This window comes from Lytechinus variegatus, chromosome 7, assembly GCF_018143015.1.
Source record: "Lytechinus variegatus isolate NC3 chromosome 7, Lvar_3.0, whole genome shotgun sequence".
Classification (NCBI taxonomy): domain Eukaryota; kingdom Metazoa; phylum Echinodermata; class Echinoidea; order Temnopleuroida; family Toxopneustidae; genus Lytechinus; species Lytechinus variegatus.
Genome location: NC_054746.1, coordinates 7,604,105 through 7,665,124, shown reverse-complemented (window position 1 = coordinate 7,665,124; position 61,020 = coordinate 7,604,105). Strand labels below are relative to the sequence as shown.

Genomic DNA, 61,020 nt, shown 5'->3' with positions numbered 1-61,020 from the left:
ATTTTAGAGTAAATTAGGTGGGCTTGCCAAAAAAATCAAATTAAAGTAATATAAGCCATTATAAAACTGTCTAACTTTTTAGTTTTATCATGGACTAGGTCCATGGTTTACTGAAAATTGACACACACACAAAAAAAAAAACTATTGAGTTCGTGGAACAGTTATCATTTATTTATGTAGGCCTACACACTGAGGCCCCAAGTTATTTTTTTAATACCTTCATGGTGAAATATGCATATATGAGATGAATAACCTCATAAATAGGCCAAAACACATGCAGTAAAAACATTGTTTCAATTTTTATACAACGCCGATTAGGCTACTATTAGTATTAATTATTAATAGGCCCTATATATTTTGTCCTTTTTATTACGCAAGCTGTAACAGTTAAAAATAAACATGAAAATGATATTAATGATATAGCAAACACTTGTTTATAATATCAAACAACCACTTTAAAATTCATATAGTAACCAGTGTTGCAGAAAATTTTATGAACATTTTTTTTACCGTGTAGTGATATAGGCATCTTGGCCTACGGTCTAGGTCCAATTTATTTTGCAAATTGATCACTGCATGTACATGTAGTCATGATCAAGTTCCTCTTGTCTTGAATTCGCACACACGATGCTCGCGCGGGATCGATCGGCATGCACGCAAATCAGCTGGCCTGGCGCAGGCGATCGCGACGACTGTAGTATAGGTCATGTTTTGTAACCTTTGCATTGGGAGTAATATTCATTGCATGTGTTGTGTTATAATTCATTTTCACACGAAACATGTATACCATTCTCGTTTGCAGCTTGAGAGTTCGAGATGGCAAGTCGATCTAAAACCCATCAACCTGTAAAATACAAATCTAAACGGGTTTGTGAGGAGAAATTTGACTGCGACGGATCGAATGCTAGCTACGAATGCTTGAATTGCGGAACAAGACAGTGCGAACATTGTGAGCAACTTCTGCACAAACCAGAGAGACCAAAATTTGCAAGTCATATTAGACGAAAAATTGAGCAACTTCCTTGCGCTGTTGAATGTGCCCTGTGCCCATATAACCCTGCAGAATTTTCCTGCTTGGAGTGTAGAACTGTGATTTGTCAAGACTGTAATAAGGAATATCATCGAGGGAAGTTAACTGGACATCGACGCACTCCGCTACCAAAACAAAAACAAAACAAAGAGGTGGCCAGTGATACGACACATGCACAACAAAGCCCGACGAGCGAGATGAATCCATCAAAATCTTCGCCAGAAAACTGTCTGCCCCTCTCTCCATTTCTCGATTCTTTGAGTGAGCCAACGCCATGTGAAATCAAGGAGAGGCAAACTACAATCTTAACTGGGGATATTTCATCATCTTCGACTGGATTAAACCTTATTGATGAGTTAACGTTGGACTCTGATTTCCACAGTTTGACAATGCTGGATAAGAAACCTTCGCTATCTACTCCGGATGACAACGATATAGAAAGAGATGAATTTTTGTCTTTGGAAAGTGTAAGCAGTGGCCAGGGTGGACCGAAATCATTGGAATTTCTCTCGGGACACTTTGAGAGCTTGGAGAAACCCTCTATTGCACAATCGAATGCAATAGCCATACCCAAGGCTCCAGAGAGCAATGTAAACAGAAGTGCAGGTGGTTGCATGACAGTGACTCACAGAACCACACGGGCTCACGGCAAACCCGGAAGTGGTAGGAATGTAAACAAACATGGTGCAGGAGCGGTGCATGGTGGTCATGGGGAGAGAGTTGTGACATCATCAGGGAATCCCCAAGGCAGTCACCCCAAAACAGAGGACATTCAAAGCAACCAACCATTTCTGGACCAGACTTCGTCTCCAAGTCCGAGGCATTCTGAGTTCTTCAGGTCCAATTCTGGCTCCGGGGAGTGGACCCCTTCTCAGGGCCAACCGTTGTCACACAGTTTGGAGAGTTCTGGAGGCCGGAAGAGGATGGAAGCGATTGTGAAACCTGTAGGGAGTGTGAAGGCTGTACCATCATCACCCAGAGAGAAACAAGTGGAGAGCAAAAAGAAGACTCCCTCATCACCACAACCACCACCACCACCAGTGAATGAGCTTGCTGACTTGGAAGCTGCTGAAGATGAGATTGATCTTGTTGATCCTAACCATGCGAAGGGCTTTCTACTTGTTGATGATTCAGAGACACTTCAGGTAATTAATCTTCTGACTTTTTTCTAAAGCAAATTAAGCAAACTCTATATTATTTATTTTATAATATATTTTTTCAATGTGGATTGCTTTCACAAGAGGAACTCTTTCCAATTCAGATTTTTTTAAATGTATATTTTCTGAATAAGTACAAGCCATGAAATCACACCCTCTTAAAACTTGACTGCATTTTTATTTTCATTAAAAAAAAGGGGGCATGGATGATTTTCCTGTACATGTAGTTTATCATTTTTAGGTACTTGCCTTGGGGGTAACTACATGTAATACATGTATCCTGGATGTGGTAATTTTATTTTAGTTACTTTCCTGGGGATAATTATTCTTTCATTTTTATTGAAAATTATTGGGTAATGGAGGTACCAAAAAATATCAACAAAGTCAGACTCTAATTGTGGCAGGTTTGCCTCAGAACCCGAAAGTGATTTTTGTCTCACCTGCGAAGCAGAGTGAGACTATATAGGCGCCGCTTTTCCGACGGCGGCGGCGGCGTCAACATCAAATCTTAACCTGAGGTTAAGTTTTTGAAATGACATCATAACTTAGAAAGTATATGGACCTAGTTCATGAAACTTGGCCATAAGGTTAATCAAGTATTACTGAACATCCTATTAAAGTTTCATATCACATGACCAAGGTCAAAGGTCATTTAGGGTCAATGAACTTAGACCATGTTGGAGGAATCAACATCGAAATGTTAACCTGAGGTTAAGTTTTTGAAATGTCATCATAACTTAGAAAATATATGGACCTAGTTCATGAAACTTACACATAAGGTTAATCAAGTATCACTGAACATCCTGCATGAGTTTCACGTCACATGACCAAGGTCAAAGGTCATTTAGGGTCAATGAACTTTGGCCGAATTGGGGATATCTGTTGAATTCCCATCATAACTTTAAAAGTTTATGGATCTGATTCATGAAACTTGGACATAATAGTAATCAAGCATCACTGAATATTTTGTGCAAGTTTCAGGTCTCATGATTAAGGTCAAAGGTCATTTAGGGTCAATGAACTTTGGCCGAATTGGGGGTATCTGTTGAATTACCATCATAACTTTGAAAGTTTATTAGTCTAGTTCACTAAACTTGGACATATGAGTAATCAAATATCACTGAACATCCTGTGCGCGTTTCAGGTCACATGACCAAGGTCAAAGGTCAATGAACTTTGGCCGAATTGGGTGTATCTGTTGATTTACCATCAAAACTTTGAAAGTTTATGGATCTGATTCATGAAACTTGTACATAAGAGTAATCAAGTATCACTGAACATCCTGTGTGAGTTTCAGGTCACATGATCAAGGTCAAAGGTCATGTAAGGTCAATGAACTTTGGCCATGATGAGGTTTTTTGTTGAATAACCATCATATCTCTGTAAGTTTATTGGTCTCGTTCATAAAAAGTGGACATAAGAGTAACCATGTATCACTGAACATCTTGTGCGAGTTAGAGTAGTATTCAAAGTCAGCACTGCTGCTATATTGAACCGCATGATGCAGGTGAGACGGCCAGAGGCATTCCACTTGTTTGTTTTAGAGAAGACTCGTAATTATGACTATTGATTGCTTCATCTTAGACCAAAAGTTTCAGTCTCTGTATTTGGTTGTTCCGTTGAACTGTGTTGGCTCCAGTAAAATGTCAGAAATTGTTATTTTTGTTAAATAATTCCCCAATTCTAAGCGACTCCTATTCCTGTCTACATGTAGCTTCATCTCTGCTTGTTTATATTAGACAAACATCTTGTCTGACACCCTTGAACTCTAAAAAGTTGTTGCTATGTCATGGCAATACAGTGCCTTGCCTGAACAATGCTTTAGAAGCAATTTTCATGCATTCATTAATGTTTTGGTGGCAGCGGTGGGATTTGCACAGTCTGCATTTAGGATTACTGTGTTGTGCTGATTAAAACAATGTTTTGCTTTGTGATTTTCATACAATTATGCAATTTCAAAGTAAATGTGAAAATGTTATTTGTTAAGATGAAAATGATATTGTTAAGAGGAAAATGATATTTATTCATATTGAGAAAAGGAAATTATATTTTATCATACATGTACATACATAGTGTGAATTATATTATGCTAAGAGATATTAATCCAAATTTAAAATCTTAAGAAAAAAAGTAATATCTTGCACTTATTTCTAGATTGAATCTTTGAGAACATTTGAATTTAAAGGGATGCTTTTGAACTTAACTTTTGAGCTTAAAGGGATGCTGTGGGCTGAAAATATTCAATTCACAGAGCAAAATTTCATTGAAATCTGATAACAAAATAGGGAATTTATTTAATTTTAAACTGTAGCAATATATTGTAAAAACATTTTTATGCACCTCAATGCCTCATTATGAATATTTATAAGATGGGCTGATGATGTCACATTCCCATAACTGATTCCCACTTTCCTTTTTCTTAAACCTTTATACTGCAAAGTTAGAACAATGCAGTTGTGTCTGCAGTCAAGTTTCCAGGTCTATCTTGTACTGTACGTTGTCTTCCTAGCTTGGATAAATTGCTGTACTGCATCTGTGCTATTTATGCTTTGCTGTGCCAATACAGTGACTAAATCACTATTCCCATGTGTGAACATAATGCCACACAGACCAAAGCTTGCCTAGTTTTGTTTTGTTATAATGTTATTACATGAAATTATAATTGTGTGAACTGTGAATGATATATCTTTCTTATGGCTATGCACAGCAATATAATGCAGTTAAATCAATTGTTATTCCAATATTTTTGTTCTGGAAGGAAAATTTTTGAATAAACCTCATTTCATATAATAAAATACAAAAGAATAAATGGGGATATGACATGATCAGTTTGCTCATTGAATATTCATGAAGGCATGCCTACATGTAGAACTGTTTCACCGGAATCTTTAAATGCCATGAATATGTTTTTTTTCCATGTTTTGATCCAATTTTCAGTGTTTTGTTTGTCTGATTTTTCTTAATCTGTTCAAATCATATTATTTTCAATCTGGAGTACCATACTGATATTATTTTGTCTTTTTAAAATATTTGTCAGTTGAAATTGAATTTGAAATGAAAATTTCAGACTAAATTGTTTTGTAAAGGATGTATTTTTGCCCCAAGAGTCAACATTATGTGTTTAGAGTACAATTTTCGCGAGGTGTGGGAGGTGGGGCTGTACTAAACCCAACGATGTAGGTAAAGGTAAAACCGACGACCGACGTCCATGACATAATTAAAATATTGCTGTACAAGAATCGTTTTGTTTCCAATACTTGTTAAGGGTAGGGTTTCATCACAAGCCTATACATGTACTTGTTAAGGGGTGCATTTTGGAATACGGAAAATACGTGTTTAGGGTGCATTTCGAGACCCCATGGTCGCGCATGGTATCCACAAGTCAATGGAAGTGCCCCCCCACCCCAGGCAGAAAAATCAAGAATGTAGACAAAGCTGAACTAAATACCAAAGTTGGAAGTACTTTGTAAATAGAATAATAGTCCGACAGCATAATCTCATTTTCTAAACTGAAATAGCTTTAATCAATTCATCCATTGTTTGCGATTCAGGTAAATTCAGCAGAAGCGTTGGTGGAGAAATTAAAGTGCGAGTTGAAGACACCTGTCAAAGTAATCTCCATCTTTGGGAACACAGGAGATGGTAAATCTCACACCCTCAACCACACCTTCTTTGGAGGGCAGGAAGTGTTCCACACCTCCCCGACCCAGGAGTCCTGCACCATCGGCGTTTGGGTAGCCTACGACGAAAGAACCAACATCATCGTTGTGGACACGGAAGGCTTGCTAGGGGTATCCAGCAACGAGAACAAACGCACCAGACTCCTGCTGAAGGTGATAGCCATCTCCGACGTCGTCATCTATCGCACGAGGGCCGATAGGCTGCACCGAGATCTCTTCCAGTTTCTGGGCGATGCGTCAAAGGCATACCTGAAACATTTCACTCCAGAGCTGAAAGTGACTTTGGAGAAGTGTAAAATTAAAGGACCCGTGTCGACCCTCGGACCAGCAGTGATCGTTTTCCATGAAACTACTCATACATTACCACTAGGAGCTGGTAAGCTTGCATTTTGTGGATTACACACTGTTTGTTAGTCGTGTACCGTTACATGTTGTGCTGTAACTGGTATTATCATCGGTTGTTAAATTCTAACATTTCAACATGATGATGGTGATAGTGATTGATGATGACGACGATGGTGATGATAATGAGGATAATGAGGATAATGGTGATGGTGGTCGTGATAATGAGGATAGTGATCTGATGGTGGTTGTTGATGATGATATTGATTATGATGATAATTTATTTGTATTGTGCTTCCAAATCATGTATTATTTCCAAAGTCTTTACCATTTATTAAGTGTACCTTATTTCATTTTTCTCTTTAAAGGTAATATGCACATATTTTGGCATAAATAAGAATGCACAACGTCCAAATAGCTATCTTTATAACAATGTGTACAATTGTTTAACCCATACACGTACACCTGCCTTAAATATAAAGTACAGATTTCTGTTTCTGTTTGTGTTTGTGGTAACTCCCGTAGGAACTCGGCAGGACAGCTGGTATATAACCAATTACCTTGGAAACATTTTACGTCTAGGTTAATCAGCCATAGTGGCTGACGTAATAGACGACAGATATCACTCTTGGGCCTTTTTATCAAAGTGGAGACAATGGCAGAGTTGGGATTCGAACTCACAACCTTGCGATTATGAGTCCAATGCTCTAACCACTGGACCACACGACCCATGTGAGAATGCAGCGTCTGAGAATGCAACGTCTGAGAATGCAACAGATTTTATACAATATTTCAATTTCACCTAGCCAGGAATATATCATTGTTTTTATGGAAGATTCAGAAGATAAGATAGTAATTTATGTTTTGACAGAAGCTGGAAGAAATAACAGGTGCCTTTTGGGTGATACTGATACAACATTCACTCCAGTCTTCATAATGGCATAGGGTTAGAGTAGGGTGCTACATAAGCACTTGCCTGATTGCTCGGGGCAAGTAAAAGTTGGGCAAGTGTTTTGAGATAAAGACCAAAACTTCTTGCCTGATTGGGCAAGCAAAATTCACACAGTAGAAAGCAAAATTCTCACAGTAGAATGACCAAAATTATGGTCAATTATATGATATTGACCCTAATTTTGGTTATGGCAGGCATGGTAAAATCACTTCGGAAAACAAAATGCAATAGGAAGGTAGATCAGCCATGTCAAAAGAGAGAAAAAGGTCAATGGTTAATATAAATCCACAAAACTTTCTTTCGAAGGGATAAAACCTTAAAAAAAAAAAATTCGGGCAAGTGAAATATTTAGATTTTTTGGCCAAATATTTAAAAATTTACTTGCCGGACCGGGCAAGCGCTTCTCAAAAGTTATGTACAATGTGCATGTAGCACCCTGGTTAGAGTCAGGACTGTAATAGAGTTTTAGGTTCCGAATAATGTAAAGGTAAGGATTAGGGTTTATTAGTTTTGGAGGTAAGATTTTATGTTTTGCTTAATGTGCATTTGTTTCATCGGAGCAATCGTCACTGGAGAAATGTCATGGAACTGCCTTGTGGTCACTCATCACTTGTGGGAACAAAGGATCGCAAAATGGGTTTGAGCTTGCATAATCAACCCGAATATTGTTGAATGTGGCTTGGATGCAATCTGCATTGAATCATGTACAATGAATTTATCAAATTAGTATTAATTAAATATAAATCGTGGAAGAGGTTCACGGTACACCATGTGTAAAGTCCTGAGGGACTGAGATAAGAAAGGTGGATTTTACCAGATAGGTCCATGATTTTACACATGGTGTAAGCTTCTTCCACAATTGCTCATACCACCATGCAAACCTTTATTACATCATCCTAATTCAATATTTTACAGACAGTGATACAATGTACATACATCTACAGTTTATGCAGCTTAGTGGAAACAATCATACTAAATGAAAATAAATCAATGAGAGAATATTACTGAAAAATTTGACTTCCTTGTTTCAAGATGAGCTACATGCTATTTTGTATCAATGTGTCTGTCTTTTTGTAGTCGTTATGTAGTAGCCCTTTTGAAAAATGGTTGAAAAACTGCAAATTTTGTCCATTTATGACAAACTCCATCTCTAAGCAATTGAAACGGCTCAAAATCTGCATAATTGACAAAATTCACAATTTTTACGCCCATTTCACAGAGCTGGGTTTATTGTGATTGTTTATCAGTTTGCTTGGAATGTTTTTTTTTTATAAATAAACTAGACTTTCATTTTAGAGGGTACCATTGATATTTGATAATGTCACTCACTCCTTGAAGAAGTGGGCTATGTTGAAGTTAAGCTTCAAGTATAAATCTTTGAAGTCCTGTCCTCTGAAAAAACATATTCCTTATATCCAGGGGTGGGGGCACTTCCATTGATGAATAGGCATGCTCAATTTTCTGTTTCGTGAACGCAGAACAGAAAAAGGGAGCAAAAATTTCAATTCAATTTTGTGTTTTTCAAAGGAAAAACTGAAACTTGAAATATGTAAAAAAGAGTAGGCCTAAACGGAAAAATTAACCTTTTTCTGTTTCCCGTTTTCTTATATTTGTTCTTGAATCAAAATATTGAAAATTTAATGTTTTTCTGTTTTAAATCTCGAAAATCGAATAAATTTTCACCCAATATTTTGTTTTTGCTTCTTCCGTTTCGAAATCAGAAAACCAATTATCTAACAGTAGCTTGATTACATACGTAACATGCCCAATCTTGAAAGAGAGATCCTTTTTACGCATTTCTTTGGTCGTGCCTGGTATCCACCCGTCAAAGTGGCCTCTGGGCTCATATCCCTCTAATTGTAGTCTCAGCATAGTCCTCCAAATCTCATCTTCCTCCTCACATTACTCTTCCTGTTGCCAGTTCAACCACAGAGAAGCACTGGAGGGCTCAAGTCGGCGGATACTCTCCTCCAGGAGCGCTTCAAGGAGCACGGGTGCCACATGGATGCCTTCAGCTGTGTCCAGTACATTGGTATCCAGACCATCAAGCCTCCGACCAACTTCAAGCCCCTGAAAGAGGCCATCCTGACCCATGTTTACAACAGCACCGTTCGGTCACCGAGGTCACCCCAAGTTGTATACCACGCACTGAAGGTGAGAAGTGGTACAAGTTTTGATGCAGCATCAGAGCTTGAATTAAATTTCAATATTTCTTTAATAGGGCAAGGCCATTTTTTGTATGGCACATTTCTGTATTCCAACATGAATTGGACAAAATTCAAAATTATCCTAGGACAATAAAAAAACGCATCAAGGCCATTTAATAGGGCATCCACAGCCATAAACTTTATTCTTCAATTCCTGTAATCTCTACAGAATTCTGAGAAACGAGTGATTTTTATCATTTTGTTTAGAAAGATAATTTGACACACAGCTGTACTTTTCTTTCAACCCCAGAATATGACATTAATAGCTGCTCATGGCATCCCAGTCATATAATTAATGTGCAAGTTGAATTAGGACCACTGCCCTTGCCCCCCCCCCCAAAAAAAAAAAATCACGACCAAGGAACAAAAAGAAAGAAAAAAGATAGAATGGTGAAATATGATGTTATTTTCTGAATATTATGTCAAAAGCTATTACAAAATTTGATTTTTGTAATGAAAAATGTCAAAATTTTTGCTCGCTCGCAACTTTAAAAAAATTTTGTACGCCATATCTGGGCCCCCTCAAAATCTTTGTCTCATTATGCCACTGATTAGGATTTTAAATAGTTTAAAGAGAATTTAAGTTTTTTAACCAGGATGTTTACAGAGAAAATCACATTTTATAATATTGTTGCAATTTCCAACTTTTAATAAATAATAGTTTAAGAGAAATCAACCAAGAAGTAAAAAAAGAAATAGAAATACTTGGTTATATACAGGGTAAATGATTTTATTTGTTTTGATATGATTAAAACTTTTACAATTTCACTGGAAAAGCATGTGTGCAAATTATCTTGAATTCCTTCTTTATGATTGCAGGGCCTGAATGATAAGTTCAGTGGTGCAATCGACCGTGAGGTTCCATCTCCGTTCCCCGACGAGTACTTCACCTGTTCCACCCGATGCCTCTCCTGCAACGCTCGTTGTACTAACACCATGAACCACATCCAGGATAACATCATACATGAGAACCTGTCGCGCTGTAAATATCAGCATCAGTTTGATAACAGGGTCTACATATGCAAGGTAATACCCCTTTCATAAACCCAATTATGCGGCTAATAGCAGCATAATTTGGTCGTAAAATTGGAGGAGGAAAAGAGTAATCCGCATTATTTTGATGCTGCTATTATCCGCATAATAGCAGCATCGGGACAAGATTTTGAGTTTATGAACACATTTCCAAATAATGCGGATAATTGCCATGGTGCGGTCACAAGGTCACCCTTTTCCAACACAACCGCATCGGAGGGGGCGTGTCCAGTTGTCATGACGATTATCCGCCTTTTTCAGGACGAGCGCTTGTAAAAATAATGCGGCTTATTTTCGGAGTTTGTGAATGCAATTTTTATTGAATTATCCGCATTACTCTTAGGCGGCTAATTGGAGGATAGGTTTGTGAAAAGGGTATAAGTCATTGGGTGATTTCAAAACCTCTTCTGAGAGAACTCCACTGGTTGCCTGTACGTCAAAGAATTTCATTCCAAATTCTGTTGATTGTATATCAATCATTAATCGGTCAAGCCCCACATTACATTACAGAATTACTCAAACTTAAAACCCAATCACACAGTCGAAGCTCGCGGAGTACCACAGATAAATTATTGTTTCAGATCCCATTTCACAAAACAAAAGTCACACTTGGTGATCGTGCATTTGCACTTGCTGCCCCCAAACTATGGAATAGCCTGCCTAATAAGAAGCTTTCCGTCCTTGGCTCTCTTCAAATCAAAATTAAAAACATATCTCTTTAGTTAAGAAAATATGCTGTGTAGACACAAGTAAAAAGAGCTCTGAACAAGCACAGCTGAATATATCCATATAAAAGCTGCGCTATATAAATTAATGCTTTGTATTATAAAAAATGTGATACTTTTTTTGTAATCCCACATGTGTTCAGAAGTGTACATTGTAGGTTACTAGTCTATTAAAGCAATCTGATTCACACAACATAAACTGTTGACTTCCGGTACTTGTATTAGTACATTGCAATGGTGTTTTGTTTAGTTTTGCCATATGGAATCATCTACTTTGAAATGTAAACAACAAAGACCATCATGCAGCTTAGATTGATTCACCCTTTTTAATATGTGTGCTAATCCAAAGTCTACGGTGAAGGTGACATAGAGATAAGAAGAAATGCTGATAAGTAATAGACCTGTTTCTTCGGTCATTGCAAGAAAAAAAAAACTTAAAGGAGTTTCATAATCAGTGCTTAACACGTTGTGTTACTGTAGAATAATGTTATGCTTGCTACCTGGTGACACAGATTGAAACTTCCCATATATTTTTTTCTGTATGAGTGTATGACTGAGGTACATGAGTAATGGTAGTAAACATGTGATCCTTACAAGGTGGATGATAAATGTTGTCTCAAAGTGAACAAATGATTGAAAGTTAACTACTAGTATTGAATTGTCAAGTGAACCATTGTGATGAATAAAGACCTTTATTTCAAGAATACCCATATGCCAGAGGTTATTCTGTTTCTGTCTGTGATATTCCATACCAGACCAGTGTCCCGTAACACAAAGGTTAGAGATTGATTGTAGGCCTACACTTGATTTTCACGATTGATTGTACATGTACATTGTAGTCAATGGAATCAATTGTAGAAAAATGTTCTACGATCATTGCTAAGTTTTGTGTTATGGGCCCAAGGTGGGTGTCTTTAAGAACAACTTGTGATCCTTTCTTGTGGTAAAGGGTATAATCATTCGCGATGGTTCAGCGCGTTAGAATGGTTCACCAGACGTTTTTAAAGTCGCTCTTAATTTACGAACAGCTTTATGAAACGGCCCCCTGGGCCCTGCTTCATAAACATTACTGTTATGGTAACTTTGCAATTTTGCAAACTTTGCAATGGCAATTACCATGGTGGTGTGGTGACCATTCATAACAATCAAGGACTCTATGAAAGTTACCATTGGATGGCTAAATTACCATAATGGTGACCTTTATGCAACACGGCCCTGGCCTTCCCACAGTTGGGTACCAACTTGAAATATAATGAGAATGTAAGGTCCTCGGCTAAGCAAGGAGTTTCCTGCTCCTGCCCATGCTGGAGGCAGCATACATTCCTCTTACTGACCCCATATTTTTGCTGCCAGGGGGCCGTTTCATAAAGCTGTTCGTAAGTTAAGAGCGACTTTAAGTACGACTGGTGATCCTTTGTTATGCGCTAAACCGTTGCCAATGAATATACTATTTACCACAAGAAAGGATCGCCAGTCATTCTTAAAGTCGCTCTTAACTTACGAACAGCTTTATGAAACACCCACCAGAAGGAGTTCCTAGGACCCCTTGTAGTATTCAAGCTAATGCTTCAATAAAGGGCTGTTTACTAGCCTAATTTGTTTTACCTTGATTAATTTGTTTTACTGTGACAGCAAATCACAGCCTGTCGTTTAGCATCCTTGGATCTATTACACATTTTGATTCGTTCACCTGTTCTGTTTAGTTATGCAATATTACTTCAGTATGTCCATTTTCAATGCTATTTTCTCTTACAATATTTGTCTTTTCTCTTCTAATACAGAGCTGCTATCAGGGTGGGCAAGAGGTAGTAGTAGTACCAAAGATGTGTTCAGCTACCGATAACTCCTGGATGGGCATGATCAAATATGCAGTCTCGGGGTAAGTTTACTTTTATATATCACAAAGAGTTGATAAAGGGGAATTTTTACCTGATGTTACGTTGGTTTTGATAAAAACAAACACAAATATAGAAAGCATTGAATATTTGTGAAGGTTTGATGCAAAATAGGAGAGGGTTAGAATGTATGAATCTTTACGCTTTGTTTTGCTGACATCAGGGGCCGGTTGCAGAAAGAGTTGCGTTTAAACGCAAGTCAAAAAATCAATCGCAAGTCAAAAATGCGCACTGTTGATATGTTGAAAATCAAGTTACGCATGATTTTTGGAGTTGCGATTGATTGCAACTCTTTCTGCGACGGGACCCTGATGCGAGCAATGCTCTGTGTCATAAGATAATATGAATTCCATGAACTCTCTTTTTTTAATGGGTCAGCCCCACTTTATATTTCTCTCAAGATAACTGCTGCATTTGTAATGAAATAACTTTCTTTTTGAATTTTATGCAATGGATTTCCAACTGTGAACAAATCTACTGATTTCTCCATGTATTATCATTTCAAATGTCTGTATGCCATATTGCCATTTAAAATTTTCAAGAGGTCACTTTTATTTATTATTGGTTTTTGTTTGTTGACGTACTTTTGATTAGGTTTGTGTTGGAATGTCCCCACTGTGGTGTTATCTATCGTAGCCGGCAGTATTGGTATGGCAACCAGGAACCGGAGATGGAAGCAGTCAGAACAGAGATTCGACATGTTTGGCCTGGGGTATGTTACCTTTGTCAACCAAAATTCAGAAAAAAGTTATCATACGGGCAAGTCAAAACAAACAAGATCATGGTTTGAATAAGTATGTTACTACAAATTCCATCAAAATCATATGTCAAATAAAGAAAATTATTTCGCTTGCTTTCTACAAAATAGTTATTTGGTAACACTGATATTCAAATTGGAGTGTCAATTGAATCAAACGCTCAATTTTTTTCTTTTATTGTATGAATTTTACAGTATTTAAGATTTGACAATAAGGAAGCATTTTGATTAAATCATAATAGATTGTAATTAACGAGGAATCAATCAAACTGTATTTCACATTATGATTAGGAAGAAAAAGAAGATATTTCATATTTCACATAATGAAATGCAAAATAGATAGAGACTGGGTGATGTCTTCGATATTACAAGTCATTGTTTATCTCAGACTTTGTTTGGAAAACATTGATCTAAATGACTATACAAGTAACCCATATAGTTTGTCCTGGGAGCTGTTTCACAAAGATTTAAGTATGACTTAGAGTCGCACTTAAATGCCTAGTTGGGCGTGGTACAAAAGCCATGACTGCATTGGTCAGATCATGCAAAGAGGATGCGCACTACTGCATATGTTTGTACATTATTGTACAGAGAATCAGAAATATGCAATGCAGTTTGCCTATTTAGCATATTCTTATTCATGTGCTTCATACCTTTGTAAAGCTCAGTCTCAAAGTCTTAGCCCCTTTGTAATTTCTAAATTCTGATCCCTATTGGATATTAGGATAATTGAGATAAAACATTCTATTCCATACATTATTGATTGCTTTCCTACAGGGTAGTACAGTGCTGCAAGGGACTCACAACGCAGGGCGACGCCTGCTGGATGGAATACACCAGGTAGTGGATGTAGTCAGCAGTGTCAGTGCTAAACCTACAACTATGATGTCACAATGGATGATGGATCAGATCGCGCCTCCGTACTGGAGACCAAATGCTGAGATCACGGTGAGATTCCAATTTTGCCCCCCCCCTTTTTTTCCAACATCACTGTTTTACTAGTATTCACTTTGACTGCGTAATGAATGCCAATGATAGATAATGAACTTCATGTCACATTGTCACTGACCTCCCAATCTTTTTATTCTGTTGAGGTGCCCATGATATTAATGTTCTTTCTTCTTTTCTCCTCCCTATTCAAGACCAACGTAAACAGTCAGTGAACTTCATCATTAATGACCCCACCTTCCAACTTGTATTAGATCTTGTTTGATGAATTCTTTCTTTTTAATCTTGGTTAGTCTCTCTTTCCTTCCCATTCACCACATTGTCAATTTGTTCCTTATAAATACCTGTTTTCTATTTAAAAAAAAATTAGGTGTCTATACCCCAAATTGGCCAAAATTTGAAGAAAAAAATGCCCCCGTCATTACTTTGTAAATTACTCTTTATAAACTTCCTTCAACAATGTAACTTTATGCCATCTCATTGTCAATCACAGTTTAATACAAGAGTTTTTCCACCTTGGTTACTTGATTGATTTAGTCTCTTGTATATACAACCTGTTTTATTGTACATAACAATGATAACAATGATCTAAATTGAATATAGAAAAATTCTAACTAATAAATAAAAACTGTACTCAGAGTTCTATTTCTGTCTTTTTACTGAATGATGTAGTGATAATGGATCTAGTAAGATCATTCCTAAACCCGGTAGCCAGTATCAAATATGCCATTTTTCACACCTATATCACAGCCATGCTTTCCCCGCTTAGAATCTCAGGCATCTCTGCAATGCCCAAGACTTAATGCCATTGTCCATACCTATAGTTTAACAATGAGCATTTAAAGGGTCAAAGTATGAGTTCTGTATACATTTTATTCCTGAGGTTTGCAGGACCTATAGTTTCATGCTTTTGCGGTAATTTTTCCACATCGTAGGAAATTGAATAGAAAATCGGCTATGTTTTAAAGTTCATTCAAGTTTAAGTGTATACAGTGGTAATTATTGGGTAGGCTACCCTGAAAATATTGTAGCATAGTGAGTTGTGCCAGTACCTTGAAATATATTGTTTAGTTCGATTGTAAGGGACATTATATTTGGAGAAGTATTTTGAGAAGTAAGTCTGTTCGCTGGTAGCTGCGATGACGTGCAGTTGTAAGATGTAAGCTGAATAAAATTGCAAGTTACATGTATCTTCACCAATGATCTCCCATGTTGCATTCTTTGTGGTGGTGTGAGCGAGTGATTTGACATGATTTTGGAGGAATGAGAGAGAGAGAGAGAACGGTCTCTTGTCGCACAGTGTATTTTCGTTAGAGAATCTGCCGAAAATGAGACGCATGAGTAATGAGAAGCATGGACAAACCGAATAAAGAGGTATTAGGCTCTACATATGAAAGTATAATCATATATCCCTTTGTCAATCCACCAGGCCTGCCATAGATGCGGCAAGAAGTTTGACGAGACGGAGAAGTTACATCACTGCAGGGAATGCGGGGAGGGATTCTGTGACGAGTGCTCACAGCATCAGCTACCGGTCCCGGAGAGAGGCTGGGGACCCAAGCCTGTCAGGGTCTGTGATGGATGCTTTCAAAAGAAGACATCGGGTAGGAGCTTTTGCTATTCATAATGCATGTGGGCACGTTGTGCCTTTAATGTGGCGTCAATCCTGAGAGATTGGTTGACCACCGTTGGTTGACCACACCATGCGTTAATCACCACCCCTGTTTCTCTTTTAAAGTTATCACAAACCTCATTTAAACGCTACAGTTCTGCAGGGATGACGTGGCATATGCTCGTGCGACATTTGCTCTGGTCCTAATATCTCAGTATCTCAGCAGGCATAGGGTTAAAGTTAAGATTTTAGTGTTTTTCAGAATAATGTAAACATTATAATTAGGAATTATATAGTTTTTGAGGTTTGGTTTTGTGTTTGGCTTAACTTGGAAATTTTCCATCGGAGCAATCGTCGCCTGAGCAAACGTCCTGGAACCCTCCTGGAGTCACGCTTGTAGATCAAGTGATCAATCCTTGATCTTATCTGCACTTGGGATTCATTGTTGATTCAAATAGTTAATGTTGAATATTTCTAACAATTTTTTTTTTTTCTGTGGAAAAGTTTTCAACTCATAAGGAAAAGAAGGCTTCTCAATATAATGCATGTATGAAGATTCGCACAAATTGAAACTGTATATTTTGAACATTTTACTGCACTTTCCCATGGGAAATGCTGCTTCTTTCCTATTTATGAGCAGCCCTCCCTATTTTCCAGTTACTTGGGGTGGGAGGTTTTCGCATGCTGTCAGGAATTCATATTGTTGTATTCACGATAGGATAGTTGTACCTGATTGTTTCTTTCAACCAAGTATTGTAGAATGCACCGTTGTTTTCCTTGCCCTAGATGTTGGTGGTGGGAAGATGCCTGCAGTGGATGATCTCCAAGCCGAGTTAGAGAGTGCAATGAATGATGAGCCGCAGCCGGTCATGGCCAGGAAGGTCGGAGAGGTCCTCCAGACAACCTTGGGTGTCCTCGGAACTGCAGTCAACTACCCTGCAGGTGAGATTCCATTCCAATTCAATTCATTTATTTGACATCCTCTAAAAACATACAAACATGTGTACAAGTATACAACAACAAAGGAGTAAAAGAATTGAAATCACAGTATAAGCAATAAAAAATGGTAGAAATATAAACGAAATGAAAAGAAATGTAGCGGATGTAGGAAGTCTGAAAGGCCATTGACCTGTCAAAGCTGACTCCCTTGATTACTGCATTATGGTACGATTAAAAACACAAATACAAGATTAGATTTAATCATCAAATCATTCATATATGGATCAGTCAATGATCATGGCAATAAGGGAATAATAATGGATATGATATCTTGACACATTACTTAGAACACACTTTAGACATGCTATATCATTAGCAGTTTAGAGCGTGATGTCTAATGCATTGGGAGCGGAGAATAAATCAAAATTGATGATTTTGCATACTTTTCCCCGTATAAGCCATAGTACAGATATATATGCTGTGGTTCGATGATTTGACAGGTATTCATTAAATGAAGGAATTGGTAAATCTATGAAGATTTCTTGAAATGATATAAATAATTTTTCAAAACTCAAGTGAAACTATTATTTTATTTGAACATTTGAAGCTGGAAATTTCCATGACAGTATTACCTCATAGAATGATATGAACGGACACCTCCCTTGAAACACTTAAAGCAGACAAGAAAGATGGTCTATATGGGCCTGTTAAGTTACCGTTGTGACTGTAACATCAAATGGTAATTTCCGTAGAAACGCTGCTCAGCGGCCAATCAAAAATGAATCATTTCATGGAAATTACCATCAGATTGCAAAATTACCATGATAATAAATATTAGTACATATTTTGTCAGGAGATGCAGTCTTTATGGACAGAGGTTCTTTCTTTATTAATGTCAATGAAGTAGGTAAATCGGTATTCTGGGTTATGGGTTATATCAGTCAGTATTATTGAAAGTTGAACAGGAGGTGGAAAATATTCTACAGCTTCACTTTATCAAGTTTTTAATCCATTTACAATTATAGCATTGTATATACTATTTTGAAGTGTGTATGTGTGTGTATGGATGAATCCTTGCATATATGTAGTATTGAGTTGGAGAATACCTTTTACTAATTTGGGGATACCTGGTAATGCATATTAGATGATTGGACCACTGTCTCTTGAAGTTTGTAATCCTGCAAATGCTGTTATCTATCTATGCTCATTATTAAAGGCTTCATGCAACAGATTACATAACAATTAGGTCATCTTAGTTGGAGCGAGTCTAGAATATATGTGTAAGAAACATTTATTTTGTTCAGATGTAGGTATGTCAAACTTTGTCCAACACGGAGTGAATACATTATCAGGAGATGCAGTCCTCGTGGACAGAGGTTCTTTATTAATGTCAATGAAGTAGGTAAATCTGTATTCTGTTTTAATCCACCAGGTATGTTGATCGAGGCTGCCAGGCCGGCATACTGGATCCCTGACAGCGAGATCACACACTGCATAGCCTGCAAGGAGGAGTTCACCCCCAAGCTGAAGATCCACCACTGCAGAGGCTGCGGGCAAGGTGTGTGCGTCGACTGCTCCGCGAGCAGGCGACCGGTGCCCTCTAGAGGCTGGGACATGCCAGTCAGGGTGTGCAGCCTGTGCAATGCCAAGGAAGGACAACTCTGAAATGCTGTGCGGGGATGGATGGATGGATGGGGAAAGGCGTGGGTGGGATTCCAAATTGCTCATGCGCCACCCATCCTAGCATCGTACTGTCCTTACTGTGTGATCCTAAAAGCTAAGCATGACTTAAGTCCCTGCATTTTTAAATGCAATACTTAATGCTGGCTTGAATGGCAACAAGAGCAGAGTGAAGCTACCCAGTGGATACTGGCAGCAACTTTCAGCCTCTTGTTAGTCACCAGACATTTTGAGTATTGTGGCTCTTTTTCCAGTGGCATAGAGCAGTTTATATTGCAGAGTAAGCTCAAAGAGTCAAGATAGGTTGAAAAGGCTTAATCGATGAAACATATTTTGAAAGGCCTTCGAGATATTTTACTGTTGCCTTGTAGAACAAATTAAAAGACGGAGGCAAACGACGTGACATGGTGAGTGTCGCGACTGGTCACTCATAACAACTAACATCACCTAACTAACCATTTTGATAGATGAAGTATGAAGTATGGTTATGGGGTCACAACCATTGACCCATCACACACTCATCAAGTTATGGGTTATATTAGTCAGTATTATTGAAAGTTGAACAGGAGGTGGAAAATATTCAACAGCGTCACTTTATCAATTTTTCAATCCATTTACAATTATAGCAATGTGTAAACTATTTTGAGGTGTACGGTATATGTGTGTGTATGGATGAATCCTTGCATATATATAGTATGGAGTTGCAGAATACCTTTCACTAATTTGGGGATACCTGGTAATGCATATTAGATGATTGGACCACTGTCTCTTGAAGTCTGTAATCCTGCAAATGCCGTTATCTATCTATGCTCATTATTAAAGGCTTCATGAAACAGATTACATAACAATTACGACATCTTCGTTGGAGTGATTCTAGACTATACGTATAAGAAACATTTATTTTGTTCAGATGTTGGTATGTCAAACTTTGTCCAACACGGAGTGTATACATTTGAAAAGCATCCATCAGTTTCTCCAGGCTTCAATTTAAGTTCTGAGTAGGGACATGCCGGTGGATACAAAATACAGTTCTCCAAAGTTACGCAAAGATTTCCTCAAGGAAGTGTTTCAATGATCTCTAGTTCGCTTAAATTTGATGAATTCGTTCATTAATTTTCCTTTTCTTAGGATCATCTATTGAAAGATTTCTTAGTATTGTTCGCTTCTGTGATAAGTAATTTCACATCCCATTGGAAGTCAGATTTCCATTAAAGAATATCACAGTCGTTTTTTTCTTCTTTTAAGTTATAGATGTTGACATAACCAGTTTATCAGTTATTCTCTGATGGTGATTCAATTTTACTTTCAAGTGCAATATTCTGTAGATATAATGGACATGAATAATTATAGATGACCACTCATTATTAAACTTGCCATTAATTTTTGAGTAGTTTCAATTGTTTTATATATTTTAATGAAATGGATGCAGTTGATATGAAATTGATGAAAAAAAAAGAATTTCATTGTTACATGCATATTAGTATTGATGAAAAGAAAATCATTGTTACATGCATAGTAAGTGTAACACACAGATTAAGTCATGCTGTAACTTGTTTACACAAATTTTCAGCATTTTATTGGGATAATTTGCTAACATTTTGTGATTTCTCATATATGTGTCATAGGTATGTGTCATATATTTTCAAATAAAAAAATGCAAGGTGAATTGGGGAGAATCAAGAATGTTCCTGTTTTGTGTATTTTCATTATGTATGAATATCCATATATTGAAGCAGAAGAAACTGTATATTTCAACGACTGAAAGGTTTGCCGAGATAGACATGTGTAAAGTATATTACAAACAAATGATCTGTATCTGCAAATGTGTGGTGTAATAGCTTGGGTGATTGAAAAACTGTGGCTCTGAGAACAAAAAGCATATCGTTATGAATCTCTATTCTATTGGAACTAGATAGTCCTCATAGAAAGCCTATTCAAAATGCAGAATTCACTAATTGCACTTGCCTTAGGTGAAGAAAAGAAAAACAACAAAAAGCTACACATTGCTTTTGTATGAAAGTACATGTATATTTCTACCTACTTAGTATAAGAATACACATACTTGAAATTGAAAAGATGCTTGTTGGGCTTTGTTCCACTTGCTAGTTCAGTGTGAAATATACACTTTCATCACTTAATATTTTTTTGTGTCATTGTGGATAATGAAATGCTAATATAACTCACATACATCTCACTTTTAAATGTCACTCAATCGCATCATTACAACACTCGTGCAAATATCGAAGGAATTGCTAGCTTAAACCATAAGCTACACATCATTTACATGTAATGGAAGCATCATTGTTTAGCGATTTTGACTCTGTCCTTGCAATGAGAGGGTTGTGTCGTGTGGTCTAATCCCACCACAGTCTAGTGTCCTTAGGCAAAGGCGTCAATCCACACTTTGCCACCCAGGTTTAAATGGGTACCCGGAAGGATGCGAAACCCTATGTAGTATGCCTAGCAATTGAGTCTTGGAACTTAGAATGCTCCCCGGGGAATATAGAAAGCGCTTACTTTTTTGTGGGGGCATGTCAGGATCCAATGACCGAGGTTAACTGCTTAGGGACGTTCCGATGTATTAAGCGCTATATAAAAGTGGATAATTATTAGTTAGAACCCTTGTTCTAACTTCTTTATAAATTCTTCAGTAGATACATGTAAATTTATTTTGTTTTTTTCAGATTATTTCAAATGGTATCATTCCTTTTTTGTTTCTGTCTTTTATTTCCAGTTTCACTTGAATGTTGCTTAATTACTTTCATTTTTATTATTTCATTGTGTGCTTAGGCATTATATTTTCACATGATCTTCAAGGGGGGGGGGGGTTCATATGAAATGAGGAAATGGGCTTTTAATATATTGCAATCTGGTTGATAGAACAAATATGAAATGAATATTTCTAAGAATGGTTTACTTTCAATAACACCCATGAATACTAATCTCCATGACTTCATATCTTCCTTCTGCATTATTTTAGCCCCATTAATTGTTTTGGAAGAGCTTTTATTTTGAAAGCTTTATACCTCGGTCACATCTGCTTTATGTCTGCCGTACGGCAAGTCGAAAACAGTTGTTTAAAAAATTTTTTACCAGCTATATATAGTGGGGTTTGAATAAAAATGAAAAAAATGACTCTTTTCGACTTCCCGTACAGCTGCCGTGGCAAATGTGACCGAGGTAATAGTAATGGAATATTTTGGTTATCAAACAAATGTCGTTCATAGCAATGTACCTTGCTGTTTTGATGCGGATTCTTTAACAGGGGAAACATTAGAATATTACCAGGGCCCTATCTTATAGAGATCAAACTCAACTATGGAAATCCAACAATGTCATAATTTTTCATACTGGAAATTAGCACAGTGCCCTCCGGAAACAAAGGCCGGGAAGAACACTGACTTGTATGATGCACGGATGAGTATATACAGACCTGCCAACCAGTATGTTTTTGCAACCAAAATATGGCAGTACGTGTTTTCTTTAAAAAATGTTTTTGATAAAAAAATCGTAATTTATTGAGAAAAATCATCTTTATATGTCTCTATTTCATAAAACTTACACAAATATGGTTATTAGATCGATGTAATTTCAGGTAACTTGTTTTTTTTTTTCAATCATTTTGTTAAAACCAGGGTGAAATATACACGTGTTTAATGTTTTTTTTTCATCTGCAAGAGCTGTGTGCATTTTAGCTTTCATGCAGCTTGAGCGCCGCGATTAGCAAGTGCACCACGCCTTTTATTATGCAATACACTTTTTTTATGGAAAAACACTTTTTTAATCACAGAATACACTTTTTCATTGCCAGAGGTTGGCAGGTCTGTATTTATCATATTCATGGAACACTTTGATCAGATATGCATTCTAGATGTTCCAGTTGCTGGCTTTCTATAGTTACTACAGATATATCTATTTGGGGAAGTACTCTGATTTGTTAAGACAATGATACATTGAGGAGTATATAATCATCAAGAGGACGTTTCATCAATATTTTTGTCCGACACATCAGATCTGACAACTTTCCTGGATTCTGATTGGTTTAGAAGCACTGTTACTATAGTAACTGTCGGATAAAACAGGACATGAAACGCTTCCCTGGGCTGATATTTGTGTTCATTGAAGATATTTGGGTTGTTGGCTTTTCCATAGATGTGATTAATTGCAACCCTTTGTGAAACAGGGCCCTAGTCACTTCACACTGTACACCATATATTATCAAACAAACAAAACACACCAGTACTAAGAGTAATCATATTTTACTAACAAAAATAAAATGTATTTCAAAATCTTCTCTGTCAGGGTACATGTGTAAAATGGAAAAAAAAAAGATCAGCAAAATAAAGAGTTTATTCATGAATGAAATATATATATATTATTGAGATCTTGTGATGCTGCTTAATGTCTGCTTGGTATACATTAATAGCATAAAGTATTGAGATTAAAAACAAAGCTCTAATTACAATTCCATCAGTGTGTCTGTGCATTATTTGTAATTTTCAGGTTTGTAACACTGAATTATGAAAGCATTTTTTATACCTGTTCAAAACGGTGATACAAACACTAATTATGTATATATGTTCATATATATATATGTTCATATGTGCGTCTCTAAGCACAGAGGCCTGGTGGGTGTTTCATAAAGCTGTTCGTAAGTTAAGAGCGACTTTAAGAACGACTGGTGATCCTTTCTTGTGGTATATGATATATTCATTGGCGGTGGTTGAGCGCGTAAGAAAGGATCACCAGTCGTTCTTAAAGTCGCTCTTAACTTACGAACAACTTTATGAAACGGCCCCCTGGCGAATTCACAAAGATGGCTTCAATCTTAACACAGTATAAACCCATGAACTGGACAATATTAAAGGACAAGTCAACCACAACGAAAAAGTTGATTTGTATAACAAGAAAATTTAGTCAAAATCGGATGTAAAATAAGAAAGACACTTTAATATTTTGCTTAATTTCACAAAACGGTTATATGCACATCCTGGTCGGCATGCAAATGAAGGGAATGATGACATCACTCACTATTTCTTTTGTATTTTATTACATGAAATACAAAATTTTCGAATCTTATCCTCATTGTCCTGTGAATTCTCTCTGAACATGTTGAATTACCATTGTTTAACATTTTATGGTTCGGTCAAGTTGGTCCTTACTGTCACATTTGTAAAATTCGAAATATTGTATAATTCAAACAATAAAAAACAAAAGAAATAGTGAGTGAGGGACATCATCGATTCTCTCATCTGCATGTGACTAAATTGTGCAAATAACATTTTGTAAAAAATAAGCAAAACAAAATGTCGTAACTTTCATATTTTACATCAGATTTTGATGAAATTTTCAGCATTATGCTTGTCTGATTTTTTTATATTGATTCAAATCAACTTTTTTCTGAGGTGGACTTGACCTTTAAGGTTTGATAATAAACATGTGCTTTTGGCAAAGTGTGCTAAATTCATGCTTAGATGAAGCACAATAATACAAGAAATCTCCATAATCCATGGTTTTGTATCGTGGAACCACCTTTGTGAATTTTGGGGGAAGAAATGGAGCAATTGCCATGGATTGTAACAGTAATGGAATAAGCAAGCTCTACTATGATTTTGGTCTCATACAGCTAAAATGGTGGGCATAAATCCAATTCTATCAGAAATTTAAAACCATTATGACAAATGAAAAATTAACTTGTCAACAGCAATGATATGACATCTTGTCCAATGGCTACCATTATGAATATATAAAATAAATTGATATCATCTGAAAGCTTTAATTAATTTACATAAACAATGTGCTAAAAAAATGCTGTAACCTTAGTAACAAGCCAAAATTTAGGTTAATTGATGTCATCCCCCTCCCCCGGCCCACTTTTGTACATAGTCTATGTAGATTTGAATCAGTGATAGGTCAATACACCATCACATATCGTAGATGCAAGGATGGCATTTTGTTACATTCAAGGTTTTGACGTCCTCTCAATGAAAATAACTGTTGTAATGTAAACCTGTTAATCTATCTGCAATGTTTAGAATAACAGGTGCAGATCAGTGAAAAAAAAATTACAATTACAATTTGGTTTATAACACTTCATCATGATAAATACTTTAATACACTTTCAAAGTTTCATCATCTTTTCAGTTCTCTTTAATAAGAAAAGTAGGCATCTCATATTTTTATCACTAATTATCAAACTGCTCTCAATAAAAAACTATTCTTCTTCCTATTGAGTAAAGTCCGTCGTTAAAAACATGATATAAAATCCAGGCTATACTATTCTAATATAATATAATATACTTCAAATTGCCAGAATCATCTCCTTTTCTGTAGCTGAAGTAAAAGTATATTGGGACTAGAAAGATTGTAATAATGTAAATATAATATTAACCAAAAATAGACCTTGCCTGTCTATCTCGGCTAACAATAAAAATATATGCATGGGACTATACAGTGGAATGCTTTCCATTATCATCACACTATTGCTGTTAAATGTAGCATATTTTATAATACAAAAGATCAAGGCAGTGATTTCCTCTCATGACCTCCCTCACCATGGCAGTAAAAAAAAATGCAGTTTATACTTAGCATTACACTATACTATAGAGACAGGATAAAATTTGCAGCAATGAATATATTATGCACTAAATCAGTTGTCAATCCAATTTTTTTAATTCTTGGGGGGAAAATTTTGAATAAACCTTATTTTCATATAAAGAACAAGCGGGGATATGACATCATCAAGTGCTCATTGACTATTCATGACGATATGCCTAAAACTGTTTCACCGGAAAATTCAAAAGTTGAAAATGCCATTACTGTTATTCCTTGTCCAATTTTGATCAAATTTTCAGTGCTTTGTTGGTCTGATTTTTCTTTATCTGGTCAAATCACATTTCCTTCAGCCTGGAGTACCCCTTTAACATGATTCGACCATTGCAATGATGCCTTTAACACTGCACGCAATTGGGAATCCCGGGGGGGGGGCAGTCAAATATATACACACGCGCGTGACCCAAAAAACGTGTTTAAAGGGGTGTCTTTTCAGTTTTGGACGCAGTCCGCGGGTGGACCCGTTAAGGGTATCAAAATCACAGATTTTCAAGAAAAGGGTGGTTTGAAAGACTGGTCAATGGTCATCTGCGGGGTCAAACGTATTTAGGGTATATTTTTACCCAAAGCTTTTCTTTTTAAAGACTAGCAAAACGTGATTTGGGTATGTTTTTTCCCCAAGTTTTCCCCCCCGAGGTTATATTTTGGTGACAACTTGTTTAGCGGCCAAAATGTGTAAATAAAGCCCGCGAAAAACTTGTTTAGGGGGTTATTTTGCAGAGAAAAACTCGTTTAGGGGTTGTTTGGAAATTACTTGGTCACACATGTGTACAGCAATATATTTGACTGGGGCCAAAACGTGTAAAGCCCGCGAAAAACTTGATTAGGAGGTAATTTTGCACAGAGAAAAACTTGTTTAGGGGGTGTTTGGAAATTACTTGGTCATGCGTGTGTACAGCAATGTATTTGACTGCCCCTCCCCTGGGAATATAAGTGTCAGAATACAATCTTTGTGAGACACATCCCCCCGGATGATATTGTTACACAGAAATTACATTGTTACGATGAAATACATTGTTACAATGAAATACATTGTTTCAAAGAAATTACATTGTTACAATGAAATACATTGTTACAAAGAAATTACATTGTTACTATGAAATACATTGTTACAAAGAAATTACATTGTTACGATGAAATACATTGTTACGATGAAATACTTTGTTACAAAAAAATAACATTGTTATGATGAAACACATTGTTACAATGAAATACATTGTTACAATGAAATACATTGTTACGATGAAATTCATTGCTACAATGAAATACATTTTCTCCCCTTCCCTGTTCATGATGATGGGAATCATATACATTTATGATTAAAGGCGACCGCACACCTTACGACTGGTCTGCGACCGATTTCAAAATAAAATGTAGTAGAATTTGATGCTAATATTGAGATTTGGGATATCTTACTTTGTAATGTTCTAAATCATCGTACAAATACAATACGTAATGACGTCATAGCAGTCGTACGATTGGCTAGGATTTGAAACTAATTTGGCCTTTACTCCAAAATAAGGGATTGCAATCTAACAAAATGGTTATAATATTATTATTTCAATTAATTTTAACCCCAAATAAAATAATATGTTCCATTCACATCTTCAGAAAATGAGAAAAATGTGATTTGTTCCAAAATCGGATCCCGAACAGTCGTAAGGTGTGCGATGGCCTTAAGCCTCAATGTCTCTTGTACATGAAAAATATCTACCACTACTGCAAAAAAAAAATATGAACTGACTTGAAAATAAATGGAAAAGTAAAAACCACTGAAGGCACAAAGGTAACTCGTTTGGCAAGCTTTGGCATCATCTGGAGCAGCTTAACATGTCTCCTGCTCATTCCCAAATAGGAAGTAGTGGTTGCAACACTTTCACCGCTTCTCAAAAGCAATCTCTTGTCCTACAAAATATATAAAATAACATGTATACACATTACCATGAATGTATGCAAAATCAAATAAATGATTGATTGATGTATTCAGAGAGGAAACGAAAGAGAATAAGAACTTAATTTAGTACAACTTTGTTCCTGTTCTGCACATGTAGCTCTATATTATCATAGTTATTATCATCATCATGGTCATCATCATGGTCATCATCATCATCATAATGATAATAATAGTAATGATGATGACAATGATGATAATAACCCAGTTCATAGTTCCACTCTGCCCATAATCAGAAGATTCTGTGCATGATCAGAGGAAGGTCATTGGTACTAAATCAAAATTTAAAGAGATGAGCACCAACCTTGATGTCTTGATTATTCATATATTCTTTTGATTTGTGATTTTCATGTACAGCCACAAAAAATAACAATGCATCCACGAACGACTGTACATTGTACGACATGCTATAATACAGGTATGCATTCAAAGTAGAAATGCAACAAATACTTTCAGAGTGTTCATTGTTGTGCTATTCTGGTCACCTGGTCTCTGCTATGTAAGGCATGCTTACGTAATATCTTTCTTTGAAATCTGCCTATTATAATGAAATAAAAGGTTTGACCAAAATTGTCCATGTAGTAACAACAAACTGGTCCATTATTATCATTATTAGTGTCATTATTAATATTATTTGTAATTTTGCATGAAAATATTACAGTACTTATTCTGTATGCTCCTTAAAAAAACATTGTTGTATTATTGGCAAATACGTAAAACAGAATGGATCACGAATAATATTCAACTCACTTGGGTTGACTTGGAGCACTCTACGGAAGTATCGAGTCCGAAGAATCCCATTTCTGTCACCTGGAGATAATATCACGCCGTTCTTGGATAAGAAAAACTTGATACCATCTATCATTGGTAAAAAGATAATGAAAAAGAAATTATACACTGATAACTTCAGATTTAGTCTTCTTTCTGACTGACAATGTAACAACAGTCAAACAATTGATTCCTACTGGTTAATGGTATACCAAACACAAAAATAAGCTTTAGTGCATGCATACCAAGATTAATAAGGAAAGACCATGATGTGCATACAAAAAGGTTTAAATTCTTTTTAAACACTTAATAAGTGATGCCATACAGGAAATCTGTGGCATAGCATAGGGGCTGCAGAAGCAGGGGGAGGGGTTGGGGGCTTTAGCCCCCCCCCCCTTTTCCCCAAAGCCGTGTACAAAAAAAACGTAAAAATGACCAAATGATTGTGATTTTTTGCATGGTCAGCCCCCCCCCCTTTGAAAACTGTTCCGCAGCCCCTGTAGCATAAGTCTTGACTGTGCAAACAGAATCTTTTAGTTCTAACCAATTATTCTGTCATATATTCATATTTTCGACTTGCTTCATAAAACAAATAATACATAGGTTTTCAATTTGATGACAGTGTTGATGTGAGTGTCTGGGTCATTTATAGTGTTGTGCAAAGGAACTTGGTAAGCCTCTTTCTTGCCCTAGAGTCCAAACACACGCTCTCACCTGTGAATTGTTTGTATCTTATTTTTAAAACAAATGGCAATTAAAGTCTAATAATATTGATTATTAGCCAATCAAGCCATCATTGGAATTGGAACAACTATACATAAGACCTACACTCATTCCGAAAAGAATACTATTCTTCCCAACCTCCACTTTCTCGCCTTCCCACTTCACTGCTATTTCTATCCACTTTTATCTCAGTCCTTCCAGGGCTTTACACATGGTGTACCGCGAACCACTTCCGCAATTGTTCACACCACCATGCAAACATTCATCCAACGTGACCATAAACCACATATTTGTATATTTCACCTGTGAGAATAAAAAAAAATCACTTACCTTGCATTGCTGCATGAAGATCGATGAAAATCATAATTTGGCAGGACTTCCGCATTCCTGGAAGAGTAAATAAAATACATAATGATAATCTAAATAATTTCTCCTGTAGAATATTCCATGTGTATGATTTGTTGTTGGTTCAGGCCCCCCCCCCCCCCACTATAATCATCATGGATATCCAATAAAACAAGCCGCATCCCTTGCAAAAATTCATTTTCAGTTTGATAGCAATCTTTGTGATGTCAGCTATTTTAAAACATAAGCCAAGGTATAAGTTAAATATAATGGTATAATTCACCACTGTGGCCATATGTCACCACTGACAGAGTCTAAATAACACACCTCCATCTGCTTGAAATTCAATCAATTTTCAGAGAGAACTGGGACAATACATTTTAAATCCAATTAAATCCATTGACTTACTGCACATCTACATGCCTATGCCTATTCAGAGAGCGGTGTTGGCTCAGTTGGTAACGCGTCTGCCCGTCGAACCAAAGATCGTGGGTTCGAGTCCACCCCGGGCAGATGACTGAAGCCAGTGCGTTGTGTGTAAACGTCTCTCCCATGTTTCATAGATGCAGGCTATGTTACAATGGAAAACACTCCGTCCCTCGGATAGGACGTTAAATGGAGGCCCCGTGTAGAGGAGAGTCACCACCTTTGCACGTTAAGAACCTATTGCACTATTCGTATAAGAGTAGGGGGAATCCCGGTGTAGTGGTCCATCTGCATTCCCCCCAATCAGTTATATCGGGAGGAGAGACCTGCGGGTCACAGTGATTCAGTTCGCTTTTCGCCTCCCAGGCACAGGTGACGCCAAAACAAATAATAATGATAATGGTCACGAGAGGATTAAACATATGGTTAGGGCCACACATCCCAATACTTTTGAAATCTGAACCCCCCCCCCTGGTTCAGTTCATCCTTCATTCTCATCCAAATCCTCCAACCCTCCTTCACTTTCTCCTTCCAATATGAAGTCTATTCCAATAGAAAATAATTCAGATTTGAGTTCTTCAAGGCTGCCGCACACCTAACGACTGTTCGCGATCCGATTTTGGAAAAAAAATAATCGCATTTCGCTCATTTTCTGAAAATGTGAATGGAACATATCATTTTATTTGAGGTTAAAATTAATTGAAAGAATACTAATATAATCATTTTGAAAGATTGCAGGCTTTTATTTTGGAGTAAAGGCCAAATGAGTTTCAAGTTGTAGCCAATCGTACGACTGCTATGACGTCATTATGACTAGATATTAAATTCACTTTTATTCTAAGAAGGATGAGAGCAAAGTCACAGATTTGAACATAGGTATTCGTATGATGACTTAGACCATTACACAGTAAGATATTCCAACTCACAATATTAGCATCAAATTCTACAACATTTTATTCTGAAATCGGTTCACAGACGAATCGTTAGGAGTGCGGTTGCCTTTTAAAGATACAGTAAATTAGTTACCACTGATGACTCCGTCGGCTCCCGGCTCACCCTGGGCAAAATGAATGTGAGTCCTATTCATCCTCCTTAGTCCCTAGAAAGTGGAGGGGAGAATAAAATTCATTCAAAATTAGACCAAGACCTATCTTTTTCAATAATCTCCAAACATTTCCCCTGCCCCCTTTTCTTTTTATGTTGTATTCGAAGCATTTCAGCTTTACAATGCAGAAGAAGAAATGCACATGTAGTTTTCACACTGCTGGTATATAAATTGGTCTATTTTCATTCTAATTTTCATTACACTAATAGATGGTTAAGGGTAGGGTTTCACACGCCAATACTTGTCAAGGGGTGCATTTTCAGAACATGGACAATACTTGTTTGGGGTACTTTTCGAAGATCCATGGTCATGCATGGTACCCACTCGTGAATGGAAGTGCCCCATAGGCGGCGGAAGCGGGGGGATGGGGGGCACAGATCCCCCCCTAAATTTGAAGTGGGTGATGGTCCCCCCATAATATTTTAGTTGCTAACTTTTTTTTTTTTTTTGCTTGTCAATTTTGTTTCCTGCATCCCCCTAAATCCATATGGACCCCCTAAAATGTGTTTGGTCCCCCCCCCCTAAAATTTAGGTTGATGATCTTTTTTTTTGCTTGTCAAATTTTTTACCTGTGTCCATCACAAAATTTCAGGTGGACCCCTCCTAATTTTGTTGGCTTCCGCTGCCAATGAATGAAGTGCCCCCCTCCACCCAGAAACGTGAAGAGGAAAAAAGGATTGATTTGTGATTAACTATAAAGAAGAATTGAATGAGTGAAAAATATGAGAAGAGGAAGGGGTCCCAGAGAGGGGTATGAGGGACTGGTGAGAGAGAGGGGGGGGGGGGAGGGGTGAACTGTGAGGAACTACACAGATAGATAAATAAATGTATGAGAACAGATAGGAGGGTTGATAAAGAGAGGTAATGGGAGCTCATCGGTTGGGAAGAAAGAGCGAAAAAAATGTGAAAAAAAGAGCACATTTAAAACAATTGTTATAAAATGAGTTGAGTATGCTGACGATTATATTTTTTAAAAAATCCTTTGTCTTCACTCTGCAGTTTAGAGGATACTTTTATAACGTAGAACATGATTCGCAATTCTTCAATGTGCATCCTTTGATGTGATGGAATACAGAAATTATTACCATACATACCTCTCTACGGATCTGGTCCCAATGTCTGAAAAAAGTTCCATGGATGACTGTTGGATAACGACTAGCATAAGTAATGGGCTCTAATTCAGGTTCAGGTACCTGAAAGAGAAACAAGTCAAACCATACAAGATAGTATTGTCATGTACATGTGCTATGTACTATTCTTATCATTATTGTAAATTATTTTTATCATTATTATAATTATATTATTTTCATTATTATTACCACTTCTACTAATGGTTTACAGTTACTACACTCATTCCAAAAAGAATAATGTACTTCCCAACCTCCAACCTACTACTACTACTACTAAGTACTAATAATAATGATAATAATAATAATACTTACTTAACTATTATTATTGTTATTATTAATTGCAATTATTTGTTTCAATATGGTGGTGCCATTTTGAATCTTGATTAATGGAAAACCAAGCCTCACCTCAAACGAATGTCCTTGGTTAGCACAGATCATCAGATCTCCCGTTTCTTCATGAGTTTTGAGAGAGAACCGCTGTTTCTCATTGGATGCTACGACCCTCCTGATATCTGCTTCTGTGTAACCCTGGAACATCTTATGCGCCAAAAGATCCTTGACCAGGACATATCCTCCTGTATGATTGTCAACAGAACAGAATATATATGGTATAGATCTAGTTGTTGAAAGAACTAGACTTGAGATGAGTTAGGCGCAAATATTCACTACTAAATGATATGCGTAGTATAAGCTCATGTGGTCCAGTGGTTACGGGTCGTGTGGTCCAGTGGTTAGAGCATTGGGCTTATAATCGCAAGGTTGTGAGTTCGAATCCAAACTCTGCCATTGTCTCCATTTTGATAAAAAGGCCCGAGAGTAATATCTGTCGTCTATAATGTCAGTCACTATGACTGATTAACATAGACGTAAAATGTTTCCTAGGTAATTGGTTATAATTATACCAGCTTGGCGTTTACCAGCAAAATGCTGTCCAGCCGAGTTCCTACGGGAGTTACCATAAACAGAAACAATAAACAGAAACAAGCTAAAACAACAACATAGATTACGCCATCTAGGATGCATTTCTGAGGTTGTTCAGGATATGATGGGTAAAAAGTGATGCCATGTGGAGTGTGACATCATGACATCACCCCCAATTGCAGCAATTACATTGTAGGTGGCATTATATGTAGCCTCTCATAATTTTGCTCTCCTATGTTACTTTAATAGTTTTTATAACAAGTGCATTTTTGTAATGAATTTCATCATTATGATACTATATACAAAGTATATCTGACATCTGTGTACTTTGAAACTATTAAATGCACGGGACAGAAAATGCTATTTATATGGTAGGCCTATATATTTACCAAAAAATGTCAAAAGGCCTGGCCCACGGACACAAAACGTATTCATAATCCATGGACTACAGCGGACAAGCAAAATTTTGGGGTGCATGGCTCCATCGGGTTTCATCCGCTCCATGGATAAATTGAAAATGAATGAACGATGAAATCACAGTGGACAGATGGTTATAGATGGTTATTGATGGATATAGAGCGTATGAAACATGTATGCAAAAATTAGATGACGGATACATAATTTTTCCAACAGATGGCAAGATTCCATTCAGTTTTACATCCTCTCTGCATCCGTAAGAGCAGTGGGACCAAGCCTTAATGCAAGAGGGTTCTAACAGTTAGAGAAAAAAAGCACAGATCAAATTAGACCAAAAGCTTCGGTCCTGTTATGTTGGTTGTTCAGCTGAACTCCGTTGGCTTCACTCACCAAATACAGAGACCGAAGTTCTAGCGCGATCTGTACAGGGACTCAATGGCCATATGTTTATGTACTTAAGATCGGATAAAACGGGGAAGTGAATTTGTGCGACAGCTGAGGTAAGTCACTGTTTTTGTCCCTTTTAACTTGATTTTTCTCCGTTTTTTGGCTATCAATGCCAAGAGGGGATATTAATTTGCATTTTGGTCGCATTAATTTTCAAATTTTTTATTCATTAAAGACAAAAATTGAAGAGCCCCGACGGGGGGATTTTGCACTGCAAGTCCCCTAATGGTGGGTGCACGATAGCGAGCCGTCTGTGTATGAGGAGAAATTTTTTAAAAAATGTTATAAAACTCCTCGAAACAGACGGCTGCCAGCTGTCTAAGATCAAATGAGAGACAGAAAAATTTGGTTGATATGTCATCTTATTTGTTGTATCTGTGAAATCTAAAATATATAATCACATTTGATTTCAGAAGTCATATTACCTACCCTTCAAACATTCAAGAATCCACTTCTTTCCTTCATACGTTCATAACTTCAGTTCAATCAGAAAGTACCGTCTTTCTCAGCTGGATGTGAATAGCCAATCTTTGAGACAAAAGCCAGGATATACTACACTCTTGTTTACACCATTTTATGAATTGCTTACCTGGATAAATTTTGAAACCCCATTCCACTGCCTTGTGCCTTAGAACCAGCGACAGTCGTTTGGATAGTCTGACATCCATATTTGGCCTGAGCAGAGTTAATTGAGACTGATTGTGAGATGCTCACCGAGTTATAAAGCAAGCAATCAATGTAATTTCCAATGGCAATGCAATGAAAATACCAATCGCGATCGAGAATGAACTCGAAATTGTTCGTCAACAAGTTGTAAGTTGATATCCACAAATCAGACTACATGCAGTTAGTAAAGTACAATACACTTGTAGCAGAGATCAAGATGAAATTACGAATACGTTATGTATTTTTATCTTGATCTTTCGACACAGCAAGAAATCCATGCGGGAGGAATCGGCGCCATTCAGTAATGCCATTGATCAGATACAGGTACGGTGATTGCGCAATACAAATTATGCCCCGCCCACTCTATATCAAAACGTAAACATTGCTGTTCATGGTTTTATAAAATGTTTTGTTTTGTAAGTTATCAATGAATTTATGGGATTCATGTAAGACTGACACTGGCGTAAATCCGGTCCGAGCAGGGGGGGGGGGGGGGGTGAAAGCAATACACTGACCTGAAAATTAACATTTAATTGCATGGGGAACACCCTACACCTATTTTCTTTTTCAATGGCTATAATTGTAATAAATTCGTTGTGTTATTGAAATACAGCTAATATCCAAATGCGAGCGAGCAATTTTTCAGTAGTTGAAAGACAATGTCGTACGTCTTTCATGAGGTGTGATGGATATGTTTTGACGCAAACTACTGGCTTACAGTAAGTGTCAAAATGCGAGCGAGCGAAGCGTGCGAGCAAATTTTTAATACCTGTTTTGGTGGTAACTCGCACGGGTTACTCAGTGGCGTCATGAATCCAAGACGGGCCCTGGATTGCCCTCCTCTGCCCCATCCCACCCCCCCCCCGGAGAGAGACGACAAGATTTGGGATAGAGGAAAAAGATAGTAATTGGGACAAAAAATTTGGAAGAAGGATGGGAAAATCAGAAAGAAGGAAAAGTGATCGAATGATCGGGAAGGGGAAAAGACTGGTTGAACATGCAGAGGGCAATTCTAAGGGGGAAAGTGGAGCACAATATATTAATTTTCAGCAGAGTTTGGTGATGAAGTTCGTGGATCTAAGGAAGCGAAATTGAGAAAGGGGGAAAGGAGAACCATATATCGAAGGAGGAAAGTAAAAATTAAAATAAAGAGAGGATAGTGGTAAGATACATGTAAATTTGAAAAAAACGGGACGAGAAATGTGTTTCCTTGTCTCTATCTAGCTCTCCTACTTACTTTCCTTCCTCTTTTTCCTGTCTCCTCCTTTTTATCTTCCAAATAAGTATATTGGGCGGGGCCCGGGGGGCGGGGACCAAGCCGAGGACTGGAAGTGCATGGCTGTGTGTTCAAGCCGGGATGATTAATCAAATTAATATGGCTGGGAATAGATTATTCGTAAATAGATGCCGCAAAACAAATGTCTATTACTATCGCTTTCATTTGTTATGATCATAGATATTATTCTTATCATTTATTAATAAGGAAAGGTATCAAGTATAGTTCGTATATAATGTATATAATTATGTGAGACCAAGAAGGTAAAAGAGGCGTGTGAGTTTCACCAGTTAAACAGTTTGGGCGAAACTCGGTATGGGGGAGGCAAACAAATGAGAGAGGACCACAAGTGAAGTATAATGGGTCGAAAATTTTAAAAACTTCGAGCGAGTAAAATGTTTGACCGTCTTGATACAATACTTATCTGTGATATATTATTTTGACATGAAGATACTGCAGATACAAGCTAAAAGAGTTTGCCTGAACATGGTGAAAATGGAGTTAAAGCAAGGTAATTCTACTCCAGGTGGCACTTTATAGTTTTACCACAGCGCCATCTCTTAATCAATATTGTACGACGAAGCTAGACGGTCAATTTTTCCAACGCCAAAAAGCTGTCATCCTCAGTTACCCTTTTCAAGATCTTACCCCTTCTGAAATTTTCATAAAATAGACATAATTACAAATGTTCGCGAAATGCCACCCCTATGCAACCTTCAATTTCAACTGAAATGCGCACCCGCCCTCTGAATGAGCTCGCTACAATCGGCTACATAATATTTAATTTTTTTGTCTATAGACAGACGTCCATGGCCTAGTCCATAGTCTAGTGAACAAAATGTGCATCGGCCATGGTCATGAATAATATAGATTATCAATTCAGAGTTGCACGTATGTTATCCTCGGTTCTGCGACGAAATGTTGAAATAGCATAGGGTCTGCTCTCCTTTGGAAAACTATCATGCCACGATCATAATAATCTAAATTGGAAATTTTAATGAATATTTAATCCTAAAACGGGCCAACAATTTTGATACAAATTCGTTGATTCACTATCTGAACAAAAACAACCCTGTAACTATTAAAGTACAAGAGTGGGGGTCTCACGGGCCTATCACTAGTGGCAGGCCCTAGATATTCATTCGAGCCAACCCATTGCTATCTTTTTTATTTTGATATGGCTGATTGACAAAGTGTATGCATATGATTGTCCATCTAACACTGATTCTATTTTTGGTAATTACTGAACTTCCTTTTCCCAAATTGGGAAGAAATATCACCAATTTTGGACTATATTTTGACTGGCTTAAGGATTAGGGCTATTTTGCTGTTTGAGCTGATGAATCTGCTCCCCGATGATGTCTTCAAACACGCCAATTTATTTTCAAAATGAGCCGGTTGAGGGACCCTTTTCTGGTCAGATATGGATTGCCAGATATAAATCATATCCACTGGTAGTAAACATTCGACCCCCGAATTTCATCCTTATTTTTTAAGAATTTTTTAAAGTGCCAATTTAACACATGAGTTAATGGGGAATGAATTAGGCCTGTGAGACCTGGGTGGGACAGTCCGTCCATTGTGTCCTGATGTTGATGATCATTAGCATATGTTTTTGTTCAGGTAAGTATATTTTAACGTGAGTGGTGCTTTTATTTTCGATAAAATAGAAAACAATTAAATACAATCATAACATATAAGCCAATTTCATGAAAATATACAAAGGTCATTAAATTTTTTTTCTCGAAAAATTGCATATATCTGTGTAAAGGATTATATGATTTTCAATTTATGAAAATGGAGGATCACACCCGAAAGTATGAGCTTGTAAAGAAAGAAAGAAAGAAAGAAAGAAAGAAAGAAAGAAAGAAAAAAGAAAGAAAGAAAGAAAAAAGAAAGAAAAAAGAAAGAAAACAGAAAGAAAAGAAAGAAAGAACAAAGGAAAGGGATAAAGAGGAAGAGGAGAACAAAAGGAAGGAGAAAAATCAAAAAGAAGAAATGGGGTAGACAAGGTTTTGTTTAGATAAACATGTGTGTCGGTGAAAAATTAAAGATGCGGGGTCTGAGATATTGGAAAGATAACTGTCTGTTATACGCAAGCGCAGGGCTGTTGTACTGACACTTGTCAGGAAAATGACAAACTATCGGGTCACACAGGGCTGTTCCAACCGCTACATGTACCTTGTTCTTACTTGATCTTTGAGCTCCATCATTTTTGTCGGTAAAATAATGTCAAATTGCATACTATTATCATTAATTCTTTTATCATTATCATTTACCATTAATTTGTTTGCAATGTGATCGTGGGGAGTTCTCTTTAGGCTATAGACAACGATTAGAAAGTTTAAGGTCAAATCCTTAAAAAAATCAGCTCAAATTGAATATGCATATCTGAGTTTGTTCTTTATATAAAAAACGTGTGAAAATGTTATTTTTTCAAGCAAAAGCATCAAAGGGTAGTGTTCGCGCTTCTGTACCGACAGTAATAAGAATGTACCTGTTTAAAGTCTAATTCTGAAAAAACTCAGCTCGCGCTCGCATCATATGTTTAGTAAAAATGTTGCCAAAATTTCCCTCAGAATATCAAAAATTTCACTCTACTGAAAGTGTGTCCGTAGTCAAAACCCAGGTTTTACTAAGCCATGGCTAGCAGAATGCCATCCTAAATGCCTATACGAACTGCATATTGTACGTATACGTTGAATTTTTGAAAAAATGTAGCCTAATAATATATTCGCTTGTGTGTTTGTTGCGTCTCAGTTATGATGAAAATGAAAATGATACTCTGTAGGAAGATTCTATGCATCAATGTTAACACCATCGCAAGGTCTGCGTGGTAAGTTTTCCTAGGGGCTTCGTCCCTCGGAATAATGGTACTCCCAGACAAACCTCTAATAATTCCTTATACTAATTCATACTCTGGACTATATATAGGCCTAGCTAATTAATTAGCCACAGCAGTCAGATAATAACAATATCACCTCCTGGAAGAGAGATATATACACGCGGGCAGATGTAGCGAAGTATATTACTATGCTATTGCAATATTGTTTCTATTTTGGGCATTAATTTTGTTGGTGCAGGTGTGTGTGGGTGGGAGGGGGGGGGTAACGAAATGGTTTCAAGTATTTGGCCTACACAAAAAAAATGAAGGATTGAGCCGATGAGAGCATGGGAAGGCAAAATAGAGCGATTATAAAATGAAGTAAGAAACATTGTTATGATGGAGAGAGAAAGAGGGAGAGAGATGCATTGAAAAGGGAATGTATATATAGGGAGAGAGAGATGAGAGAGAGAGAGAGAGAACAAGAGGGTTAGTGAGTGATATAGAGAGAGAGAGAAACGGGGAAGAGACCTCTTTAGGGAGAAGAGATATATTGAGAGGGGGGCAGGGGGGGGGAGGGAAGGGGAAATAAGACTGAGGGCGTAAAGAAAAAAAATTATGAGTTTAATTCTTTATATAAAAAAATTTACAAATTTATTGCTAGCGGTCAATAAACGCATTTTAGGTACAATCAACTTTCAAAGAAAAAAAAGCCCCTCATACCTCAAATCTCAATGTAATCATCTTCAAATGCTCATTTCGATTTGTATACTAATCTTAGCTTCATCTTGTTTTTAAGAGAGACTTTCATGATGCATATAAATAGCTTGTCAACACTTGGCTGACAACGCTAAAAGCACTTGAAGAGCGAAGAACGTGACATAAAGGGGAATTGAGAGGACAGAATTAGATTCTACATTGTCATTTAAAGTAGAATTGAGCATGGTATTGTGTTCACACGATGATACTGTCACATCGATGAGGCTAAAACGATCCCGACCAAAGGGATTGCGTTATTACCAATGACATACCATCGGTCGGTTTGGAGTCGGTTTCGTTGGTGTCGCCGTAGCATTTATACTAGAGCCACGTTGTAAAAACTGTCATTCAATAGCAAGTTTTCGCACCGCCAAGCAGAACGAATTCTAAAACAGAGTAAACGTATTGGAATTGCACTCTTAAAACAAATCAGTCAAATTGACTAGACCAGTAGTCAGCTGGGAGCAACTGATATGGCAATCACTAATATTCACATTTCTGACATGTATTCTAGTAAAAAATACCTCTGTTCGAGTAAAATATGAATAGAAAATAGTCAAATATGACTAGAATAACAGTTGCACCCAGCTGACCCTATTAACTAGTCATTTTTGACTGATTTGTTTTTAGAGTGTGCCCTTTTCAGATGACAATGAATAGCTTGGAGGACTTTGTCGGAATATGGTTAAGCGGAACAGCAATTCGTCATAAGAGCTGACAAAAACGTCTGCAAATGCGTCGTTTGTTTCGAGTCCAGGACGAAACTGCTGTTAGATTCACCAATTTTCGGCAAAGACTTTATTCTTGGTCGTTCATTGTCATGAAGGGCAAGACATTTTCTATGTTCTTCAAAGCGTTCTGCGTCACGGTTCCGAAAACTTGCTAAAATATCAGCGAGGGACACGTGATACGTCTTTACTCGTCTGTATGCAGACAGGGTCAGAATCTATATGCAGCAGAATGGCGCCAAAATCCCTAGCGGGAGATTATTGCGGTACACAGCAAAAACTTTGGTGTTAACCGGTGTACATAGAGGACCACACCAGTTATTTTACCGGCCGGTGTTAAATTGGTGGTGTTAGTTTGACACCTATAGGTGTTATTACAACACCTTTGGTTGTTACATTTACACTCTTTGGTGTTATGTTCAATATTTAGGGTTTAAATTTAACACCTCAGGGTGTCGTCCTCTATTAACACCAATTGGTGTCAGTTTTAACACCACAGTTTTTACAGTGTAAATTGAGAATTTTCGCTCCAAGAAGCTCGACGGATTCAAGAACATAGCAAAAACCAAGAAACATTTGTCGACAATCGGTGAATATAATTTACCAGGTTTGTCCTGGATGGGCAAACGACATACATACAAATTTCGACAAAGACCTCCCAGATGTTCTTTGTCATTTGACGGGCATTTTTCAATACATGTCGTGTATTCTGGAACCCTTTATTTCTGTGGGCGCGTCGTGGTCTAGTGGTTCTAAAAAAATCCATAATTTATTGTTCGAAATAGACATGAAGTGAAACACTCCAAAATTTGCTTTGCCCAATTAATCGTGGGCCCGGCAGCCGCTGTGCAGCGCAAGATCGACGAGGCTCTATCCTTTTCCCTTTACTCGTTGAACGCCAAACGGTAGCAGCAACCCCCATTTTTTAACGTCTTTTGGTCTGACGCGGCCGGGGTTTGAACCTCCGACCTCCCGGTTGTGAGACGGACGCTCTACCAACTGAGCCAACACACCGGTCACTGTCGACAGTTGGTGTCGACACCTGACTCTCGCCTTTCAAACAGAGGGTCGTGAGTTCGAATCCTAGCCGTGGCTTGTTTTCCTTCAGCAAGAAATTTATCCACACTATGCTGCACTCAACCCAGGCGAGGTAAATTGGTACCGGCAGGAAATAATTTCTCAAAAAGCTGTGTGCACCTGAATCGGTAGCCTAGCTTAGCCGGTTAATAATATCATGGCTTGCTGGGAGAATAGTTTTCGGAACTGAAGAGGCCACCCTGGGTAAATATTATTAGTATCATTATTATTATTATCATTATGAAAGGCTGCTTTGTTGAAGGGATTTTGACAAAGATTATGTGCGTTACAGAAAGTGTCTGTGGAATAATTGCTAAATGTTTTATCTATTAGTATCAGACCCATTATCCGTTTACGAAGGTAATTCATTTGCAAAACTCTCTAATCGACTCATTGATAACTGAAAACTAAATTTTTATATTTGAGGAGCTCAGTTGCAAAAGGGGTTAAATCGATATTTCATCAAACAACTTGATTCTTTTTTTTTGTCTTGACGTATAGAGTTTTAGTAACTCTATTAGATGATACCAAAGAAAAGTTGAAATTCCCAATAAAATGTGAACAAAAAGTCAAATATTTTTTTTAGAAAGTGGTTATAGATCCATTGCAATTTGTTTGCAAAAGTGGCTATAGATCCACAAAGATAATTATTTGAGAAAAATATGTATTAAACACATACACAGATTTTTTCTGACAATTAAGTTTCGCATAAGAATGTTGCAATATATATGATGGGAGAATAAAAAGAAAGATTTTCTTGGAATGGTTTAAACTGGATCTAATCTCTTTTCTAAACACTGAAACTCATCATTTGGACATTAAAAGGTCATTGACATCATAATAGATCAAACTGACAGTTAAAGCCTGACATGATTTATCATGCTTAATAATTGATGAAAATCTCAGGCAGATACGAGATTATTCGGGAACTTATATTTCAGTATATGACATTAATTCTCCGGGTAATAAGCCATAATAAACATACGTCTTCTTCAGTTTGCTTCGTTCAATTATCTTTGCGGTCATTTTGTCGTTACACAAGTTTAAAGGACAAGTCCACCCCAACAAAAAGTTGATTTGAATAAAAAGAGAAAAATACGCCAACCATATCTCTAAATATTTCATCAAAATCGGATGTAAAATAAGAAAGTTATGACATTTTAAAGTTTAGCTTAATTTCACATAACAGTTAAATGCACATCCTGGTCGGTATGCAAATTAGGAGACTGATGACGTCATCCACTCACTATTTCTTTTGTATTTTATCATATGAAAATAAAATATCATAATTTTCTCCTCATTGTCCTGTCAAACAAAGTTTTATTCCTCCCTGAACATGTGGCAATTCCATTGTAAGTTGGTCATTGATGTCAAATTTATTTTAAAAAATGAAATATTGTATAATTCAAACAATAAAAAAACAAAAGAATATGGAGAGGTGGACTCTCTCATTTGCATACAACTGAGTTGTAAATATAAACTGTTTTGTGAAAAATAAGCGAAACTTTAAAATGTCATAAATTACTTATTTTACATCCGTTTTTGATCAAATTTTCAGCATTATGCTTGTTTTATTTTTCTCCATTTATTCAAATCAACATTTTTCTTGGGTAGACTTGACCTTTAACAAAAGTAATGAAACAACTTTTGGTCAAGACGACCGGATTAAAGATTTTTATAGCATTTTATAGCAAAGTCGTATTGAGTAGCAAATTAAGATTTGAATATAGAGTTGATAATACTGATCTATACTTTACTAATATCGACTGAAAACAAACGTTAAACTATCATAACTTTCTTATTTTACATTCGTTTTGATGATTTTTTCCGCATTGTATTTGTTCGATTTTTCTCCTGTTATCTTCGCGAATCTCTTGTTCGTATATAGTTTCTAACAGTTCCCTCTCCCCTCTTTATTCCCCCTCCTTTTATACAGTTTCTCCGTTTATCTTTTCTTATCTATGTTTTTATTTTTTTATGTTTATAAATGTATATTATTTTAATGTATATGTTTAAGTCTACAACCTTAACCACATTTCCCGCTTTCCTCACTCATAGAGACCCGTATGTGTTATGCCTCTACCAAGAACTGTGTTATTATTATTATTGTTGTTGTTATCATTATTATTATTATCATTAGTAGTAGTAGTAGTATAAGTAGTAGTAGTATAAGTAGTAGTAGTAGTTGTTGTTGTAATAGTAGTAGTAGTAGTAGTAGTAGTAGTAGTAGTATAACAATGATAATTATCATTATTATTATAATTATCATTATAATTATTACTGTTATCATTATTATCATTACCATTATTATTATTATCATCATCATCATCAACATCATCATCATCATCATCGCTTTCAGGTCTAGAGTAATCTTCGAGACTCTTTCATTCTCTCCAATCTCCCAAGAAAACACACATGATAACAGCTTGCATCCTCATTCCCAGAAGGCAGTTAATTGCGTCATTATTTCATTATGCCCAACCATGCCATGGCTATGAATCAATCCCTCTTTGACAAACAACAACGCATGACACACCCATAGGGTGTAAAAAAAAATTAAAAAAATACCTAACTCTATGGATACACCATGTTGATGCACTAGTGTGATTTTCATCATTTTCTATTTTTATCAAAAAGGGGAAACATAGGGAATGTTATAGGCAGTTGAATGTGCATGATGGATAGGTGGGGGGGGGGGGCTTTAGGGGCGGCGCCTGATTTTTGGATGGGTGTGTGGGTATGGGGGGCAACACAACGAAAGGTGACATTTTTTTTTTCTTCCTCTCGATATAGTAATAGGGGTAATAGGGGTATTATAACGTAACGCGACTCCGATCGGGGGGGGGGGGTAATTACTTATAAAAAAAAGCGCATGGGGTCTGTTGCCCCTGTCGTCTGTCGCGCAACCCTTTGTTCATATTTGATATCTTTGATTTATAACTGCTTAGCAGCAGGACAATTTCATCGGGTAAGGTTAATATAATGACATAACGATATGAAAAGCAATACAAGTACGGGTTTCAACGATCATAACGACGCTTTAGTTTGTATCAGAAATCTAGATCTCTCTTGTAGACGTCATCTCTAAATTACATCCGATTTCTAGTTACATCCTTTCCGTTTTCTTCTTTAATCATTATTTACGATTAGGAACAAAAAGTCAATATACACATGTAAATTCTTTATCACTTGGCAGGCTGATGTCGCAATTGTGCACATTTGCACAATTATTCAACAATCGTAATAATTATATTTCTCATTTAACTTTATACATGTAGTGGATAATTAAATGCAAGTCTTTGATAATGTCTATACAATAACAATCAGCATCAATGGGATAGTATGTAAAGCAAGATTGATATAAAATGTCATAAAAATGCTATTATTCTCCCAGAATTACTTCTGCGCTGAAAGCGTTAAGGTTACAAAATTTAACTTCCGACAAACATTTTATTTGAACGAGCTTAGTCGTGAGTTGATTTGGAAGGAACATAACATCGCGCATGACTGTGCCGACATTATAATGTGCCCTGGCATCAATCAAAATCGTTACACAAAGAGAGGATTCAGAATGCTGTTATATTTTAAAAGATTTTTATTGAAATTCAGGATACAGGTAAAATATAATGTTTAGTTGGTGAGTTGCCTGGCATGCAGAAAGCAAAATAACACAACACGGGAACAGAAAATAACACACTGCAAAACTCCGGTGTTGATTTAACACCATGCCCGGAATCTATGTCCACACCAGAGAAGTGTTAAACAACACCGGTTTGGGCATTAGTCTAACACCCGATAGGTGTTTATACAAGGCCAATTAGTATGAAAACAGCATCGGTTTGATTCCAAACTGGTGTTGTTTCAATACTTCTCTGGTGTGGACATAATATAGATTCCGAGCTGGTGTTAAATCAACACCGGAGTTTTTGCAGAGCATGTAAAATATCACTGTAAACATGTAGGCTTACACTATGTGGACCACGGTAAAGTTAATCAATCTATTAAATTTTGAATGTATACATGTACCTTATCAGAGACGCACTTAATGGAATATCTATTTGGAAAAATAGAAAAATATTATATAAAGCTTAAAGATTTTATTCGTTCCAATGACAAATATCACCTACCTTTTTACATTTTTTAAATAGATTTTTGATAGATTTTTTATGAAGCCAGTGTCAGTCTAAAATTTAACAAATTGTCTTGTGTACGAATATGTTCTCATACCCCCCCCCTGCGATTTTCATCTCTTGAGCAAGGATGTATAGGACTTCATTTATGACATGACATGGACCGCGGAAACGGGGGCGTAGGAGGGAGGGAGGCTTCAGCCCAAACTTTAGTGTACAAAAACGGAAGAATTTGCCCTAAATAGAATATCGTGATTATGTATCTTCAGCCCCCTCCCCCACTATTCGTTCACTGCCCTTGCGTGATCATGATGATGAGGATGGAGGAAAATAATTAAGACAGTGTGATCTTATAGTCAGCCCTCTTTCTAAAAACAGAACGCCCACATTTTGATATTGGCACGTATAGGGGTAGCCTTAATGAGGAAATGAGCTCGCATTGTTTCCTCGCGCGGAAACGCTGGAATTTATTGGGAATGAGGAAATAATTTTGGCTGATACCAATGGCGCCGACAAAATAATATGCAGCTAAGGCACGCGGGAAAGCCATGGAAGAGCTTGCAATGCAATATATGATGCGGTTTTGGGAGCAACCCGCGGACTGTTAGTCATCACCTGGACCCGATGCTTCAATTCAATTAGAAAGATGATACGACGACAGTCTTCTCGCTTGACAGTCTTCAAGAGAGTCCTTTCATTTGAAGAGTTGCGCCACAGCAAGACAAAAAAAAATCGGAGTTGTTAAAATTCATATATTTTGTGGAGCGTTGTGGCCCAGTGAATTAGTCTTCGGACTTTGAAACAGAGGGTCGTGGGTTCGAATCCCAGCCATGGCGTAATTTCCTTCAGCAAGAAACTGATCCACAATGTGCTGCACTCAACCAAGGTGAGGTAAATGGGTACCGGTAGGAAGTAATTCCTTAAAAAGCTGTGTGCGCTATGAACGCCTAGCTCAGCCGGGTAATATAGGAGCGCCTTGAGCACCTAACAAGGTGGATATGTGCGCAATACAAATACCCTATATTATTATTATTATTATTTTAATGTAAAAAAGTACCGCGTATGGGTGAGAATTGTTTGTTTGTTTGTATTTATTTCCATATAAAAAGATGAAATATATACATGATCTATTTAACATAACATACAGATGGAGGATGGCCCATTTCAGCGGTATCAATAAGATACCACTGTTCTTCCATGGGGTCCTTAAAAACATAAATACATGCATATAAAACAAATATACAAAATATACAAAAACTTAATCGAATGCATGAAAAGAATGAAAAATCACTACCCACCCCCCCCCCAAAAAAAAAGAAGAAAATGCAACAACAGGCAAAATCATTATGGAAAACCGAGATGCAATTGAATATTTGATTTAAGGGACTGAATCGTTGAACTAGACGATAAATGAATTGGTAATTTGTTATAAAGTGTAGCCCCCCTATAAAAAAATGTCCGTTTACAGCTGTTTGACTTTGGTTTTGGGAGACTGAGGTGATTTTCTGTACGCAGAGAGTAAGGGTATGATTTACGAGAAAATTGTGTTTTCATATAATCAGGTGCGAAATTATTCAAAATTTTAAACATCATTACGTACATATGTTCCTTTTGCCGGGTATTTAAAGTCTTCCATTTCAAGATATCATGAACGTATGAGGATGAAGTATGCGATTTTGTAGTTTTTGCAATAAATCCAAATACTTTTTAGATGCAGATTGCCAAACAACATCAGCATAATCGAAGTGTGGAAAGATAACCGAAGAATATATTAAATCTAAAGTAGATTCATTAACAAATCGCCTAAGTCTGCCAAGGAAACCAATCATTTTACCAATTTTTGAACACATGTGATCAAAATGAACATTCCATTTAAGTTCCCTATCAATAAAAACTCCAAGATATTTAACACTTTCTACCATTTGAATATCTGTTTCGCGAATGCGTAAGTGAAGATTTTTGTGTCTTGCCAACATATGCCGAGTACCTAAAAACATACTTACGGTTTTATTACAATTAAGTTTTAATCGATTTTTGCTCATCCAATTTGCAACATTTTTCAGTTCATTATTAAGTGTTCTTTCAAATACAAGTGGATTTTTATCCGAGAAATATAAAAAGAGTCATCGGCATATAAATGAAAAGAACATTTATGAAGAGAGCATGGCAAATCATTTATGAATATAACAAAGAGAAGCGGACCCAATATAGACCCCTGGGGTACACCATTTGAAATTACATATTCATAAGAATAGACATTATTCAAACAAGTTTTAATTAAAATACGATCGGAAAGATAGCTTAAGAACTAATCGAGTGATTTAACAGTAACTCCAAGAAGAGATAGTTTAGATAAAAGTATTTGGTGATTGACTAGGTCAAATGCTTTTTGTAAATCTAAAAAGACGGCTCCCGTATAATCCCCATTATCCATGGCAAGAAGCCATTCATCAGTAACCTTTGATAGGGCTGTCGTAGTTGAGTGTTTAGGTCTAAATCCTGATTGTTCAGAAATGAGGATTTGGTTTTTATTCAGATAATGCAATAGCTGTTTTTGAATGACCCTTTCAAGTAACTTAGAAACACATGGGAGTAATGAAATTGGTCTGAAATTATCAGGATTCGATTTGTCCCCCTTTTTGTGTAAAGGTATTATCTTGGCAACTTTCCATTTACCTGGTACTTTTCCGTCTACAATAGATCTATTTATTAAATAGGTTATTGAGGGGACTAATTCATTTGCACAAGTATTTAGAATAAATGTAGATATACCATCAACTCCAACAGACTTTTTGTTTTTAAGTGCATTGATTTCTTTTAAAATAGCACTTTCTTGTATCTTGTTTAAAGTAAATATATCATCAATATCAAGTACTTGAGGAAAATCTGTTAAACCTTGCGTTTCATCAATAGATACGTTGTTAGCAACACTTGCAAAATGTAGATTGAATTTATTAGCAGTTTCAAAAGCGTCACCAGTGCATGAATGGTTAGCAGATGATACATTACGATTTGATATAAATGATTTTAGTACTTTCCAAGACTCATTTCTAGTTTGATTTTGACATAACTTTTCATAATAATATTTCTTTTTTTTTCTGTTTTTATTTTATAGGTGACTTTATTTCTTAAGCGCCTATACTCTACCCATAACCTTTCTTCTTGTTTTGATTTAGCTTTACATTTAATTCGATCTCTCTGTTTCATTAAGTTGAAGAGATGTTCATTTAGCCAAGGAGAGTGTTTATTCCTTACACGTTTAGTCTTAAATGGCATATGTTTATCCACAACCTCTAGCAAAAGTTCTTCCCACTTTTTACCGCATCATTTATATCATCAAAAATCTCATTCCAATTTTGGTTTTTAACATCAGATTTAAAGCGATTGATATCAATATTTCTATACGCTTCCTGAAAGTAATATATTTTTGATGGGTATCCATTGAATGGGATTTCCAAATGAGAAAACTCATAGAATGATCACTAAGCCCATCATCGATTACACCAAAAAACCTCACTTTATTTATAGAATTTGTAAGTATATGATCAATTAGTGTTGCGGAACCGCCCATTATTCGTGTATATTTAGAAGTATTAACTTGTTCTAGCGAATGAATACTATTAATTTGATTGTATTTCAAAGTCTGTGAATTACTCGGGCGTTTTAGATCAAAATTTGCATCTCCCATTATTATTATTGAATAGTTAAATCCACTAACAAAAGATAACATTTGTTCAAAGTAATCGAGAACCGCACTATGGGAATTAGGAGGTCTGTACCAATTAATAAATATAATAGGTTGCGTGTTTTTTAAATGAGTAACAATCGCTATTGGCCTATTGCTTCTATCGAGGACAAAGAATCATACTCTAATAGCGTAAATTTCAAAGTTTCGTGGATGTAAATTGCGATTCCACCTCCTACCCTATTTCTATCTTTACGGATTATTTCATAATTTGGTATAAGTACCTCACCATTATTAATGCTATCATCTAATCTCGTTTCATTAAGTGCAAATATGTGAATTTGATTGTCAATGAGAATTGAACGTATTTCATCAATATTCCTCAATAAGCTTACAACATTTAACTGCGCAAAGCGTAATCCTTTTAATGCTAACTAATTGTTTGTTTTTTCAGAAAGCCTACAAAGCAATATACATCCACCAAATGCCACCAACGGAAAGGAAATCCCGTCAGATTGAATTGATGTGTATAAGCTCCTGTAGCTGATACTCTTGATGAATTTGAAATTTTCTTGGAATACAGAAATCTTTTGTGGGGCTTTTGTAAAACGAATGTCCCTAATGCCAAAGTACGAAGTCCTCTATCCGTTCTAGGTCTGAAATGTTACAAATACGAGCAAAAAATTGCTCCAGCCAATCACATATAACACGATTTCTACCTTGTTATTGTTGAACGACTTTCAGCATGTTTAATTCATTTCAATTCATAGATATATATGAAGGCTGCTCGTATGTCACTGCAAGTAATTAAAATTCTAATAAATGTTTAATTCTTTGATGGATTTTTCCCAAACCTTCGGCAATATTTTTTATCATTTTTCTGCTATTTTTACAATACCATTGTTAACACACATGTTAACACACAAACACACGAACAAACAAACAAAGCATTTAGCTTGTTCCGGTGCCACTTTTCCGTAGGCCTATACGTTACGTCTTTCTCCCTTTGTTCACCCCATTGAAATTATTTCTCATCATTTGCGATAAATCATTCGTAAGGATTTGCAATATTTATCATAATTGCTATGCCGTGAAGCTAAATGTTTTTGTAATGTAGTGGTGCGAAATTCTACCTCTCTTTTCTATTACAATAATTATGTTTTCCCTCGCTTTCAATCGCTTAGATGTAAGTTACTCTTATCATTATTATCATGCATAAAGTAACTTGGCAGAAAACGTACATGGCTGAATGTATCTACAAATGGTTTTCGTTTGTCTGTGTTTCTTTTTGCTCTAGAACATCATTAGATGATGGTACAGGTTTACTAATGAAATAAATCCTGAGTTTAGATTTGGCGTATTTATTAAAAAAATAATCTGAACGATCATGGCATTGGTTTCTCGTGTCGTGTAGGTCTGAGTTTATAAAAGGTTATTTTACCCTCAATCGCAGTTATATTTTTCCACTTTTCTTCGAGCAACCATACTGTCGATGCATGCACGCTCTCTATATATGAGGCATGCAAGAAAAACGTTAAAAAGGTTTATGCCAAATCTAAGTTACAATAAAACCATTGACAAAAATATTCTAGGAATTCATGAAAATAATTCTAATACATTTCTAACAAATACAATTCTAACAAATTGTAGTTTTGTTTAATTTATATTCAGCATTTGATACAAAATTTCATTGATTTGTCTGTATTATCGATTATATTGAATATGTATTATTACTTTGATTATATATCGAAATCTACATCTGTCAGAGTATATGTACATTACCCCCATCCAACACATACTCATACTCACACACCCCTCCACATTCTAAACACTCACACTCTTTTTTTTTAATAATGTTTTTATTCTGATATCATGGAGAAATAGTTACATAACTTTTTAATTTAATATTTCAAATATATATATTTCATTTAATACTTTTTATTTCATATTTTCTCTTTTTTCACTATCTTAATATAATCATGAATCATATATATCTTAAGAGAAAACAATGAAATCAGTTATTACAAAAATGCTTTAAGACCAAACTTCCCCCTCCCCCCAACACACACACACACACACACCCTCACACACACACAACACACCAATGTCCAGAAGATCTGCTCACACATCATAAATAAATCATGTTTATAAGTACAAAGCAATTCGATGAACAATTTTGAATATAACATAATTATATATGCACCCACCTTGGTTACACACACACACCATTAAGTCCCTTGTCTATCTCTCAATACTGTTTTTATCGTCACTGTGTGGGTCGCTATTTGCGGAATGGTTACATAGTTTGATAATTCACGGTGGAAGCGCCGCGGTGTAGCGGTTCTGACTCTCGCCTTGTAATTAGAGGGTCGTGTGTTCGAATCCCACCAAGGCCTAGCGCCCTTTGGCAAGGCGTCAATCCACACTTTGCCACTCTCATCCAGGTGCTAATTCGGTACCGGTCATTGTGGTTGGTTTAGCAAGTTTGCGCCTAACAGGCTGCTTGGAAAGCTATGAATCCAGTGACCGGGTAATAATAATTGTGAAGCGCTTTGAACAGATGTAGATTGATAAAGCGCTATATAAATGCCAATTATTATTATCATTATTATAATTGAAAATATTGCCTAACTTTAATCCTCCATTAAATTCAAGGCATTATATGCATATTTCTCGTAAGAAGATGCACTTCAAAAACTGTGGTGTTAACCAGTGTACATAGAGGACCACACCAGTACTTTTACACCGGTGTTAAATTGGTGGTGTTAGTTCACTTATAGGTGTTATTACAACACCTTTGGTTGTTACATTTACACCCTTTGGTGTTCAATCTCTAGTGTGTCATTTTAACACCTCAGGGTGTGGTCCTCTATTAACACCAATTTGTGTCAGTTTTAACACCACAGTTTTTACAGTGTGATATATGGAACCGAGCCTTTGCTGAATTTGAGATGAATCTGAATGGGTGTAGATGAATTAATCGAAATCAGTATGCACACGACATCGTGGTTGAATGACGAGTAGAGAAGCCCTGGGACACCACTCCAGTTCCATGATATGTCTAGAATTTCACAAACAAGTTCGCCCCTAGATGAAGAAAGAAACAGGAATATTGTGTTTCGGGCTCAGAATCAGAATAATCAGAAGGGTTTCGTATATGTAAATATAGAAGTGAATTTTGGATTTCAATGTTCGTTGGGTTTGTGAGTGTGCATGAAGGAGAAATTGGGAGATTGATTTCAGTGGAGCAAGCCAGGGAAGAAATAGTGTAGAAATGGATGAAGGAAAATATGAACTGATAATCATGCGGAAGATGTGGAGGATAGGCTGTGATTTGTTAGTTATTTGAAATTCATAACAAAATCTTACGAATGAATGTTATTTTTTTTCAACAAAAAAAATGAACACAAAAAAGGGATATCAATTCCGAAGGTAGGATACGTGATTTTCATCAATAATTCAAATTTGAAAAGCTAAAAAAAAACAACTTACGAATAATTTTTTTTTTCAAAGCAAAGTTGCGATAAAAAAAACAAGGTCTTCGTTGATTTTCGTCGATAAAATTTGTCAAGCAAGAAAAAACACACGTAATTTTAACACCCATGGGTATTTGAAAAAAAAATACAAGCAAAATAAAACAAAACCTAACAAACAATTCCGAATAGGCCGTCAATCCCGAATGAACGACAACTTAATCAAACTTATCACCCAAAGTGATATGTGACTCTGGTCTTTGTGTTAATTTGGTAAAGGAAGCCTAATGAATATATTCATTATAGCACACCAACCAAATTTCCAGGGGGTACTCTATAATGCACCCTCAACAATTGTTTGGGATCTTCTCTGACTCTTTCCATGGCCATGTGCGTCTCAGGCAATGAAAAAAAAATTCACTTAAATTGTCAAAGCTACGGTGGCTGATTTGAGCCATAAAAAAATGTATTTTCTAAATTACGACGTTATATCGCCGTAATAGGGCGTTATAAAGTTGCAATTTAAAAAAAGAAATGAAAATTGGCGGAAATCAGCAACCGTATACAGATTGGACACTTATAGCCTGGCGTTGTTGACAACTTTCATGACACACCCCTGTGAACGTAAATTAAAACGATGTCAGCCTGTAACGTTAGCATTCAATTATCTAGATTTTGATTGTTTATCCTCCAACATGCATGGCTGCTAGTGGAATCCCTCTTTTCGTTTATTCTTTTTGTTGATGTATATACGTGCCTATATATATATATATATATATATATATATATATATATTGCATATAATGCAATAATTAGAATGTATGCTAGTTTTAGAATAACACTGAAATAATAAGTTATAATATAAATTATACCTGTTGAATAAACGGGAGTAGAAGACCTATTAAAGAAAAGAGGGCAAGAAGGGTTGGCCTAATCAAATCTGCGAAGATCGTGACTAGATCCACTGTAATATTATCTTTTATAATATTTTTTAACAAACATTATTGATTCATTGTGGATATATGTGTTATTGTACTGTTATAATCGATAATAACAAACAAACAATTCACATGCAGAGTGCTTGTCAAAGAAGTGTCAAAGCATGCATTGTATTTCTTCAATTAACGAAATGTCTTTATTTTCTTTCCGTATTTCTCTTCTTCATGAAAAAATATACGACCTTTATTGAAGTGTTTATGAACGTGTTTATGTTTACCGGTGATAAAGAGTAAGAAGGAAAGGCATTAGATGTTGCTTAAGAATAACAACAATCTTGAGAAAAAAAATAAAGACAGAAGGCCATTGCAAATAGCCTTGCGATAAGAAGTTCCAATACTTCACGGATGTTTTTGTCTTTAAACTGTCAAAGTTGTTTACCATTTCAGTAGATAAATCTTAATAATCTGTCCTGACAATTTTTTTTATGCTCTTCATCTGTAATTACCGGACTCCCACACTTTCATTTACAACTTTTATGACCTATCACGCTCCTAACAGAATCCATGTTTATTTATTCATTTCATATATTCGTTTCATTCAACCAAGATGGCTCAGCAATATGATGTTTTTACCAAACAGCCCTGAAACGTATCAACATGGGAAACAGAGCTATATTAACATTTTAAGACGACTCATTTGCTTACAAAGCATCAGTGAGAGAAATAGTTTTTGATTAAAATTTCCAGTTTTGGAAATACGTAGAAGCACTCATAAGAAAATGTTTAATTAAAAATTTTCGTTTGAAGCCTCAGCATATTGTTTACGGTCTAAGAAAAGAAAAAGGAAAAGAAATTAATTTAATTTTGAATTATGCATTATATTCTATTTACAAATGTTACAAAATAACATTAGTTACAATGAAAAAGATGAAGTTTTATGATTTGAAAATTATGTTCATATATGTTGTATCATATATAAAAAAAGATATGATATTGAGAAAGGTAAACGAAAGGAAAATTTGTATATGAATATGAGCAAATGGAATCTAATATTGAATAATTTGTAAAATTTTTGTTTGTGTACATATGTATGTGTATATTTTTATTCAAATAAAGAAGACCAGTACTGGTTTAAAAAAAAAGATTCCAGTTTAAGACGGAAGCGGATTCCATGTACAGAAGAGACACCTCGTGAGAAAATAACAGATTCCTCCGTTCGAATCAATATTCATTTCATTTCATTTATTGGTTTTTGCAACATTTTCCATAACAAAATTCTGGACACGAAAATACATATCTGAGACTTGACATCAAAATAATGAACAATAGTTTTGTATATAAATCCTCAAACATATGTTACATAAATGAAAATCATTAAGTGGTATTTTCTGTTACAATAAATAGAATAGTTGCAAGGGTCGTCACAAAAGCAAAGCTTGAAAACGTAACAACCCTGGAAAATAGCCAAAATAATTAATGTCTACTGTCATTAAACGTGCGGGTGCAAGAGGGACGGGGGGGGGGGGGCAAGGGAGATGCTTGGTCCTTCGCATGGAATTTTAGAATATAACACGTTTTGTTGTTTGATTTTTAATTTATACATGTTCTAGATAAAAGTCAATGTCTAATTAAAATAATGATAACAATGGTAATGATTTTCTTTTTTTTTCAATTTGTTAGGTATTGGTTTAATTGGAATTCTTTTATAGTTCGTTTAAAGGAATAAAATGATCTTGTCATGATACTACCGTGCATGTGAGTAAAAAAAAACCAACTTGACACCTCACCAATCCCCACTGTGACGTAAAGTTCAAAGTAAGGCATGGCTGCAATGAACGAAGCAAGATTCCAATGACGTCATAATCCAACATTAGTTAGTAAATATATTCACAAATCCCTTTTCTATTAAATGTCCTTCAGAATTGATATTAATTTTTTTTAAGACAGTTATAATGTCAATTGTTTAAAAGATGTTTTGCAATGGACCATCTTGCAATCATTTTGCGATTATATTATCTTTGACTTCTGGATTCATTTATTAAAGATTTTTTTTCCTTTGTTTTCTCTAGTTGTGTATGGGTATTGGAACAGACTAGATAGAATCTTACAAACATATTTATCATATATATTGGACTAACGTCACTCATCAAAGAGCGGAATACCATCTTACAAGTATGGAATACCCATTTTTGAGTGGGACTGATCAACCATCACAGTAAAAAGAAAAGGTCCTTATTTTGATCCCTGCGGTATCCCTGAACTTATTCACTCCAGCTATTGTTTCAACATCGACAGTTCTATAAGAAGTCATCGTCTTAGCCATATCTGTAGGCATATCTTTTACACCACACAACAGTAATTTCCCAAGAAGAATTTCATTATTCACCGAATCGAAAGCTCACGAAAATTATGAGTATATCTATTAAAACGCCTTCGCTAAATTCTTCTGCGTGTATAGTCTGAACAGTAAGTAAAATAAAGTACTGAATCTTCTGTGAAATCCAGACAGCTTTCATTTAAAATGCTCCACAATAATTGCAACGAATCGTGTTCAGCACGTTTAAGTTTTTAGATGTGTTAGTGAAATCGTTCCAATATTACCTATTCATTTCCAAGTGTGATCGGTGTCAAGGCCTTTAGGTACACTGTAAAAAATGAAGTGCCAATTTTGCACTTACAGTGCTTGTATAGTGACTGCTCTTCTTGACTTAGAGTGCCGATTTTCTAGTTTAAAGTTGAACTAGAAAATAAGCACTGGTAGTGCAGTCACTATACAAGCACTGGAAGTGCTAAATTAGCACTTCATTTTTTGTTTACAGTGTATAGTTTCCCTTTACTACTCTCACAAGCAAATCCAAGTGGTTCTATAGTATGTTCCTTTTCTCTTATCCTTTAACTCTTCCCGACCGGCTAACAACATCATTTGCAATAATCATCATCCGACACAGCCTTTTCTTCCGGCGCGCTCTCTCTTTCTTTCGTGTTTGCTTTTTTTAGGCCGCACCTTTTGCTATTTTGATCACACATCTGAAAGCATTCTTTGAAAACACACTATCGAGTTTAATTAATCATCATACAGGTGCATCACATTTCATCTATTGCGCTCTTGAGCAGAGCGTTTATCATACGAATATTCCTAGTATATGTGCATAATTATTGTAAAAGGCATCAATTATTTAATTGTGATGGATTTCGCAGAAGGGCACATCATGTCTCCCCACGTCACATTTCGATTAATCAGGGCAAGGAGATACCACCTTTGATATGATCAGGGTAATAGCGATACAGGATCAGTGAGTTATATATTTTCAAACACCATTGCTAGAAATCAACTGACATTTTCAGAATTACCTTACATTATAGGTTCGTGATAGCTGAATTGGTGTAAAACAACGAATTTACTCGTTGTAGTTGGGAATTAAACGGGATAGGAACCGTCGTAGTCGAGGATTGAAAAAGTAAAAGGGGAAAATCGGTTTATTAACTACCCACGCACCTCACGATCCGGAACATGCTTGCATCAGAGAATTTCTATATTTAGTGATTTATGCTTACTGTAGATGTTGCGCTTCATTACATAATATCACTATATAGAGCGTGAACTACTATATAGGTCATTTTTTTGTAATTCAGACGAACAGAGGAAGCTTAAAGTGAATATCCTTAATTATGGGGCATTGTTATCATTAAAAATGTGCCAATTCAAGTCTCGAAAAAAATCTGTTTAATTATTTGTGTTTTGGATATTTATAGACATACATTTTTGTTTGCCCATGTCATACCTATATATTTCCTCCGATATGCATAAAGTTATTCATCATTATTCTGTCTGTTCTCCTTACTTTTCTTGTTAGTCTTATTCTCCTTCATTTTTTCCTTGTCCTTTTCTTCTACTCTTCTTCCTCAGTATTCTTATTCTTCTTTTTCTTCCTTTCCCTTTTCTTCTTCTCTATTTATCCTTTTCTACTCCTCAGTGTTCTTATTTTTCATTTTCTTCTTCTTCTTCTTCTTTGTAATTAATTCTTTCAATTCTGGATCATGTAGCTTCATTGTCCCATTAGTCAGTTGAAGTTGCATAATCATAGTATTGATATACAATGTCAGTAGAGATTATATTTAAACGATATAAGCATATATACAGTCAATCGTAACTTTTAATTCAATTAAATTAAATCAAATTCTTTAATGTAATGCAAAGTAATCAAAAGCAATAAATAATCTTATACAAATTAATGAAAAGCAGTACAAAAATAGAATATATAGTAATGACAGTGTGGAAACCAATTTGAAAATGTTATAATAATTGCGCACTTTTTGCGTATACAATAAGGATGTAAAACAAACAGGAAGTAATTAAAAAGATAGATATAAGACTGAGCTTCCATCGAACAAAGAATACAACTTCGGATGAAGAAGCTCAGTCTATTTTATATATTGTAATATACCCCTGACATGATGGCTCAGTTGTTGTAGAGCGCCCGCCCCATGAACGGAAGGTCGTATCATCCATCCCTGGACGATATACTATACCAGACACTTTAGAACGGGACCTCCTACTGTTCTATCTTCTTGCTAAACAGTGCGTATCAATAAAAAGTTAACTCTTTGTCTTTTAAAAAGTCTGGGAATTGACAAATGCGATAATTATTCTCTTACATTTATATTCTTGGGTTTTGGTCTCATCTATCAAATGAAAGTAAAAAGTCTGACAGAATGATACGCGTGAGTGAGCACTGTCCATTTTTGTAAAGCTCGCAGAAATATGTTTGCGCAGAAATGTTCATTTTCACGCTGTGTCAAGGAAATAAGGCGAAAAAACTGACCACGCTGTACATTTTGCATACATTTCTATTGCACTTTATCCAAGTGGAATTAAACAGATACATTTAAGCATTTTGTAAAACCTTTGCCACCCGCATTGACATTTCAACCCCAGGTAAGCACAACCTTTATCTTTTTTGTGCCAGCTGGCTCTGAGGAGATAATTGAATGTAAACAGAAGTTTATCTCAGACATCTCCAGAAATTTTTCAATAAGTTTTAAATAATTCAACGTGGGTTTACTTTTTTTAATTTAATTTCATACTTGTTTCTCAACACTTTTCCCAAGCTTTGCAATGACTATAGAATGAAGATCAAGCCAAAGCCATTTTTTATATATAAAAGCTCCTTTCTTATAATGTAAAATTTGTGTCCGTTTCTGATTTCAATCTCGACACATAAGTTTATTAATATGTTTTACACAATGTGAATTAAACTTATGTGTCGAGATTGAATTAGTATGTTTTACTCAATACAATATCAAATATTTTGATGAAAGATCAAAATATTTAGTATCATATGCATAAAACGCGTTAAGGACTTTTCGGCATAGCGTTAAATGGACGCATATTTTTATGCCAAAAGGGCTGTAACCGAAGCATCTTTGGGTACAATGTCTCCCTATTCAAGGCCCTTTAACATATTATCTAAGGCAGACGGAAAAGCCGGGATATTCGTTTAGGGCTTTTTGGAAGTCATAATCATTTTGATAATCAAAATGAGTTTTGACAAATTAAGGACATCATTTTAAAATGCATGTCAAGATGTATCACGATGATACAAATAAGTCAAATCACCCCAAAATTTGGTTTTAGGCCCTTTTGGCATGAGGCCGCGACGATATGAATTGAAACGGAAGTGGATCAAGGAAATCTCAATGTATACTCATTAGAAATGTTCATCATTTACAAACGATACTCCCCGCGTTACTCATTATAGAGATGAATGCTAATGCGTTTATTTCTATTTTAAACATGATGTACATGCATACATAGACGTAATATCACCCGGCGTTACAAGGACATTATTTGTCATACAGGGCTGGGCCCCATCTTACAAAGGGTTGCGATCGATCAGATCAATCGCAAGTATGGAAAGCCAGCAAAATCAACACACAAAATGCAGGTTTGTTTATGATGTTTTTGAGATAAGATGCATACTCACACAGCCAACGATATCTCGGCCATTCAGTGTGCTTCTTTTTGTCTACAAAGGACATTGTGCATCTTTCCTGCAGAAGATATTATAATGTGGATGGACTTCCGTTATAGTTCGGGATGACTGGATCAATCGTAACTATCTGCAAGACGGGGGCCCGATGTGCCTTATACCCTAAAGTTGAAATATACTGAACTATCATATATCATCAAGCGTAATAAGCCAAATGGAATATCACCATGCTTGGTTTTACCATATTCATGGGATCTAGGTATTCGATGGACTTGGCATTTTAACTACTGCTCATCATTCCACGATCGAAATAAGACATGTTTCTTTGTTATCGATCTCATAGTTATATTATCGTAATAATGCAAACAATGTTTTGGAATAACATTTCTTTTCATGACGCGCCGAAGTATTTCAAGCGTAAAATGTACATTTAAATCATCATTACTCCGCAGACAATGCAATCTATACCACGAATGTAACAATACGTTTAGTTAAGTTGATATTCATAATAAGCATGAGTAGGCCAAGTATCAGGATATATATATAGATATAGATATATCTCCTAATCCAATTCTTCCTTTTAGATTTAAGGACAGTTGATTTCGACAATTTGTTTTAAGTCCTATTTATCAAATTTACTTTCTTTCATTCCATTTCTACATGGATCTGTAACATCGCTTGTGTTTATTTTGTAAATACAAAATGCGAAGGACTGGAGTATGATTATTAATATTAAAGCAATCTCAGTCGTAGACTTCAGCAACATCATAATAAATCATGGAATTATAAGGTGTGTTTCGAAGTGTTACCAATCAAATGTCCTTCCTTGTTAATAAAGTGTGCATATTATAAATACATTTCATGCAAGGTGTGACTGCATATTGAGATCCTTTTGAATCAATATTGCATGTAATTATCAAATAGGTTGCATTTTGTGAGCAACTCTGCGGTCAAGATTTATGCACTGCATTTCTCTGATATACATTAATAACTTATCATTGATAACTATCAAATGATCATCAAGTGTTCATTTAAGTCTACACCGCCTTGTTACACCTGTGAATGTGAAAGAATAAAAAAATAATAAATAGGAGCCATAAAAATGGTCTCATTATATTAATATAAAAGCGTATCCCCACACAAAAGTCTGCTTTCTGGGTTTTACGCCTTCACCCATAAACATAATTTAAATACTATTTTCACATTCATTGTTTTGTACTATGATACTGATGAGTATACATAATAATGCAAAATAGATAAAATAAATGTTAACTTAAATAAACTAACGCACGTTGATTTATATGTTTGCATGTGAGTGATTGCGTGGGTGTGTGATTGTAAGCGTGAGTAGTTGTGCGTACGGGTCTGTAGTCGTGTGAGTCTTTTCCTAAGGTGTATCACGTGCATGAAATTATTTACGTCTGGCACCTTCCTGTCATCTCACCATCTGGAAAAACCTGACATGGGGATCGAACCCGGAACCTTCATCAGCTCCTGGCATCAGCAACAGTTTTATCCAATGTATATCCTTCTCTAGGAATTTCACATCTACTTTAGATTGGGTAAATAAATTGGGTTTTCCTTCTGCACTCAACCCAGGTCTTTCAAATTGGTACCGGCAGGAAGTACTTCATGGAAAAAGGCTGTGAGCAGCGGAAACAGTAGACTAGCTT

At 36.1% G+C, this 61,020-nt stretch overlaps 2 protein-coding genes across 2 annotated transcripts; one reads left to right on the top strand and one right to left on the bottom strand.

Annotated features, from left to right (window-relative positions):
- The first annotated feature begins 616 nt into the window (after window positions 1–616).
- On the top strand, window positions 617–22,340 carry LOC121418343 (zinc finger FYVE domain-containing protein 1-like). Its single transcript, XM_041612157.1, has 10 exons — window positions 617–2,175; window positions 5,739–6,243; window positions 9,083–9,315; window positions 10,188–10,394; window positions 12,907–13,004; window positions 13,615–13,732; window positions 14,555–14,725; window positions 16,155–16,329; window positions 17,124–17,279; window positions 18,709–22,340. Exons 1-10 carry the CDS (start codon window positions 817–819, stop codon window positions 18,939–18,941), a joined length of 3,255 nt encoding a protein of 1,084 aa, XP_041468091.1. The 5' UTR covers window positions 617–816; the 3' UTR covers window positions 18,942–22,340.
- Window positions 22,341–27,190: 4,850 nt separating this feature from the next.
- Window positions 27,191–34,778, bottom strand: LOC121417950 (tRNA 2'-phosphotransferase 1-like). Its single transcript, XM_041611662.1, has 7 exons — window positions 34,391–34,778; window positions 32,422–32,591; window positions 31,981–32,079; window positions 30,808–30,880; window positions 29,341–29,397; window positions 28,270–28,377; window positions 27,191–27,473 (listed from the first exon to the last, which is right to left on the bottom strand). The coding sequence occupies exons 1-7, from the start codon at window positions 34,467–34,469 to the stop codon at window positions 27,445–27,447; spliced, it is 615 nt and encodes a 204-aa protein (XP_041467596.1). The 5' UTR covers window positions 34,470–34,778; the 3' UTR covers window positions 27,191–27,444.
- Window positions 34,779–61,020: the final 26,242 nt, after the last annotated feature.

Coding starts and splice junctions, on each gene's coding strand:
- LOC121418343 (XM_041612157.1), top strand. CDS start 817: ATGGCAAGTCGATCTAAAACCCATCAACCTGTAAAATACAAATCTAAA. Junction 2,176..5,738: donor ATGATTCAGAGACACTTCAG/GTAATTAATCTT, acceptor TTTGCGATTCAG/GTAAATTCAGCAGAAGCGTT. Junction 9,316..10,187: donor TTGTATACCACGCACTGAAG/GTGAGAAGTGGT, acceptor TTATGATTGCAG/GGCCTGAATGATAAGTTCAG.
- LOC121417950 (XM_041611662.1), bottom strand. CDS start 34,469: ATGGATGTCAGACTATCCAAACGACTGTCGCTGGTTCTAAGGCACAAG. Junction 29,398..30,807: donor AGCCGACGGAGTCATCAGTG/GTAACTAATTTA, acceptor TTACTCTTCCAG/GAATGCGGAAGTCCTGCCAA. Junction 27,474..28,269: donor AGTGCTCCAAGTCAACCCAA/GTGAGTTGAATA, acceptor TATATTTTGTAG/GACAAGAGATTGCTTTTGAG.